The 70,818-nt window shown below is 41.8% G+C and overlaps 8 protein-coding genes across 9 annotated transcripts in view; 5 read left to right on the top strand and 3 right to left on the bottom strand.

The window, feature by feature from the left end:
* The first annotated feature begins 19,817 nt into the window (after positions 1-19,817).
* LOC115743526 (probable CCR4-associated factor 1 homolog 7) lies at positions 19,818-21,314 on the top strand. Its single transcript, XM_030678350.2, has 2 exons — positions 19,818-19,977; positions 20,114-21,314. Exon 2 carries the CDS (start codon positions 20,269-20,271, stop codon positions 21,091-21,093), a length of 825 nt encoding a protein of 274 aa, XP_030534210.1. The 5' UTR covers positions 19,818-19,977; positions 20,114-20,268; the 3' UTR covers positions 21,094-21,314.
* Positions 21,315-24,363: 3,049 nt separating this feature from the next.
* Positions 24,364-25,907, bottom strand: LOC115743486 (class V chitinase CHIT5a-like). The gene is made up of 2 exons (XM_030678276.2): positions 24,569-25,907; positions 24,364-24,473 (listed from the first exon to the last, which is right to left on the bottom strand). The coding sequence occupies exons 1-2, from the start codon at positions 25,725-25,727 to the stop codon at positions 24,451-24,453; spliced, it is 1,182 nt and encodes a 393-aa protein (XP_030534136.1). The 5' UTR covers positions 25,728-25,907; the 3' UTR covers positions 24,364-24,450.
* A 4,214-nt stretch (positions 25,908-30,121) lies between these two features.
* On the top strand, positions 30,122-40,800 carry LOC115743512 (zinc finger protein 3). The gene is made up of 2 exons (XM_030678322.2): positions 30,122-30,132; positions 39,521-40,800. The coding sequence occupies exon 2, from the start codon at positions 39,626-39,628 to the stop codon at positions 40,598-40,600; it is 975 nt and encodes a 324-aa protein (XP_030534182.1). The 5' UTR covers positions 30,122-30,132; positions 39,521-39,625; the 3' UTR covers positions 40,601-40,800.
* Positions 40,801-43,036: 2,236 nt separating this feature from the next.
* On the bottom strand, positions 43,037-46,507 carry LOC115743513 (uncharacterized protein At2g39795, mitochondrial-like). Its single transcript, XM_030678323.2, has 4 exons — positions 46,209-46,507; positions 45,093-45,430; positions 44,615-44,842; positions 43,037-43,418 (listed from the first exon to the last, which is right to left on the bottom strand). Exons 1-3 carry the CDS (start codon positions 46,449-46,451, stop codon positions 44,683-44,685), a joined length of 741 nt encoding a protein of 246 aa, XP_030534183.1. The 5' UTR covers positions 46,452-46,507; the 3' UTR covers positions 43,037-43,418; positions 44,615-44,682.
* Positions 46,508-49,581: 3,074 nt separating this feature from the next.
* Positions 49,582-51,228, bottom strand: LOC115743510. Of its 2 annotated transcripts, XM_030678321.2 has the most exons (2): positions 50,893-51,228; positions 49,582-50,823 (listed from the first exon to the last, which is right to left on the bottom strand). In XM_030678321.2, exons 1-2 carry the CDS (start codon positions 51,093-51,095, stop codon positions 49,941-49,943), a joined length of 1,086 nt encoding a protein of 361 aa, XP_030534181.2. In that variant the 5' UTR covers positions 51,096-51,228; the 3' UTR covers positions 49,582-49,940. The 2 variants fall into 2 exon arrangements, with proteins under 2 accessions (XP_030534181.2, XP_030534180.2); XM_030678320.2 differs by having other exon boundaries at positions 49,582-51,226.
* An 11,234-nt stretch (positions 51,229-62,462) lies between these two features.
* LOC115729938 (anthocyanidin 3-O-glucosyltransferase 2-like) lies at positions 62,463-63,905 on the top strand. The gene has a single exon (XM_030660573.2). The coding sequence runs from the start codon at positions 62,463-62,465 to the stop codon at positions 63,903-63,905; it is 1,443 nt and encodes a 480-aa protein (XP_030516433.2).
* Positions 63,906-66,642: 2,737 nt separating this feature from the next.
* LOC125314893 (disease resistance protein L6-like) lies at positions 66,643-67,285 on the top strand. Its single transcript, XM_048278177.1, has one exon. The coding sequence runs from the start codon at positions 66,705-66,707 to the stop codon at positions 67,266-67,268; it is 564 nt and encodes a 187-aa protein (XP_048134134.1). The 5' UTR covers positions 66,643-66,704; the 3' UTR covers positions 67,269-67,285.
* A 1,457-nt stretch (positions 67,286-68,742) lies between these two features.
* LOC115743485 (disease resistance protein L6-like) overlaps positions 68,743-70,818 on the top strand; it is a 3,305-nt gene continuing 1,229 nt past the window's right edge. The window contains exons 1-2 of the mRNA XM_048278114.1: positions 68,743-69,963; positions 70,184-70,459. Coding sequence (XP_048134071.1) covers positions 68,743-69,963; positions 70,184-70,459 — 1,497 coding nt within the window. The remainder of the gene's footprint in view (positions 69,964-70,183; positions 70,460-70,818) is intronic.

Here is a 70,818-nt window from a genome sequence, read left to right as displayed (position 1 = left end):
AATAATAATAAATAATAATAAATCAAAAAATCAAAAAAATAAATAGAAATTCAAAAAAAATCATAAAAATTTCAGAAAATTAAAAAAATGTTTTCTTTGACCTTTTTACCCTTAATGTGAATCTTCAAGCCTCGAATTGGCGTTGATTGAAGGCCAATGTCCAGTCCGGTCCGATAACTATTGTAATTCGACTTTCGAGTCGAAATTGTTTGTTTAAATATTGTCATTATAGATTTGGTCCGCATGTGCTTATCCCGATCTTTAGTTGGCATATTTATCCGATTGAGTGTTTACATACACTGTCTTTTGAAAAATTGCCTGTTAATCGCTTTCCCTATATGTTAGGTTAAGGATAAATAGGTAATTGCACGAAATGACAAAAAACATTATGCATGACATTTAGTACTGGTTAGATACCCGATGAGCTTAAAATGATATGCGGAATGTGTGGTCACCTTAGGAAATATCAACCGGTTAGGTACCGAAAGGGCGCTAATTTTCTAATTAGTGTAAACAAGTCCCCGAACTTAGAAACTCTGGTTGCGTAGGAATCGAGATAACCCTCCCGTGTCTCGGTTGGTTTCTAGTCGACCCCAATAGGCTAGTGACGACTCTTAATAGCATTTTAGTTTGCTAATCAAGAAAAGAAATCCAATGTCACGCGAGGTAGGACTTGGGAGAGTCCACGCCATTGATTTATGGTAATACCTCTAAACCCCGCCGGACCCTCCGCGGGAGGCCGAAGGCGAGGTCGCGACAATTGGGCGACTCATTTGGGGAACTTAGGTTAGAAACCTATGTAGACTTAGGCCGTAATAACCAGTTGATTGTTCCCTAATTTAATCACCATTTTGCCATGTTGCTAAAAAATCGGGTTCACCTGCTAATTTTGTGATTAGATGTTCTTGCGGGTTGGGAGTTATAAGGGGCGGAGTGACTTGTTGACATATCTGTTTTGCGGGGAGCCGTAGGAATGTATGTTTTCCGGATGTATATAGAAGCGGTGTTTGATTTACCTTGCTATGCATGTTTTTCATACACTACACCTTTTGCACACACATCCAGTGGTCAAACCCGGACTGCGACCCCGTAAAACCCCTAGGAGGTGTCGAAAATAGATTGGGCCATACGCAAGTCCGCAAATGGCACAATCATTTCTGATCCCGCTCATCACCTCGAAATGTGTGCCCCGACCCGATTATCTTGTCGGCGTTTTTGGGGGCGGTATATCATTTCGTTGTGATGGGAGCTTTTAGCCATCATTCTACCCTACCCTCTATGTGTCAAACCTCACTGTTAGCATGCGTGTGTTTATGCCATTAATAAGTACCATTCACCAACCACTATGAGTATAATCTCTACTTTGTCTCAATTTTTCCATGTCTCTTTCGATTATGTTTTTGTTACGTTCATTGATTGACCGAAATACTCATATAGGTTCGCTCGAGCCCATTCAGGTCCATAATGGCAAACATGGAGACGGTCACGATTGAGCCTGACAACTTGTTAGCCGAGCCTGAGGACGCGATTGTGCCCGAAATGGCACCAACTCAGCCGGATGAAGGTCATGACCGAGAAACCGATTCTCCGTCGAATCGGCACTACCGGGATCAAGAGTTTTTGCGAAACGCACATGCTGCGGGAGAAATAGTGGATACCTTGGGGCAACCGAGTGGCGGATATGATTTTTTGGTTAAGTATTCACCCCCGCCTTGGTTCTTTGAGGAGCCCGTCCCCGTGACACGACCTTATTGGAGCGAGTGGGGAGATGAGTTCGACACATTGGAGCCCACCGATGAAGCAGTCGCTCTAATTGAAGCAGAACAGCCTGTTGACATCGAAGAGGTCGCTCCCGATGATGCGGTCGTCCCCGAAATAGTGCCAGATTTGAATGAGACGTTCATTAGTATGGCAGAGCCTGTTGTAACAGACTTGACTATTAAAAAGGATCTGGACAATTACCAGCTTGAGGACGAAGGCCACAATGACCTCACTTCTGAAGAGTTTACTCAGATAGAACCGCATAACGATCCTTTTGGACTTGGATATTCAGGAGTTCGCAATCAACTTGACGGTCCCACCGTCCGTTTGCGTCGACACAAGCGTCGTACTGCAATTAGTCCCTATTCATTTCCCCTTCGAAGTGGTCGCCACGGACAAAAAGGTTGGGATAATCAAGGAGGTCGTGTGGATAAGGCCGCTCACTTAGCGGTAGGAGGGGGTTATGGTAGCCAGCTCATCAAGAATACTCCCAAGCTGCTTTCTCCTCATCCGCCCGTAATGCTAGAGGACACAAGCCTCTCCAACTTAGAAGGGATAGCGCAGCTGTTCGAAGAGCCATTTGCTAACACCAACATCACACCTATTGATGTTGACGACTTCTTTGAACCACGGACTCTTGAGGATAAGCCAATCAACTCTCAGAAGATCATTCCCGAGGAACCTTTCGCATGCGCCACCGCATCCGAGGAGGTGGAGTCATCAACTAGTTCCCCCAACTCTCCGCAGTAGGATCGTGGGTTTATCCTTTTTTGTCATGTATATATGTTTTGTTGCTCTGCCTCTTGTCGGGGAATATGTTTCCATGTGCTAACCGTTTTTTGCACATACCCCCAGGTCTCGAGCCGTTGGCTTGGGGGAAGTACATATTGTAATGCGGCTCCCAGTTAAATAAAACGAGCACATGTTTATTAAGGACGTGTGAAAATATACTGCCAATCCCATGACGATGCTAGTATGAGCTTAAGTATAAGCCCGAGGACCGGACTTTCACACGCTTCCTAGTTTTGGCTTTTCCAAAAAATCCGGATAACTCGATGATATGAGGGTATTTCCCGGAGCTTACTCATTTGAAAAATGTCGTTGCAAATTTGTTTGAAAATCACACTTTTCTGTTTTTTGTTTATATGTCATTGAAATGAATTAACCTTTCTGCATCATGTCTCGGGCATAGCATTCTTCATATTCATGATAAGAGCACATGTGACTCGGACTCGCCGGGCGACGATTCTTCAGACTCGGGCAGCGATAGTAACGATCTAAAAGGGATTGAGATCGAATGGAGTCGCCACGAGGAGTCAAAGCCGTTGACAACTGAACCGACGGTGACAGTGAATTTGGGTACCGAAGACAATATCCGAGAGACCAAAATCGGGGCGGGGTTACAGGAAACAGAAGCCGCCAGATTGGTCAACCTTCTTCAAGAGTTTCGGGATGTATTTGCCTGGTCATACACCGACATGCCAGGATTGGATCCAGATATCGTGCAGCATGCACTACCGACTAACCCGGATATGCCGCCGAAGAAACAACGATTAAGAAGGACAAAGCCTGAGTTGTCTAAAAAGATTGAGGAGGAAGTAATGAAGCTCCCGAAAGTCGATTTCATTGAAGTCGCTCATTACCCGGATTGGATAGCGAATATCGTCCCGGTAATGAAGAAAGATGGGAGAGTCGGGGTGTGCGTTGACTACCGTGATCCGAATAAGGCCAGCCCCAAAGATGACTTTCCGCTCCCGCATATTGACGTGCTAGTTGACAAGACGACCGGGTTCGAGCTTTTCTCCTTCATGGATGGTTTTTCCGGTTATAACCAAATTTGAATGAAAGAAGAAGACAGAAGCAAAACTTCCTTTATAACCCCATGGGGAACCTTTTGCTATAGAGTCATGCCTTTCGGCCCGAAAAATGCGGGTGCCACGTATCAAAGAGCCATAGTGGCATTGTTCCATGATATGATGCACAATGAAATCGAAGTTTACGTCGATGACATGATTGCGAAGTCAAGATCGGGCGAAGACCATGTTGCAATTCTTCGCAAGCTATTTGAGCGCCTACGTAAGTACCAGTTACGTCTCAATCCCGCAAAATGCGTATTTGGGGCAAGGTCTGGAAAATTATTAGGCTTCATGGTCAGTAGTAGGGGCATCGAGATTGATCCGTCTAAGGTGAAGGCCATATGCGAGCTACGACCCCCGTCTTCCGTGAAGAAAGTTCGAAGTTTGTTGGGGAGATTGAACTATGTGGCAAGATTCATATCCCAGCTATCAGAGACTGCTGTGCCATTTTTCAAGCTTCTCAAGAAGAATGCAAAGATTGTATGGGATATTGAATGTCAGACCGCTTTCCTGAAAATTCAGCATTATCCGACCCATTCCCCCGTTCGGTTCCGCCTTCTCTCGGTGTACCTCTAATCCTTTATCCGACCATCCACAAGGAGTCCTTGGGAGCCGTATTGGTGCAAAAAAGACCATCAGATGGAAAGGAATGCGCGATATACTATCTCAGCAAGAAATTCTCTGATTCCCAAGCTAATTACTCGGAGGTCGAGAAGACTTGCGTAGCTTTAGTTTGGGTATTACACGGATCGCGGCAAGATACCCTTCACTATCGGATTATGTTAACCACCGAATGTGATCCCATCAAGTATCTGCTGGAAAAATCGGCGTTGGTTGGAAAATTGGCCAAGTGGCGCATTCTTATTTCCGAGTTCGATGTGCAGACCATGACACAGAAGTCGGTGAAAGGTCGAGCAATAGCAGACATGTTAGCAGAGAATGCTGCGGGACCGCAGGTGGGAGATGAGATAGACCCTCTTGATGACCGTGTTTTATTAGCCACCGCAGAAAGGTGGATCATGTACTTCGACGGAGCCGTTAACTTATCCGGATCTGGCACAGGGCGAGTCCTTATCTCCCCAGATGGCCAGCACTATCCAAGAGCCGCCAAGTTATTGTTTTCGTGCACCAATAATATCGCTGAATACGAGGCCCGCATTCTCGGGCTACAGGCTGCCGTGGAGATGGAAATCCGAAGACTGCAGGTTTATGGCGACTCTGCTCTCATTATCCTTCAGACAAAAGGCAAGTGGAAAACTCGTGACCCGAAGTTGATCCCATATCACGAGTTTCTGGAAGATATAATCGAAGAGTTCGATGAGATAGCGTTCGAGTATCTTCCCGCAGCCCAGAACCACTTCGCGCACGCGTTGGCCACCCTATCCTCAATGTTCCAAGTGACTGCAAGTTCGGACATCGAGCCATTGAGAATCGAAATCTTGAAGCATTCCGCTTACTCCATGCTAATAGAAGAAGAGGCAGATGGAGAGCCATGGTATCAAGACATTAAGGTCTACCTGCAGACTAGAAAATTTCCCGAGGGCGGTGAAGCAACTGACAGGAAATATTTGATGAAACTGTCTTCAAAGTTTTTCCTCGGTGGCGATACGTTGTACAAAAGGTCATATGACTCCGTTCTCCCGAGGTGCGTTGATGACAAGGAAGCCAATCGCTTGATGACTGAAATCCATGAGGGTGAATGTGGTCCCCATATGAATGGCCACCCGTTGAGTAAGAAGATCATGAGATTGGGATATTACTGGCTCACCTTGGAAGCCGATTGTATTCAGCATGTCCGTTCCCGCCATCGGTGTCAGGTCTATGGAGATAGAATCGCTGCTCCTCCCAATGAGTTGCACCGGATGTCCGAAGCATGGCCTTTTTCAATGTGGGGGATCGACGTCATAGGGCCAATTAATCACAAAGCTTCGAACGGACATCGTTTTATACTTGTGGCAATTGACTACTTCTCAAAGTGGATTGAAGCGAGTTCATACGCCAATGTCACAGATAAGAACGTGGCTAGGTTTTTGCGTCGAGATATCTTTGCCCGATATGGAGCGCCGGAGGCTATAATCATCGACAACGGTTCAAACCTCAACAACAAGGTGGTTGATGAGGTTCTTGGTGAGTTTCGCGTCCAACATTTGAATTCTTCGCCTTACCGCCCGCAAATGAATGGTGCAGTAGAAGCGGCGAATAAGAACATCAAGAAAATTCTGTCCAAGACAGCAGAGAACTATCGAGATTGGCATGAGAGGCTCCCCTATGCACTAATGGCATACCGGACGTCGATCCGCACTTCAACCGGGGCAACTCCTTTCTCGTTAGTATATGGTATGGAAGCGGTGTTACCGGTGGAAACAGAGATTCCATCACTCGAGATTCAGTCACGATTGAAACTATCAGAAGCAGAGTGGATTCAACAGAGATATGAACAGTTGAATATGATCGACGAGAAAAGATCATGGGCTATCTGTCATGGTCAATGTTACCGTAAACGTGTGGCAAAGTCGTTCAATCGTAAAGTTCGTCCCCGACTTTTCGAGATCGGTGACTTGGTGCTAAAGAAGAGATTGGCATTTATACCACACCCCGGAGGCAAGTTCACGCCAAACTATAAAGGGCCATATTTGATCAAGAAAGTCCACCCCGGTGGCGCGTTGATTTTAGCCGAGATGGACGGCCGTGTCCGGTCGAGCCCCGTAAATGCTGATATGGTGAAGAAGTATTCCATGAATAAAATCAAAGGTTGTGATACTCTTTTCCCGTGTAGATCCGAGTCACTCTAATTGTAAACATCATGCATATCATGCATACATGCATATCATATCTGTGTTGCGGATTTAGGTGTGATACTCAACGAACCCGAGCCAAATAACTGGATTGACTTAATCTGGAGCGCCTTAGGTAAAGGAAACCGGCAAGTGACCGACGCCCGAGGTCGCATGAAAAGCCGTGCCCTACCTCGGCAAGATCGCTTAAATAAAACCGAAGCGCCCCTTATGACGCCAACAACACTGTAGCCTGGTGGTTAGGGGAATGAAGGCGGTCCGGAGCGCCCGGGGTTCGAACCTCGGAGATGGCATCCCAGTGAGCCCCATTGTAAAAATGGGGGGGCTCCCTTGTAAATAAATAAAAAAACACTTTTTGCACTCACTTCATTTTTTTTGCAATAATAAAAACTTTTTGCACCTCTTTTATTTTTTGCAAGAGGATGAGAGCACTTTCCCGGAACGAAATCGGGACGACCGGAGCAACTAAGAACTGCGTCGCTATCCATCTTAAGAAGTACCCCTGCCACATCGGTTACTACACCGATACACCAAACTCTTTTGATAACTTTCGGGAATGGGACAGTTCATAAAATCCCAAGATGCTCAGTTAGCACGGATCCTCAGAAGAGTAAACACAAAGGGTCAACTGGTCTTTGCGGCCCAGGTAAGTATCCCTCTCCTAAAAATTTTGCAAGAAGCATGACTGTTCAAATGTTTCATCCCCATGTGGATTATATTAAATGTTCAATCGGTAAAGCATTTAAAAAAAAAAATCCACGTTCACCGAACCGGTGCGTTCGTTCATGCATACATGCATCTTGCATTGAAATTTCCTACGAGGTTCGTCGATGAGATGATTTTTACCAAATGAAGCGGAGGTATTGAGTTTGCCAAGCGAGAGTGCTTAGGATGAAAGGCAAGCCCCGTCTAAACACATTCCCGATATACTCTGAGATTGAGTGAAGTGAGAATAAAATTCGTGTCTTGGGACAGAGGATCCATTCGCAATGTGTACATGGGTCGAAGTGATGAAAGGCAATTCCTTCTTTTCCCCATATACAATATATCCCTTGCTAGCCACTTTGAGCTTGAGAAAGGAGAAATTCAAAATACCCCTGTCAAGAACCACCCCACACCGGGGCAAATGCAGAAGATTATAGTTGAAAATCAATTGGAGAAAGGTAAGAAAGATTTAATTGCCTTCACTCGCATTAACCTTTGTATGGTAACTTCAGGTGAATCTTTATGGAGGCTCGAAGCGTCCCAAAATGAAGAAGAGCATTTCTTTCTCTACCCAAACACCAATATCCTTTGCTAGCCAAGTTGAGCCCGAAATCATTCATTTCTAAACCAGAGTGGTGATCATTTCCCCAAATTGGGGCAAGACATGTGATTTACCGTAAAATCGGTATCGATGTCAAATGTCTCGAGAGTTCAGGGAGCTCATGAAAATAGCAAAGAAGAGAAGAAAAGGAAAATGAAAATCAAAGGGCTAAAAAAGCAAAGTGCCTAGTAAAAGCAAGGCCAAAGCCCAAAGAGAAAAAAGCCAAATGCGTAAAAGCATTGAGCTTACCTCGAACAGAAACAAATGCAGAAAATAGATAAAAGCTCTTTTCTTGCCAAGCAAAAACAGACAGCTCATTGGACTCTCGAGGCAAGTTGTAATCCCCAGAGTCATATGGTTTCCCCGGATGGAGCGAGATTGGTAAAAACACCAAGATGGTCACCAACTCATAAATCCCACCAAAAAAAAAAAATCAGAGCCTTATAAGCCTTCCCAAACCGACATTACAACCCATCCGAAGACTCTTCCGATTGGGATGTTTCGAGTTGACATGAAGACTTTACAAAGAAGCTACCGCTTGAAGGAGTGGAGTCAATCATTTCTTGTCTTATCTTCCAGGTTCTTGACTTGTAAACCCGGTGAAGGTAGTAATTTCAAATATTTCCCCGGTGTGGCCTCAAAGCGGGAAAAACCCCTTATGTAAGCCCATGACCAAACCAACATTACGGTCCCCGAAAGACCTTTCAGATTGATCAATAATGTATGCATTGCGAATATGTCCGAAACCTTAGACATGAACATATTGCGAGGTCTCGAGAGTATTTATTCCAGAAACCTCCAAGTGAGCGATTGGGATCAACAGAATATTCCCCAACGAGAGTGTGTGAGAAGCCCTTTCGGACTAAGGATTTTAGCTTGGCACGCTCAATAAACCCCTTTTCATGAAGCGAAATTGTTGTTTTTCATGAACCAAAGTTTTCAAAAAAAAAAAAAACAAAAACAAAACAAAACAAAAAAGCAACAAAAAAAAAAATCTTCATTTTCGAGAACGACAGTTCTCCCTTCAATCAATTTTCCCCATGGAGTCTAATAGTCGGCGATGTCATCTAACTAAGTGAGAAGCTTTCGATATCACATTGTGCCAAGTAGTTTCCCTAGCAAGTAGATGTAGCTCTATCTGCCCATGCATTTAATGTCATACGTGCATCATTCTAAAATTGCTTCGAAAGTCCTAAGTTGCATAGGGACCCGGCCTGAGCGGTTCGATTATTGGCGACAAGTTCCAAGCTATGAAGCGAACATATCACGGATGTTCATTGGCGGAGTTCCGATCGACATGCAAGTGCTAAGGTCGAGAGCTTGTCCCGTGCAATCCAGAGAATGTACTCCAAAAGCCGAAGTTGAGTTCAGCCTCGAGTAGCACTCTCTCCCCATTAAAATTATTATTTGTCGCCTAACTTTCTTTGGATAGGTAAGGTGAACTTTAGCTTCCCGAAGCCCGTTCCATAAACAAGTTCCTCACTCGGGTAAGCAGATACAATGCTTAGGGGAACTGAGTCCTTTTAAAACAGCCTTTTCATGGGTCAAAGACCGTGAATTGTGACTTTTCAAAATCGCCTCTCATGAGTCAAAGACCCCGAATCGTGACTTTTTCAAAAGCCTTTTCACGGGTCAAAGACCCCGAAATGAGACTTTCAAAACAGCATTTTCACGAGTCAAAGACTACGAATTGAGACTTTTCAAAACAATGTTTTCACGGGTCAAAGACCCCGAGCCGAGACTTTTTCAAAATAGCCTTTTTACGAGTCAAAGACTACGAACCGAGACTTTTTAACAGCCTTTTCACGGGTCAAAGACCGTGAACTGTGACTTTTTCAATTGCCTTTTCATGGGTTAGAATACCGTGAACCGTGACTTTTTTTAATCGCCTTTTCACGGGTCAGAATACCATGAATCGTGTCGTTCCCTTTGGGGCCAAGCCCGTATCATTTATACGGTCGTCCCGCAGGTGTGTTTGTTTGAGCTAACCTTGCACGAACAGGTATGGAGAGGCATGAGCCCCGAAGGCGGTTCCTCGAGCAAGTCTCCTCAAGTCCGGTGAGCCTTAAAGCCCGGAGCAAACGCATTGCCAAGTGAAGGCCAAGCCCGTATCGTTTATACGGTTGTGCCATTTCCATCCGAGGCCAAGCCCGTATCGTTTATACGGTCGTCTCGGAATTTTGTTTGTTTCGATTAACCTTGCATGCGCAGGTACCGAGAGATTGGAGCCCCGAAGCATATTCTCCGAGTGAGTCTCCTCATTTTAGTCTTGATAGTTGCTTTGGCGGCTCTTCCCAAGCACTGTTAGGTTAGTTTACTAACAAAATTAGGTGTCCTTTCGTCTTGGAATGGAACCTCTTCGAGCTCCCATTCCAAGAGGGGCAACTGTTGATACCTAATTTTGGCGATCCCATTATTATTATTATTATTATTATTTGTTAAATAAGAACACGTCTAATTTATTTTTGTCTTATTGCAAAATAGAAAAACAAAAAATATATATAACTTAAAAAAAAAAAGGGAAAGAAAGAGAAAGAGAAAAAAAATGAAAATGAAATGATATGCTATTGAATATGCATATTTTCTTGTTGTACTACGTAATAAAAAAAAATATCAAAAATCAAATTTTATTTTATTATTTTATTTCATTTTTTGTTTTTTTTAAGAAAAAAATAATAATAATAAAATCGGAACGGAGCCCGTGCACCAGCCCACTCGTGGCCTTTACATTTTACACGGCCCCCTTCATTTTTCCAGCTAAACCGGGCCCAAACGTCCCTTTTCTTTTCCCCACTGGCCCAAGCCTCTCTTCTTTTTATTTTCCCACAGGGGCCCGAGCAAATGGCCCACTTCTCCTTTTATTTCCCTTCAGCCCCTTCCTACACGTGAACTTCTCCCTCACAATCACATCACTCACCCGCACACACTTACGTCACTTTCATTTTCACCGCACATCTCATGTGGTTTTTCACCGACCTACGTCTCCATCAACCGGATTTTGCGCTCGTCCACGCAAGCAAGCTTGGGAAAGGAGTCAAGAAGAAGATAAAAGAAAGAGAGAAGGGCAGGCTACGGGTTCGGTCCGGGAGAGGAAAAAAGGGGGTTGGCTCGTTCGTTCGGTTCGGCTTCGGGAAGGAGGTTCTGTTCAGCAAAAAATGGGCGAGAAAATAAAGAAAAGGGAGAGAGAGTTGGAGTAGGTTGGTTCGGTCGGAGGGAGAAGGAGGGGATCCTAAAAAAAAGAAAAAAAAGGGCTCCAAGAAGTTCCCAAAAAAGTTCGCTTCTCCGCCGCTCGCCAACCAGGTAAGTTTTCTTCTTTCTTTCCTTGTTTTTTTTTCTTTTTTACCCAGATAGGATTGGTGTTTTTTTTTTTTTTGTTCATTTATTTCTTCTTGTCTTTGTGTAATGAATGTTTAGATTGCTCTCTCTTAAGCGTGATATTCCTATACCTACAAAAACCCATGCCCTCACTCATCAGCACACCCACTTGGCCATAACACGTCCGCGACCCTACCTTGTTACCTTCCTTGTGCTCGTGCGCCTTCGTTTGGACCGTTGGTCGAGGTTTGTTTCAGTGGTAGCTCGATCTCTCTCGCAATAGGTGTGACTAGAACAGTCTCGAGTTTCCCTTGGTGGATGGGTCGGCCATCGCGGGTCAATCGGGAGGGAGGCAGGCTGGAGGTTGAGTCCCAGATAAAAAAAAAGAAGAAGAAGAGGAGAAGCAGCCACGGACGTTTCATTACTCCATGTACCCGCGTTCGTCGGTTCTCGAAGCTGAACGTAGGTGATCGCGAGCTCGAGCCGAAGCGACGCGAGCCCGAACCGAGGCGAGGCGAGGCCAAACAAAAGTGACGCAAGTGTGAGCGAGATGACACTCGAGCTCGAACCCACAACGGCGCCAACGCGAAGAGGGAAAAGAGATGCGGGATCGAGTCGGTGGCGCCTTGCGAGGTAGGCGGGCCAAAACGAGCGAGTTCTGATAGTAGTTGCTGGCTCCTAGAAGTGATGGACAGTGGTTGGGCGAGTCGGTCGACGACGATCGTGGGTGGAGGCGACGCAAACGTCAAGACATGGTGACACCCGTTCGGCGCACGCGCTCCGGCAACGGTGCGGTGAAGGGTCTCCGACGGAATGGAGGCGACGTAAGCGGACAATGATGGTGTCGGGAGTGCACTGTCGCGTTTGAACACTTCTATTTGCGGACGCACGGAGAAGAAGAAGATAAACAGTAGAAGTGTTGTGTTCTTCATTTTCGTTGGTTGCATTGAGTTGGTTTGATGGGCCACTAAAAAATGGCATGAAGTTGGGCTGCTCGAGCTGACCGGGGAGAAAAAGAATAGGAGGAGTGGGTTGGCATAAAAAAATAAAATAAAAGAAGTGGAGGTTGGGCTGGCGTGGAAGAGGAAGAAAAAGAATCTGGGCCTGTTTTGTTTTGTTGAAGAAAGAGGCTGTTTTGGACGTGAGAGAGCCGGGCCGACGAGAAACTTAGATCCATTTCAAAAAAAAAAAAGAAAAGAAAAGAGTGAGCCTGCGCCGGTTTTGTGCAATCCGGGCCCGGTCTGGTCCTCCATCTCGGACCGGATTAGGTCCAATGACTCGATCCAAGTCCGGGTCCGAGAACCCGACCCGGACCCGGTTCCCTTTAATAAAAAAATAATAAAATAATAATAAATAATAATAAATCAAAAAATCAAAAAAATAAATAGAAATTCAAAAAAAATCATAAAAATTTCAGAAAATTAAAAAAATGTTTTCTTTGACCTTTTTACCCTTAATGTGAATCTTCAAGCCTCGAATTGGCGTTGATTGAAGGCCAATGTCCAAACCGGTCCGATAACTATTGTAATTCGACTTTCGAGTAGAAATTGTTTGTTTAAATATTGTCATTATAGATTTGGTCCGCATGTGCTTATCATGATCTTTAGTTGGCATATTTATCCGATTGAGTGTTTACATACACTGTCTTTTGAAAAATTGTCTGTTAATCGCTTTCCCTATATGTTAGGTTAAGGATAAATAGGTAATTGCACGAAATGACAGAAAAAATATTATGCATGATCATTTAGTACTGGTTAGATACATGATGAGCTTAAAATGATATGCGGAATGTGTGGTCACCTTAGGAAATATCAACTGGTTAGGTACCGAAAGGGCGCTAATTTTCTAATTAGCGTAAACAAGTCCCCGAACTTAGAAACTCCGGTTGCGTAGGAATCGAGATAACCCTCCCGTGTCTCGGTTGGTTTCTAGTCGACCCCAATAGGCTAGTGGCGACTCTTAATAGCATTTTAGTTTGCTAATCAGTAAAAGAAATCCAATGTCACGCGAGGTAGGACTTGGGAGAGTCCACGCCATTGATTTATGGTAATACCTCTAAACCCCGCCGGACCCTCCGCGGGAGGCCGAAGGCGAGGTCGCGACAATCTCCAACAGTACTAACTTCATAGATAAGGCACGACTCAAGCCTAAACTCCGATGGTAGGCTCAAGCATAAAAGTATTTACATTTGGTAAAGTGACAAAAGCCGATTGATGTCATGCCCCTAATCAAAACAAGTCGGTTGTTTAATCTTAGTCCGGTTGGTTGTCTTTGTACCTTGTTCCTATGTGAGGCGTGGGGAGGAATTAACACCCTAGAAATGGCCAAAATAAGTATTGGTCATTTTAAGAGAGCTATTGACTTTGTGAGGCATCATATCAAGCAAGATATCGATTTTGTAATTATACGATTTAGCGATTCAATCAAATTGTGATTGGCATAGGTTTGGCTAATAGAAGGTTTGACATGTGCGAGATCAACATTGGGAATTATTACAATGCAAGCATGAAAAAGAGAATAGAGATTATTAGGCCAGGACTCATAATCTCGGGACACCAAACAAGCGACACAAATGACTAGCATACACATGATAGAAGTGGCTAGCATACATGTAGCACAAGCGGTTCGCTTGATGCCAAACTAGTTAAAATCAGAAAAATTTGTCAAAATAGTTATTTTCTGGGCAAACCTCATTCTTAGAAGAAATTATCGAGATCGTGGTCAGATACGAAGTAGAAGTGGGTTAACATGTGTGAAAAAGCAGTTGGCGTTAGAGGGTGCCATTTGGGCCCGTGGGCCCGGAATCGGCCCGTTGACCGGGCCCACGGTTCCAACCCGGAACCGTGGGAACCGGCCCGGAACCGGCGATTCCGGGCCGGTTCGGAACCGTGCTTTTTGTTTAAAAAAAAAAGTGGGGCCCGAGGGCGAAGAGCCGTTGGGCTCTTCGCCCCCGGGCCCCCAGGCCCCCCCTCTCTCTTTGGGCCGTTGCCAAAGCCAAAAAAAAAATTAAAATTAAAATTAATTCTTGCCTATAAATACATATGCTCCCCCTTTCATTTTTGTCACAAATTCTCTGAACAATCTCTCGAATTCTCTCCGAAATCCTCTCAAATCGCTCAAATTCTCCCAATTCTCTCAATCCCGACTCAATTCTCTCAATCGGATTTCCGATCAATTCTCTCAAAAATGGCAAGTGGAAGCAGAAATGCCGACAAGGGCAAGATGACTATGGGAGATTCCGAGTATCCCATTCCCGAATATGATCCTCGTGAGTATGCAAGTTGGGAAGACGACGACGATAATATCAACTATGTCCCGATTCCGAACGTCGAGCACATCCCAACACAAGAAAGTCTTCATCCTCCCACCGGTGTCGAAGAAGCGTCAACGGCAAATGAGCCGGAACGAAAGGGCCGAGATAATACATCCGACTTGTGGCTACACTTCGACAAAGTACGTGATGAAGGCGAAGGTAAATATAATATAAAATGTAAATATTGTTCGCAAATATATAAATTTACGAAAGGAGATGGCTACGGAACATTCCGTCGGCATTTGACGAAAAAACATCCAATGCAAGCGGGGATCGACAATACGCAACAACAAATTTCCGAGTACGCCACTTCTAATCCTCATCCTATATTTCGTTTCACTGAAGCACTTTATAAACAAACATTAGGTGAATATGTTGCCCTTGATCATGCTCCGTTTAATACTGGTGAAAATTTTAATATGAAATATTTGATAAATACTGCATTAGTTCCCCAAGCGCCAACTATTCCAAAAAATACTCTTAAACGCAAAGTTTTTCATCTTTATAAAAAAGGAAAAAAATCTTTAGCAAAATTTTTTGCGGAATTCAATGGACGTGTGCATATAGGTAGCGATATTTGGAGTGATCCTTGGCAAATTCATTCTTATATGGGTGTCACGTGTCATTGGATAGGTGACGATTGGAGGATTCAAAAAAGACTTATTGCATTCCGAGTTTTTGATGAAAGACATTCGGCTCATAATATTTATAGAATAATTAGACAAGTTTTAGAAGAATATAATTTAATAAATAAAGTATTTTCAATTGGTTTTGATAATGCCGCCGCAAATACCACTTCTATTCCCGAATTAGAAAATATTTGCAAACCCACTTTTGGCGGACAATTTTTTCACATTAGATGTGCTTGTCATGTTTTAAATTTATGTGTACAAGATGGTTTACGAACTCTTGACACTTCTCTCGCCCCAATAAAGAGTGCAATTAAATTTTTATGGAGTCGTCCCCATTGTATGAAATCGTGAGGAAATTTTTGTAAACAAAATGGGAGAAGGCCAAGAAGATTTCCAAAAGATATTCCGACTCGTTGGAATTCTACGTACGAGTTGCTTTGGCAAACTTTTGAATATAAAGATTTATTATGTATGTTTATTTCACAAAATATTCCCGAAATTACTTTACTTCCTCAACATTGGGACGTTTGCAAGAAAATTTTAGATATTTTGAAAATTTTTAATGATGTTACTAAAACTTTATCTGGTATTTATTATCCTACTATGCATTTATTTTTAATAGAATGTGTTAATATTGGTAGTGTTTTTAGTGAATATGAAAATGATACCGAATTAGGTCGAACTATTTTAGTAATGCGAGAAAAATGGTTGCATTATTATTTGCAAATTCCTATTGTCTATTTAGTTGGTATTATTTTTTATCCACGTATTAAATTAGACGGTTTACATGATTATTTGAATGTGTATTATCATGATTGTTTACATTTGGAAGATTCAATAGATATTTCAAATATACTAGGAGATGTTAAAGAATCTATAGTAGCATTATATGGAGAATTTTGTAGTAGATATGGTTTAAGTGATTACGGATCTTTACAATCTACTGCCTCACGTAGCGAAGGTGGTAGTTCACTTAGTAGAGGGTATAATATGCTTAAGAGTATGCAAAAAAAACAAAAAGGGGCAACAGGTAGTATTTCCGAATTAGAAAAATATTTAACCACTCAATTTGAGTTTCGTGATGCGTAACATAGTACAGATTTCGACATCCCGAATTGGTGGAAGAGTCACCAAATCGATTATCCAATTCTCGCCCTCATCGCTCGTCGGATATTAGCAACCCCTTCTTCAACGGTTGCGGTTGAACAAGCATTTAGTGCTAGAGGATTAATTTTGGACTATCGCTGTTCAAGATTAAGCCCGGACTCTGTGGAAGCTCAAGCTTGTGTCGGCGATTGAACGAGGGCGAAATATCGACAACAAGAGTTAGATCGTGAACACGAATTTTTTAGCGATGATGTTGGAGATATCACCGCCACGGGTACCACAACGGGTAGCGACGATTGACGATGAGGTAAGTTGGGGTTCTCAAAGGTAAAAGAACTATATGGGCTTTGATTCTTCTATCCCCAAGAAGATATGTAGGCGCTTAATGATAATTCATTAAGTTCAAGCCCATTCATTCTTTTTTTTTCCCCATATTTTATTACAATGTACAATTTAATTGTATTTTATAATTTATAATTTATTATGTTTATTTTATTATTTATTATTTTAAAAATTATTATTAAAAAAGGAATCGGAATGAACCGGCGAGTTCGAACCGTAACCGGAACCGGCCCGGAACCGGAAGTATACATGGCCGGTTCCGGTTCCACCTTTTCGTGGAACCGAAACCGCCGGTTCTTGAACTGGAACCGGCGGTTCCACCGAACCGGCCACCGCTAGTTGGCATGCATGTCGAACCTATTATGAGAAATCAATACCAGCTATGTCCAAAACGTGAGACAATAATTTAGTGAGTTCGGACAAAGAAACAATTATTTACCTGGTCATGCAAGGAGAAGGGAAACAATTATTTAGTGAGTTCCCAAAATTTTGAGAACCAGGGTCTCCAAAGAGATTTGTAGAGAGAGAAAGGGATTTAAAATCAAATAGATGCTATGCCCCATAAATCTTTTTGAGTGAGTTCAAGTGGACTTTGAGAAGAGCATTTGGGGGTATGGCCTTTTGTTTTGAGAAACATGGACCCAAAGTCTCTCTGCCTTTGGACCTGCAGCTCTGCAGGCCTTTTGTTTTGTTAGAATGTAGTGAAATATTTGCACAGGCTTCCAATGGAAAATTCAAATGTCAAATGATTTTTATTTGATTCTTGAATTTTGAAGTATGTTTAGGTCATAAGAACCAATTGTAAGTTGAGGAGATTTGATGATGTGAAAACAAATGTATAAGTGAAAGTAATGTACGCATATTTAATTTGGTGGAGGATAGTTTGGAGGCAATGATTCTCCAAAATGATAGAATAAACCCCACAATCTAAACCAAGCACCCTAGTTCTCTTACTTTCTCGGGTAGCTTGTTCATGAAATCGCTCGTTCTTCAAAGGTAACAATTTGAGGAGAAAAGTTGTTGAGAATTAATGCCAAGTCGTATTGAATACAGGTTGGGTCGGGGTCGGGCATAAATTGCTAAATTTGTGCAATATGTAAATGGATCAATTTGGATCAGATCATTTTCAATCCAACTCAAACCCGATTCAACCCGTTCATTTTACGAGCCTACTAGAAATTGACACCAGCCCCATTCAAATGCGAAGCAATAGGCAAAAACCTAACGCGGGGTACGGTAAATTGTTTCCACAATCACTTCCGGTAACAATGCTAGAACCTAAGTAATCTGTTGCTAATCCTCACACGCTTTGGAGGTTGATCTTAAATTTTTGCAAAGGGAAGGCTAGCAAGGTTCCCTTTCACTATCCACTATTTCTATCTTCGAGTTTATTTTTTCCATAAAACCCGAGGTATGTAAAACATTCTAAACGCCCAGATCTTAAAACCTAACACGCATTACACGTTCGATTTCGCATAATATCACGGCCAGAACAATCCGACGTGCTTCGGACTGTCGGCCCCCGATTCAGACTCGCGTCTTGCTCGGCCCGTGACGTGAAGTACAGCATATTCCATAAGCCCCAAACCGTGTTCGAACAAGTCCTTCGAAAGCGACTCTCGTATTCATTAACATCGGATTTCCTGTTGGGCTCATGTTGGAAAGCACGTTCCAAAATGACATGGTCAAACCGTGCATTCCTCGCTTTAATCACCCCCGTGATAGGCCCTAATCGCCGTACTTTCAGACAAAAACCAGTGTTATCCCCATCACCATCATCACCGTCACCATTCATCATGTTGCTAAATTATTATACAAAAAATTAAAATAAGAAATATGATATAATTAAAAATGTCAAAATCTCAGAAATTTCGTGGCCCCCGTCTTCCACGTCCAGGCAAGTTCCGCCGCCCAAGCAACTTGATTCTGACCCGCGGACAGACAATTGGCCATGAACTTGTTGGGTGGTCTTGGTCAAATTTGGCAAGCTCGCTGCTATTGGCTTAAAATCACAATTTTGCCACCCACTCTCAACTTGTCCCAGCAAAGATTTTATGTTCAACTTCTATGATTAGAGATTTCATTTCGGTAAAGGACCGTATCGAATCGCATCCGGTTAGTTATAATGTCGCTGTCGTGCTATATTCGTTCCTCTCGATAAATTTTTCGCCACATTCGGTTGATACTTATTGAATGAAATAAAGACAGCCTTTTTCGTGCCGGATGTAACGTACGACCCCCAAGGAGCACAAAGGCCTCGTGGTCTCGGAGATTTGCTTTATTAAAATACACGTAGTAACAGTTCATTATATAGGGCTGGAACGAGCATGATAAATACACTTATCCTGCGATGCAAGGATTGTGATGCAAGGCACTAACTACAACATCATTAGGGAGAGCACACAAAGATTATGTTTATTTGGTATGATTAAGATCTCTTTTCGGAAAAGGATTACATTAAATCGCATTCAATTTGTGCCTGGCATATTGTGCAACCCCCAAGGAGCACATAGACCTCATGGTCCCAAAGACTCGCCTTAGGAAAGCACATGATCTTAATGATTCGGATGGAGGGTTCGAATGAGCAAGATAAACACGCTTATCCTATTGTGCGAGGGTTGTGATGCAAGGCACCGACTACGACGTCATTAGGGAGGACTGTAAAGATTATGTCCATTTTGTATGATTAAGATCTCATTTCGGTAAAGGATCGTATTAAATCACATTCGATTGAATATGTCATCATCGCGCTATATTTATTTATCTGGTTAAATTTTTCGCTGCATTTGGCTAATGCTTATTAAATGAAATAAGTACGGCCTTTTCGAGTAATGCGTATCGCGCGACTCCCGAGGAGTGCATAGACCTTGTGATCCCGGAGACTCACCTTAAAAAAATACATGATCGTAACGATTCGGATGCGGGGCTCGAACGAGCGGGATAAACACGCTTGTCCTGTGGTGCTAAGGTTGTGATGCAAAGATTACGTTCATTTTGTATGATTAAGATCTCATTTCGGTAAAGGACTGCATGAAATCGCGTTGGATTAAGTATGCCACCATCACACTATATTTGTTAAAAGTCAAAAGTTTTTGCCGCATTTAGCTGATGCTTATTGAATGGAATGAGGACTGCCTTTCGTCCGAGGCGTATCTGGCGACTGTCGAGGAGAGCAGAGATCTCGCGGTCTCGGAGATTCGCCCTAGGAAAATTACCGTCGTAACGATTCAGATGCAGGGTTCGGACGACCAGGATGAACACGGCTATAGGTCGTTGTGATATCAGGCACCGGGAACGACGTCGTTAGGGAGGACTTTGGAAGAGGAGACGACGTCGGATATGCCTTTTCTTGTCCAAACATCACTTTCCTCGTTCCCTGCTGTACTGTCTCTTCAGTGGTTAAGAAGACGCCCACTAAAGTCCTCCTCTCTCTCTCTATCTCTCTCCCTCCGCGTGCTTCGTTGACCCAAAATCTCTCCCCGACGAAGCTGAGGTTCCCTTTCCAAGTTCTAGATCTGTTGATTTCGGGCTACAATTGCGCAAATCCAAGGTAAGATCTGATATGCGTGCTCAGTTCCTAGTTGAGCCTTTGGCTGTCCGGGGTTGTGTTTGATTCAAGCAAACCGTTCCCTTCAGAAGTGTTTTCTGTCTGTAATACGTTGTTTCATGATCTGGGTTTGCTTCAGATCTGCTTGTAAAGGCTGAAACGGCTCCTACTTGAGAGTTCGAGCGACGACCGGCTTTCAGCTTTGAGGTTTTGGGTGTTGATTGATGATCTACTTCCAGATCTGGACTCCATAAGACTAGGCCGAGCTGTTGTTTTGGAACTGGGACGTTGGAAATGTCGATGCTGCTGAAAGATGAATCGATTAACATTCGGGAGGTGTGGAACGATAATCTGGAAGAGGAATTCGCATTGATCCGCCAAGTTGTGGACAGATTCAATTATGTTGCAATGGATACCGAGTTCCCTGGAGTTGTTTCTCGTCCGGTGGGGAATTTCAAGAACATTAGCGATTATAACTACCAGACCTTGAAAAATAACGTTGATATGTTGAAGCTGATCCAATTGGGTCTCACGTTTTCGGACGAGAACGGGAACTTGCCCACTTGTGGCACGGACAAGTATTGCATTTGGCAGTTCAATTTCCGCGAGTTCAACGTAACCGAGGACATGTTCGCTGGCGATTCGATCGAGTTGCTGCGTCAGTGTGGGTTTGATTTCAAGAAGAATAATGAGGAGGGGGTTGACGTGAGACGCTTCGGTGAGCTCTTGATGTCCTCTGGGATTGTTCTGAATGGTGATGTTAACTGGGTTACCTTTCATAGCGGGTACGATTTCGGTTACCTGCTGAAGTTATTGACTTGCCGGAGTTTGCCTGATACGCAAGTGGGGTTCTTCGATTTGATCAATATTTATTTCCCCGTGGTGTACGACATCAAGCATTTGATGAAGTTCTGCAACAGTCTTCACGGCGGCTTGAATAAGCTTGCCGAATTGTTGGAAGTTGAGAGGTTTGGCGTGTGCCATCAAGCTGGGTCTGACAGCTTGCTCACGGCTTGTTCTTTCCTGAAGTTGAGGGACATGTTCTTCAATGGCTCCACAGAAAAGTACGCTGGTGTCTTGTACGGCCTTGGTGTCGAAGATGGACAGAGTACTAATTAAATGAAGATAGCCTGGGAAAGATTCGATGAATATTTGTAGACTACTTGTGTGTGAGAGTTCTAGTTCTCTTTGTAAACTTTGGCTAATTGTTATGTTAGTATGACCTGCTTTTAAGTTTGTATGCTCTTTAAGCTGTAACCAAAATCTCGAGTTGCTGTAGCTTGAGCTCTTGTAAATTGTTGCAATTAGTCTTCTAATAAAACGTTCACAATTCCTTCTTATATCAGATCTCTGCTTACACATGCTTATGCTTCATCTCATTTCACCTTCTCTTTTGGTGTATGAACTCTTGATTCAATTGCCATGTATTTAGCTATTGAGTCTCAATGTTTATATTTTTATGTGATCGCAGCATAAAAAAGAAAGTCTGAATTTTCCACCGAATCCAGCTCGAAATATTTGATCTTTGGTGCATTTCCCTCTGGATTAATATAGGAATTGTTAAGTTCATAGTTTCTGGCTGTTAACTTCCATTTAAATTCATTGGTTCGATGATTCTGGTATCCTTTATTTGGATGTCCTGACATGATGATTTGACGGCAAGTTATTAACTAGGTGAGCCGAATATTGCATTCTAGTTACTCCGATGAAATGTGGAAAGTACAGTTACGTGCTTTAACTGATACTTTCCTTGTTTGCAGAGCTTCACAGCACTACAGTTGTGTAGATTTGTTTTGGCAAACTTTGGAGCATTTAGTGTCATTATTACGAGCATCTATGATTAGTGGCTAAGTAGAGTCTCCTTCGCAACACATTAGTTTTGCTTCAATTGTATTTGTCCAGTTGATTGTGTAAGAGAGTTGTGGCAAATCAGATGCTTTGTGTTTGCTTCCTAATTGTAAATCTTTTGAACCGTTGTCTTGGTCTATTTGAATGACAATGTCAATTGAAAGCGCCTATGGCTTATGATTACTCAAGCTTTACTTGTGCCAGAGGCGCTGCAGATGCATTACCAGAGACTTTAATGGATAACTGTGCTGTAGCTGGAATCAACGGACACAGTTTTTCCCTCTAGTGTCTTGTTGCTTATTTTGGATTGTTTCCAGCAGCCTGGTACGCCCATTCTTCAACCTTTTTATAGATGGATAGGCTTCTTTTTGTTTTCCCTCCAGCATCATTTTAATGGAGTATGAGATGATGCATGTTGAATGGTGGGTTAATAATGCTATCATTGAGACCAAGTGTTTATCTCATCCACTTGCTGATATGCTGAAAAAGAATATGTGGGGAGAGATTGATGAACGTCTGAGGACCACTTGAGTGTGAGGGTCATAGTTCTCTTTGTAAATTGGGGCAATTTTTGTGCAACTATGATGTGTTTCTCGCCCAGCATGTTTTCTATGCAGTAACCAAAATCTCAAGCTGCTTTCGCCTGAGCGCTTTGTTTATTGTTGCAATTAGTCTTTTACCTTAGGTTCTTGCAACTCCTTATTATGTTGACACACTTTTGATCCTTTCATTCGTGTTCATGCTTTATGCTCATCTTTGCATCACGTTACATACTGTTTTGGTAAATGAGTCATTCATAAAGAGTGTATTTTGAGTTGCAATGATTATCTTCCGTCTATATGCAGAGGCCTGGATGGTTCCAGAATACTTGGAGTGCTTAATTTTGTTACAGGATAATTGAATAGCATGAATAGAGCGCTGAATTATCACTTTCAAATGTGCAAGCGTGGACGACTGTTGATGATGGCCTGGTGGTAAGGGCATTAATTTTCACAAATGCAAATTCCGGTTGTTGAATCTGCTTGCGGTAGTATGAATGGTATATCACTTTGTTTGAACGGATTCTGAGCCTATAACTTCTTGGGGAGCTATGGTGACGGTCTGCCCACCTCAGATTGATGGGTCACAAATGGGGCTAAGTAACAACCTGCAAACATTTCATAGTGAGTTAATGCCCAGAGACAGTACACGCAGGTTGTCCTTCCTTGCCTTTCTGGATTGGCAAAAATAAGTAAAGCAAAAATGTGGACAGTAGCAGGTATGTGGCTAGTAGAGGGGTTACGCTGATGCTCATGACGTGATCAACCAAATTTGGCATGTTTTAACTCACTAACCTTGATGTTCAGTTTTGTAGTATAGCTTTTGCAACATTTGGACCATTTAATGGCATCATCATAAACACTTTTAGGTTAATTGAATCTATTCTCTGTTGATTGTTTAAAAGAAACTCGTGACAGATAGGATGCTTCATGTTTGCTTCTTTTTGCATGTACATCTTGGTTTATCTGAATAAAAGTCTGTTGACAGTGGTTATGGCATTTGTAGAAGGTGCTGCAGATGCATGACAGGAGATTGCAGTAGATAAGGCGTGCTCGCTAGCTCAATTAATGGGAGGCATATCATCTTCTGGCTTATAAGGATTGAACCAAATCTGCTTGATACAGCCATTCTTCGACTTTTCGCGTATGTATTGCACTGTATCTTTTCCTTCCACTATTGCTATAAAACGCAATGTGAATGAGATGATGCATGTCAAACTGAGGAGAGAATGATTCCTTTTGCTGGCTTTAACTGTTCTACATGTCTGTTTGCTGATAAGCTGCATGATTCATTTCGCGTCTTACCTTGACGAGTTTTAGTTCCCTTCCCTCCGCCGTCTTTGTACTGCCCGTGTTGTTCGTTAATCTCCAAGCCAGAAGAGAACTGTGTCTGAAAAATCACTCCATTCATTTTATTTCTAGTACCTAGTGCTCGCTTCTGTGTTTCCTGAGCTTCTTGCTTAGCTCAATTGTGACCCGAATTTGAAAGCGACTCTGCTCAGTTTTCTGCTTATCAACATCTTCAGTTATTGAGCTCTACAATTGTAATATCGCCAGCAAGCCCTTTTGGATTTGTACTCGAAAGATTGAGTACACGGATTCCGTTCTTCACTAAAAGCACCCGAAATACATATTCCTCTAGCCACAGCTATGCGAAAGTACCGTTTGTTACACAATTATGTCATCCTTTGGTCAGCAACTGATCCTTCGGTTCTCCTCGCACTCTATGACACGGAGAAATGACTAGATCGTTATTTCCTTATGGTCTTCAGTGTTCGTTGTTAGCTCTTGAAATAGGCAACTGCGGATGTTTTGAGGGAAAAAGCTGGTTGCATTACTCAATGAATTTGTTTGAGCAATCAGGAATTGAATTGGAAGGCAGACAAACACACCCACAAATGCTGCCACTTTCGAATGATTTGAACAGGATGTTCTCGGAGAAATTGAACCTTTAAGATGAGAGATCCCAGAATTTTTCCTACGGTTATTGTAAAGTTATCGGTGAAAAGCGACTAATTGAACAATTTCAAATGGATTAAACGCAATTATTAGAATCGTCATGTGCCCGCGAACAATCTTTCCAAGTTCATCAGTGATCCCATGCTCTTGCGGCTGTCATCAATAGAAGGGTAAGAAGCAAACATTGTTAGAATCAGTATGTGATTGCTATGTGTCATGAACATTAGGAAGGTTATTTCATTTTGTACCTTGTCTTGAGATAATCCAGTTCTTATCCTGGCTGAGAGCCCAGAAGAAGTACCCGCCCAAGCCCCGAGACCGCGCAAATCGGACCTTCCTCCGTACAGACCGAACATCATCATAGCCAATCCAAGAGACTCCAACGTATGAGTAGTACGACACCGACTCCTTGTCGAATTTGACAGTTTTATGGTTCTGTACATTAAAATCGACAATCTGGTTGTATGTCAAGACACCGTCTCCAGGACCCGTCCCAACTGCTGGAGCCCCAACTCCGGTAGCATTCGGATTCTGGAGCGTCCATGTCCTCCCATACAATGGCAGGCCCATCACCAGCTTTCGGGGCGGCACACCGGCTTGAATCCACGAACTGATTCCGTAGCTTGTGCTGATGTTGCTCTTCGAATCGTAAAGTGCGGATTGCTCGCCCGTGAAATTCTCCCATGACCCGTGATAGTCGAAGCACATGGGGCTAACCCAGTCCGCGTACTTCCGGATCGCCTGACCGGGGTACGATCTGGGCGTCCCGGAAACCTGAAATCCTGACGCGTAGTACACAGCAGACGTCAGTAACAAGCGGCTTTTACCACTTCTTTTGGACTCGCCTGCCAGAGCTTTTCTCCACTCTTTGTAAAGCAAAGCGAGGTTCGACATGTCTTGTTCATCAGCTGGAAACTCCCAGTCCAAGTCAACCCCATTGAAGCCGTATTTTCGAGCTACTTCAATGGTGGAGTTTATGAACCCTGCACGAGTTTCCGAGCTGCTCGCCATACTGGAGAACACGTTCGGGTCCGACCCGCCTCCTCCTATGGATAGGAGGGTCTTGACTGCTGGCTTTCGCTTTTGCAGCGTGCCCGTGAATCCAGGCAGCCTGGTTTGGTCAGACGCAGTGACGTTGAGCCTGAACGTTGCCGGGTCGGGCAAGAGGAACGCATAGTAAATGTGAGTGAAATACGAGGTGTCTATGGATGACGCAGGGAATCCATCAGACGACGGCCAGTAAGCTGCTTTGATAGCCCGAGAGGGCGGAGCTGGTTTAAACGGGTGGTGGATTGGTAAAACGGGCTTCTGGGGCTCCAGTCCGGGATCCGTCGAGGCCCCACACCGAGCCATTATGCCGAAGGCGGCAAGAAGCAGAAGGGACAAGAGCATTTTGACCCCGGCCATGCGTGTGGAAATCAGGATGAGACGCTGCAAAAGAAATGGTTCGGTGTTCGAATTCGAAGACGAAAACAGGAGGTGATCGTACAAAGTTCGCAGGAGCTATTTCAAATCGAATTCTCACGTCCGGATGTGAGGTATCTGTCAACGTTGAAGTGTCATTCCTGATAAAGAACACAAGTTTGGAGCTTCGAAAGTGTCGATCGACGAATCAAAAGGCAACTTAAGAAACGGCCGAACTTTATGGGAACAAGTGGGCCGAGCTTGATTCGGACAGGAAGAGCTCTCTCTTTATATGCGAAACTGTCCAAAGTCAATCGAAGCTATGATCCATGAATCGAGTCTCGAACGATGATTGCGTGAAGATCCCATCCCCCACTTCTTCTCTCCCGTTCATATCTTTCTCAGCTGTTATCAAAATCAGACGTATGAAGTAGGTGATCTCCTTCAACTCGGAGACACCGATGCATCGCCTCGTGATCTCTTTCTCAATCAAATCCTTGAACTTAAAGTTAGGTGTCACATGGCTTTTCATCGGCCTGTTTCGATCGAGAAGCTCGGCGCGAATACTCCGAAGCGACTTTGGTTACTGGATAAGCAAGCACGCTTTGCAATTGCAGCCAATCTGGCATGCAAGGAACTTTAATGTGTGGGATCCGGAGTTCACTTCGGCTAGAATCTTGCACGTTCTCTCCTGTTCAAGAAAATTCAACCTCCCATGTGACCCGGAATTGTCAGTGCAACAGGAGACGAGATGCAAACTTTGTTTAAAAACCACCCTGCAATCACTCTTATGATTAGATTCCGGTCCATACCGAAGCTAGCTATCATTATACAATAAGCCTTATCTCATCAAGTAGGGCACATGGATTCTATTATACGATCGATAACATATAAAGCTTTAAATGCTCTACATATTCTCTCGTGGTCTCCTTTTCAAAGTCCTTTTTAGGCCTTTCCCTGCCCCCTTCACGAATCTTGCCTCCATCCTGATCATGTGCACCATAATGTTGTGGGGAAATTTGTCCGAAAAATCTTAATTCTATTGTACGAAGTCCAAATTAATCTTAAGCCCTTCGCTTGTGCCAATTTAGTCCTAAATATTTGAATAATTTGTCAATTTAGTTTTAAATCTTTTGATGATTTGCCAATGTAGTTTTTCTGGCCAAATATTTGAAGAATAAGTTTGGGACTAAATTAACAAATCCTCACAAGGTTTAGAACTAAATTGACCAAAAAAAGGTTTATGACTAAATTATCAAATCATCGAAAGAGTTTGGGCTGAATTGATGTGAATTTAAAAGTTTAGGATTGAATTGGCTACCGTACAATAAATTTAAGATTTTTGGACAATCATCTCACAACTGCTTGCATGTGATTCATCAATGACATGGTTCAAAACGTTATCATTCACCCACTATCTAATGTGATCACACACTGAACAATGAAATGTAGACTATTCAAGCATCGCTTTATTCTCGGGTTTCTCATTAACAAACACAAGTAAATAACAATCCTTCACATTTTTTTTACTTCTTCACATATAAAAGGTCTTTCATTTTCCCATTCCAAATATGATAATTTGAACCACTTAATGTGACTATTCTACTCATATTCGTTTCTATCATTTAACAACAAGGTATAAAAATCAATCAAGAATCAATGCTTTGACACCACTTTGTTGGGAGAACAATGACAACCCGAATGATATTGGAACAAAACAATCTACCCTCTAGTGCAAACCCAATAGCCAAAAATATAATACAGCAATATAAATACCAAACACCCACAAACACAAGATAACTTTATGTGGAAAACCTCCCCGATGTGAGGAGATAAAAAATCACAGGATCGGAGTCCATCCAAAATCTTTGCAATCAACAAAATTACGTTAATGAAGTTCTTATATGGCTAATACTAGAGGTACATGGCAGCAGCAATATTAAGAACACCATTCTTGGCAGTACACATAAACTTCACAAGAGATCAAAGGTAAATCTCATTAAAACGCAAGTTCAATTCACGAAAAACTTGATATAGGGACGCAAATCGTCCTCCGTTTGTCAGCTCAATGAAAATCGGACAGCACACTCTTTCTCAGATTTTCTGCTCTTTCTCTCTTGCTATTGCCTCACGTTAATCATTTTTTGGGGCTACTAGTTAAATAGAGAGAAAACCTATTTATTTAGGTCAAATATAGCCCCCAATTAATTTCTCCATATGGATTAATATATGGGCTCGAGCTTTTGGGCTTGCGTTTCGTTAGGATTCCCCTGTATGGGAGTGAATCCAGCCCAATAATTTCCTCCATTCCCGATTAGAGGAAGAGAGAGACATTGTGGTGGTGTGCTTTTACATGCAGTAGTGGCGTAGTGGCCTGGGTTGAAACAGTAGAGATAGATGGAAAGGGAGAAAAAAACAACCTAGTAGAGATACAGAGGAAAAGAGAGGATACTAAGTTTTTTTTTCCCGTTGTCTACGTCCAGGCATGTACTCCACTAACAAAAGATGGGTCGAAAGAAAGCATGACCCTTAGACAATTGATTTGATTGTCGCCTCACAATCACCCTCTGCATGGATAACCTTCGTCTAAGTAGATTATGACTCATGACTCCATCGGACACTTAGAAAAGATTGGAGTAGAAATCTGTTTACTAATACAAACATGATTCTTAGAAAAACGAGCACCCGTGATAATATTTCTGAAAATGAATTTATATTTCAGAAGTGCTTCTGGAATAGAAATCACGTTTGGTAATGTAATTTCCGAAACAGAAATTCGTTTGGTTACGCAACGTTATATTTTCACTTCTGAAGCAAATTTCTACTGCTGAAATTATTTTTGAGCCAGTTTCACAAGGTAAAAAAAGTTACTTTTCTTTCCAAAATAGAAATATCTCAACATCAATATAGTTCTCACTTCAACCTCTTTTCATTTTCGGTGCCTCTCTCTCCCAATCACGCCTCTACCATCGCTGCCCAACGCCGGCCGCCGCCCGCCACCGACCACCGCCTCCTCCTCCCGCCAACCGTCGACCGCCGCCACGACCACCGTCGCCCACCATCGCACCCCCCTTGCCAACCCCGCCCATCGTTACCAAACGAATTTCTGTTCTAAAACCATTAAATTTTGTACTGTTATCAAATGCTCTTCTTTAATTAGAAATCAACTTCTTGAGCAAATGTAGAAAAATCAACTTCCGGCCATAAGTTGATTTCCGGAGCGTAAGTTTTGCCATGCGCGCTCAAGATTACTGAGGATTTTATAACAAAAAAACTTTTGATTTGGCTAATTTAGTCATAAACTTATGACGATTTACCAATGTAATTCTTCCAATCAATTTTGATTGAAAATCGCTAATGTGGACACTGTCGGTATCACGTAGGACGTCAGCAATTTCTGGTCAAAGTTGGCCGGAATGATTATATTGACAAATCGTTAAAAGATTTAGAACCAAATTGGCTTAATTGAAAGGTTCATAATTGAAATTAGTAAAAACGCAATATGTTTAGCACATTTTTTGTTAGTTTCCCCTTCGATTACTTGGAACTACTCATCTGATATCGCAGTACCTGAATCAAGCACAACAGGAACTCTCACATCAGAGACTCATCCCCAGCGAGACTTCCCCATAATGGAATCCTTAGCGATTATCTTTATCTGCTTTCCGTTTCCCTCTAAGTAGAAGGGAATTCAAATCCAAACAGGTTTTGACCAAAAAACATAAAATCCAAACAGGCCGCGGCCCAATAAGATCTTACAGGCGTACGAGCAACCTCTCAGGACACATCGATTAAGTTCGCGCAAGGCACATGTGTGAGGGTGTCGAAACCCATATCTCTTCGTCGGATCGACATCGAGATATTGACGGACGTTGATTCTCATGTTGTTTCAAAAAATTACATCGAAACCTGCACTGTATATTCACTCTGTCAAGCCTGATTGTGCGTCTCTTTCAAGTCCGAAATCGTAGAATTGTCACTAATTAGCAATTATGTAAGGGCTGGACATTAGCCAAAACTACTTGTATATGGTTGGACTGAATAATGAAGCAGCCTCCATTTCGTCTCTCAATTATGAATGGTGGGTTGTTGGAACTCCGCTATATTAATAATGGCCCAAGTTTGGCGAATGCCATTTGCACCTGTTGCCACTTCTCATACCATATGATTGATTTATTAGGATTTTGGAAGAATTTACGAGTTTTTAACGAGGCTCTAGAAACTAATAAAGTGTGGGTTTAGATGGTAAGAGAGCTTGTTCTTCTTCTTCTCATGGTATTTTGGTTCGAGACATGTTGGGAGCATTTCGGGAGCAGAGTCCTAGATGAACAAGATCGGTGTGGCGATGTGCCCTTAAGATTGTCCAAGGAGATGGACCGATTCAGGTGCACGAACCTTGATCCCAAAAGTTAGACTGCCAAATCGGAAAAAAAGAATGAACCACTAGAAGACTTTTGCCACTAATGTCAATCGATTAAGCTTCATGACTTACGTGTTCGAGGTGTCATTAACGAAAGGATAAGCTTAGGAGCCAGGACAAAGTGGTGGTCTGACGAAATCTATGTATTATTAACTACAGATGTTGTTGCATGCTGATTGGATTCTCCGTATCTAAACTTAGAAATTAGAAAGAAAGACAGGCCAAGTGCCCCCCAACTCCATCATTTTCTAAACTTTTTTTTTTTTTTTTGTATAGTGGGATATGCATTTGACCAATAAACCCTAGGCCTTCCACCAACTTGGGCTTTCTTTGTCTCAGTTCCTTTCCTTCAGTGGATTTAATTTAATATTAATAGACTTATCTGGATTTGTTGGTGTACGATTTTCCGCAAGTGTCAGAGAAAAGTTGGTGCGAATTAAAACATGGGTTAGAGTGTAATCGTGAAAATTAATGATTATTTAGCACGCTTGTCATCAACCTAGTAGCGGCTATGCCTCCTTACATTTATCGGGGACAATTGCACCAACTCAATTGTAAAAAGCTTCCACTAATACGCGCTTTTGTTTTTTTTCATGCCATACCATTAGTTTAATTTTGACCATGCCAAAACTTTTAAAGCAGAAATTGGACTTGATATGTGGAACATAACAAGCCAAAATTACTAAAAAAAGTACCATAAGTTATGAAACACCCATCCCAAGTATTTAAATCCAGCAAAGTTCTTAGTTAAAATTATTGGTCTGTAAATTTTTATTCTCACGTATATATATTCACAGGCATTCGTTGACATTGTAGTTCATTTTCAGATTACCTGGGTCGACTATATACTTACATAGTCATTAAGCTTGATCATGTGTAAAAATAACGATATTGATCTTTTCTGGCTTTAGCATCACATCATATACACAAGAACATCGACCAATTTTCAGCGAAAGTGTGAGCTAAACTTCAACATAAGTGACGATGGAGGGATTGAAATATAAAAAACGTAGTCAATTTTTAGGATTGTAAATTTAACTTTTCTCACAAGGTATAACTTAATGATCTCTTCTCTAACCCGTTAACAAAATTAAAGCGCTCTAATTTTACTTACGATCTGATGAGGTTCGTCGAAGAAAAAATAAATTCACGATCAGAGTCCAGAGTCATTATCCCAAAAAATAAAAGCAGAAAATCTTTATAGGAACATTTGAGATGCAATCATGAATCACATGTATGGATTTGCTGAGAAACTTACGCACACTTCATGTGTCGTGAGCTGGTCGAGGGTGGAAAACGAAGAAGAATAACGTCATTTCACATTCGGAAGTTGATATATTATAGTTTTAAGATATTTTTCTGGTGGGGAAGGGTGGGGGATTGGAACTCTGTGGGGCTTCCTCTTGGTTGGATGATGCAAAGCAGAATTTATTTTGCCCGGACAAAGAGATCTCATAAAGAGATTTGGTTGTTCATTCTGATTAGACAAGTAAATTACTCGTCGAATCATATGTGTTTGTTCTTTTTCAGCATCCCCCAATTAAAAAAAAAAAAAAAGAATACCATGCAAAAAATTGAAAAGACTCATGTCAAAATCTCCACTCAAACCGCCTCTTAATCTCATCATTTTTTCTCATGTGGTATTAGGGTTTGGATGAAAAGGGTGGGTCCAAAATTGACATTCGTGTTCAAATTCACTGCTGGTGTAAAGAACAAGGCGGCACCTGTAGCGTAGCATAAATTTATTCGCGAAAAAAGTGTAGAAGTTTCAAATTCAAATTAGTGCATATATGCAATTTATTGATTGATACAAGATACATCTCATGAAAAGTTATTTTTATCAGGGACACATGATTTCATCTAAGTCCTAAGGAAGTGGCTGTGGACACATACAAGAACACAAAACCGCACATAAAAAAAAAACATTTTAAAAGGACAAGTTAGATTATACTGCTGATGTAAGGGGGCAACTTTGGAGATTTGATCATGTTAAACTAATAAAACAGTGTAAGGGAAGCATTATCATTGAATGAGGGGACTCCACATCAGCTTCCCAATTTCTTTGTCGGCCATTTGTCATCGTCCCCCCACCAATCCATGTCAAATACGACAAAGAGATGGAGATAAAGTAGTCGGCGTTTTGGATTAACCTTAGTTGCCCTTAATATGGTAACGCTAGGTATTGTAGAAACCACAATCGATCTTGGGATTATGCAAAAGAGGCAATTTCTTGATCACAAGGAATTTCATTGTCATTCATTGGTGGGCGCCAGACATGGTGTTAACCAACTATACAACTCAAGAGCCAAAAAATAAAATAAAGAGAGAAAGGTGAAAAAAAAAAAAGTCATACAGCTCAAGCGGCAGAGATAGAGGAATAAGCACCTTCTGAATGATGCATATCCTCACTCTACAAACAGTAAAGAGATTATCTTCAATGCATCACCATCAGCACATCTTGAACAAGAGTTTCTATGTTCCTGGAAGTTTCGACATTGATGACTATGACAATAGTCGTGACCATAAGTAAACAGACTCACAACTGTCCATTAGTGGTCTAGTTGGGTTCGAATGGCCCTCCACATTCGCATTCATTCGAAGTTGATTATCCGTTAAAAGTTCTTGAAGATGCCTTTAGAAAAACTTTGGATTGTAATAATCTGTATGTGCTGCACCTTTTCTCGCTAAAGGTTATCTAGCTTGAGTTACGTAATGGGATTGGAGGAAGAATTACATATAGATAGGGACTTTTAAAGTCTTTTCAATATCCAACAAAAGTTGGAATCATAACTTTCGCATCGGCAAGGAGTCACCTCTCTCTCCAGACTCGTCCCTTGTTTTCTTGTATGGGAAACCCATTCTTTAATGAGAGAAAGAAAAGAGTATCTGAAAAGCCTTTCTCAAGCTCATCCTAAGAATGAATGTAATTCATGCGAGACCAAAGGGAGCCATACCAATACTGGCATTGGTGTTTCATTCAATTGTTATTTTCATAGTGATTATTCAATATACTTTACATGCCTTATGTATATTTTCATGCTTAATCTTGGGCTATGGTCATGTTCACGCATGAGGGGAAGAGCTAGAGTATTTAATTTTTAACTAAGAGTATTTGAATATTTATAATTAAATCAAATATTCATCTAATAGTTAAAAAATTTCACTACATTTAGTAGTAGTCCCACAACATTTTACATGATATCAGAATAGTTCACATCGATCCCACAAAAAAAATAACATGATAGCAGAGCATGAGGTACTAAGTTCAAATCTTTCTAACCTCTTATTTATCTTAATTATTATATATTTCCTCGCTTAATCTTATGTTAAAGTCCTGTCTACGTATAAAGAAGGTGTTAGATGTTTAAATATTAAATCACACTCTTATATAATAGTTTAGGGCTTGAGTAGTATGAATGCCTAAGATTACATCTATATTTTATAGTTTCGTCAATGTCTTCGAGGGTTAGTTACACATAACACCACAAAGACTGTTTTTCTTATTTTAGGGGGGAGGTCATTATGAAAAGAAAGGAAGCTCGAGATGTGACATCTTTTCATATAGACTCGTGTCGCACCACACGTTACTTAATTTTCCAAAATATGTTATCTTTTTTTCTTCAGCTTGCCAGCTAGAGATGATGTGATCGCCATGTACTGTTAATGTAGAATCTCTATTCTTATAATTTTCTCGGGTTTTATCATTCAATAAAGGCAGATTTTCTTAATTCAACTATTCTCACTTTCTCCTCGAAAAGAGAGAAAACAAAACCACGATACGTTTTCATATTTGGTGGGACTCGAAGAATAATATATAATGTTTTAAAAGTATGACTTAATAAAATAATAAGAAGTGTCGTTAAGGAATTGATCAGATGGCCGAGAAAAATAAAAAAATTAAAAAGAAAAAGAAAAGAAAAAGCAGTCAACGTGACAAGACAAACCTACCTACGGTGGAAAACCCTAAAGAAGTGTTCGGAATCTGCATTAGCATGTTCAAATGTTCATTGTCCAAGAGTCATGCCCCTACACCTACCCATATGTCTTAGGATGCATTCACATCTCAAGTTAGATCTACACCTTCCCTTGCATGTGGCGTCCAAAGATATCACAAATGTTACATCGTGGTAGAATATCGAAATGACGTGGGATACTTTAACGCACCCTTTTACGTGCAAATCAAATTTAGAATGGCACGCAAAATTGATAAGTAAAGAGTTTCACATGCGAAACATATCCAAGGCGTCGGTTTTAATGTCATTATCAAACTCAAGCGAGATGTATGATATTTTAATAGAAAGAACAGCTGCTCATGTAATATAATTTTTGTTTTTTTGCAAAATAAATTGAAGAAAACTCCTAAATACTGAAATGGTCGTGTCAGTCACGTACCCTGCATCTTGGAGGTTTTTTTTTTTTTTAATGTCACCAACATAATATCTTGTCCGGATATATAGATGCATAGGTTAGTAGATTAGGTGTAGCTTTTAATACCAACAAGTTGAGCACGTATGGGAAATATCGAGGCTGTCTTGTTTGGGATGAAACATGTGGGATTCTCATTCTGCTACATTCGTACTTCAGAGAAGCAACCCACCTTGAAATAATTTAAGACATGATCGTACACATTTGTGAATTCGCTTTATTGGGCCCTTCCACGTCCGTTGTTACCACGACGAAGGATTGCGTAGGGGCCAGGCTATGGATTTTGGCTTGACATTGGCATCTCACCGTTCCGCATGAGAATAACTCCATGTAAAATGAGGGTGGTTGGTGTGAAAGTAACATATTCGATTCTTCAGTCCATTCTCGATTCCAAAAAATCTTGGTTAATTTTCAAAGATAGGTTTGATATTAGATATTGCATGTTCTTGAGCTCCTCATTTGCAACGTGTTGACGTGGAGGTGACAGATTTGCCCTCAATAGGCAATGGTGCGGGGGCACGTCTGTGACCTTAAACTGAACATATATTTTCCTGTGAGTCGGCATTTGACATCCTTTTACTTAGGTAAATAAACGAATAAATCCATGTGCATATGATATAATATGACATGATATGACATGGCGAATGTCCGGCAATTTGGATTCCTTAGGTAATTGCTCCAAGGTGCTAGATTTGGCTAGTGTAATTTGATTGGCTTGTTCATGATGTTGATCATTTGGCTTGTGCTGACATTCTCATGGGGAGTTTTTACAAGTTTGCGATCCTAAAGTCCCATTGACCACTTATCAACCGACATGTCACCACTCGATGGGTGGATTTAATTGGTACTTCATGTTTGTTAAAATGCGACATGAATTTATTTGACATCACCTAGCTGGCATCCATTAATTGAGATGCCCACATTTATGAGTTTTGCCGCGGAATATTCGTTTGGTAATTGATTGTTGAAAGAAGAGTTTATGTACATCCAACTTACTCAATGCGATATGGTTAGATACCCTTTGAAAAATGTGAAAATGAGATTTAAGTTCCGTTTGTTTCACGAAATATAAATGATTTGGAAATGTACAAATAATCGCTTGTATCTATTGAAATAATAATTAATGAGAAAAATTTATTATTGATAACATTTTAAAGTAGCAAATTTTTTTTAGATGATGAAAATACTTTTCGTCTATTCATTTTTATACGAGAAAGGGGCAATCCTTTTTAAGAAATTTTTTTTTCAAATCACTTGTTTTTGCGAAACAAATAGAGCTTCAAAGAAGAGTTCACAGATATTTTTCTCCATCTCTATTTGGAGAATGGTTCTAATTGATTTTCTAGTAAAATAGTAAGTTATGAATTGTGATTCGTCATAAAACCGTACCACGTCACGGATATTAAGGAACTCCAATGCAGCTGTAAGCAGCTCAACTTTAATCTTACTTTGTTGATAAAGATACTACAGATGTCATAATTTTTGTATGACGCTTATTTTAATGCCATAACCTTTGAAAAAATGCTTATTTAAATGCCATTAATTTAATGTATCACTTGAGAGTAGAGCCGGCAATATGGGTCATGTACCCATTTTATAACTCGGTTTGAGGTGGGCCCATTCTACATGGGTAACTCGCTTTTTTCTAAAATGAGCTAAAAGGGGTAGTAAAAATCCGAAGCTCAAAAAACAGGTTAAAATATGGGTCACTTCATTGACCCATATTTTAACCCGGTTTTCAACTCTGCAATGCCCGATGACTAATAAGGGGGAGGCTACTTTAACTTGTTTTCCGGGCAAACTTCGTCACTTCAACACAGACACGATCCGGTGCTAGTTTCATATGCATATGTACGTATGCGTGTGTAAAGAGATGGATCCCGAAGACAATCGAGAGCCCGAAAACATTCGCACCTTCAAGCCGGCGGGTCCTCCGCCGTAAGACTCTCACCGTACCTAGTGAGTCGTCGGCTTTGTCTCTGCCATTTCTGATCCCGAAGCTCCCAGAATCACGTGAAGATCTAAAGAGCAAGAGAGCGAGAGGCGGGTAGAAAGATTGTTTTTGTGGCATGAAACGAAACGGGACCGTCCGTTCAAGGCGAACAAGTAAAAAACTAAGCGTCTGTCGGCACTTGCGGGGGGAGCTTCGTGGTGCGAAGAACAACTTGAAGGTGAGCATCCCGAACTCGATGAGGGGCATGTACGAGTTCGTAATAGGGAACTCGCGTCCCGCAACATGGGGATGCTTGTCGGCACCGTGCTTTACCCGCATGTGAATCAGAAGGCATGCAAATGCTTTGACGAAGTCGACGTCGGTTTCAAGTCTAAGCCCGGTGGATTTGGCCTGGGGAACGGGATCTAGTGAGCCCCGAGCTCGTTGGAATCTAGGAAACTGCGAGCTCGCCGGCCTCGAGTGAACTCGTGTTCACTTGGATCGGCCGAGCCGAGCGAGACAAGACCGGTTGTCGGGTGCCGCCATCGCCGAAGCCCCGCAATCGGCGGACGGAAGAGGAGTTGCAGACGGAGGAGGGAGGAGGAAGGAGCAAAAAAGAAAAATAAAGAAAAAGGAAACAAAAGAAAGAAAAGAAAAACCTGAAAAGAAAAAAGAAAAACGAAAATAAAAATATCTTTAAAAAGGTTCAAAATTTTTACTAAATTTATATTTCATAAAAGCGTTTTAGCAATATTATTTTTTGTATAAAATTATTAGAATAAATATGATTTGATTTAGTTAAATATATAAATGTTTAAGAAATATGGGTCGGGTATGGATCGGGTATGGGTCGGGTCGGATATGAGTCATTAAATTTGTACTATATAAAAATGGGTCAAAATGAGTTAAATGGGTCAATATAAGTCGGACCATATTCGACCCGACCCAAACCCGACCCGACCCACCCGTTTGACACCTCTACTTGAGAGTCATAACTTTTTTACAATATACATCCAAGTGTTGGAAATCCATCGTAGCATGATGCTTGTGGTAAACATTTTTAAAATGTTATGACACTTAAGCGATCGATCAAAAAGTTATATGACATTCAAGTGAACATCTTATATAAGTTATGACACTTAGATTATCGAAAAAAAAAAGTTCTGACATTTAAGTGAACGCCATACGAAAATTATGGCATTTGTCGTGTCCTTTTCTCGAGAAAAAACAATAGAAGTTTTTTCAATGTTCATCCGCTCTTCTTCACCACCATTTCGAAATTTCTCCATTTTCCACAATCGCCCCTCATTTTCCTCCCTCTTCCCAACTTCTCGAATCATTTAAGATTTTTAATCGAATTTCCGTAGAACCTCCAATCTCAGGAATTCCAAATTATAGGCGGCAAAAAAATCACCAAAGGTTGCTAGACACTTGCTAAAAGATTGACATCATAGGTCATGTTAGCAAATATTAATGAAGAATCCGCTAGCAGAACATTGCCACGGCTAGAACCACATCATTAGTAATTGGATTAAAAAAACTTAATAAATTTCTTGCAACCTCGTTTCTTTTTCCATAATCGAGCTACTGGGCATAGAGTTGAAAGAAACCGATCCTATTGTAAACATTCATTGAAATTTTTCCTTTAGGGTTTGGCCCCATATGGATCAAAAGAGGCGCATGTGATGCCCCCACCCCCAGAGGAGCAGAGAGAAACGATAAAAATCAAAATGGGGCTCATGGATGGACCTTCAAGTACAAATGGAAAAGCTGTTTCAGTTTGCCATTTCTCCCAAGGTCAGCCTTGTCTCCCACATGATTGATGAACCACTTTTGTTTGTTGGGCGTGATAGGCTCCTCGGTCCTTGATTTCATGTTCCGTGCAGTACATGTAATTTTCACCGCCGCTAATGATATACATGTAATTTTCATCATAATTATATTTTTTCTAAACTTCTGCTATATATTTGGGCTATATCTTTTTGTTGAAGCACGATACTTGATGATAATCTGAGTTTATCAACATATCATAATTAACTTTTGAGTGAATGTGAGTTCAATTAGATAAGTTGATTTTTTTTTTTTTTGTCAAAATAAGTTGATTGGTTGAGGGACTTAGACTTTGGCTCCCTCTTGGTGATCTCCCCTAATGAAGGTATCGAATTTCTGCTATGCACTCTCAATAAATAGTATTAGAGCCGATGGTAGTAGATTGTTGAACCCCAATTTATTCCGGTGTTTGATGAATATCTCTAGAAAAGAATATGGTGATCCAAGAAGGTGTGCGTGGGGGGTGTAATAACAAGGTCCCGATGACAACTTTCATGGTTTGATCTAGAGAAAGAGACCATGGATGAAGGTTGAGTGTTGGAGATTCAAGTTAAGATGAATTGATTCAAAAGAACACCTAAATTAAGGGGGAACCCACCTAACAGTAAGCTCACACATGAGGGAAACAAACTTAACACTGAACTCATGTGTGAAAAAGAAATTATTGAGACACATTTGTGAATTGTGTTAAAGAAGTCTCACATCAAAATATTGGTGTGATTTGGAGTAGTTAACATATTATAATTGGTCCATAACTCATTGGCTTAAGATTTTAAGTGAAGGTAGGTCTGACTTAATATGTTGGTCGACTCAAATTTGGGCTCCCTCTTGACGATTTTTCCCAACAAAGGTATTGAATTTCTGATACGCTCTCCCAGCGTGTAAATCAGCGGATTATATTCAGCCTTAATAAGGGTTTCCCATGTTGTTTAGTATGTCAATTTGCTGCCAATCAAGGAAACATAATTGGTATTGCTCCTACGAGAAATGACTATTTGATACTTCTAGCATTCCGGAAAAGTGAAGTGTCATTTGTTGAAGTTTCATCAACGTGTACAGAAGAATAGAAGCATTTCAAATTCTCTCTCTCTCTCTCTCTCTCTCTCTCTCTATTAGTTTATTCATTGATTCTTTTCTTAACTTTACTATATATGTACTCCGTACGACATTTAACCCTTCCATATATAGAAGAGCCATTTACTACCAAACAACAGTACTCTCTTCAATCTTATTCCCCCATCTTCAATAATTTCGTAATCCATCCGCAGAGATTAAGCCCTTCGATCTCCTTCGATGTATCCTCCCATGGAAGCACCGCATGCTAAAGATCCACCATGCCCATCGGAGTCCTCCACTGTCGTGCCGGCGCCCGAGCCTCCTCCGTGCCCACACACTCCCCTCCAAAACTCCAAAGAAAACAAGCAAGAACTCATCTATGTCGAAGAAGAAGAGGAGGAGGAGGAAGAAGAGAGGACAAATCAAGATCGAGGCCAATCGTCAACTAAACCAACTCGGCCACTAGACCTAAACTTTTCAAGCGGCGACTCCGATCGCGGGTTCTACCCGGAACCGAACCTCATCCACTTCTTGGACATGGGCCGGCCTGAGACATCGCCGGAGGGAGCTGCTGAAGCTCCTTCCGAAGCGGAGCCTAAGGTCTTCTCGTGCAACTACTGCCAGAGAAAGTTCTACAGCTCACAAGCACTTGGAGGACACCAAAACGCGCACAAGAGAGAGCGGACTCTCGCGAAAAGAGGACAAAGGCTAGGCGCGACGGGTTTACATGTCCTGGGAAACCCTTTTTACATGGACCAGCACCATCACCGCCACCATTACTCGAGCATGTCTTCTCTTCCTCTTCACGGCGGCGGCGCCTATGGCAACCGCTCTCTTGGAATTCAGGCGCATTCCATGATCCACAAGCCTTCTCATGCACCTTCCTTCAGTGCCAGTCCTATTGGGAATGGTGTGTACGGGCACCATGTTTGGGCTAGGCCTCCAGTGTTGGGTCAACAGCCAGTAGTGGGAAGGTTGCTGTCCATGGACAGTAGTCATCACCATCATCAAGCAAATGCAACAGGAGGATCATCATCTTATCCGTCTTCAAGAGTTAGTGTAGGTAGATTCGATAATATCGCGCCTTCGATGGGTATTTTGGGAAACGAAACAGGTAGCAGCGGTTGCTGGGGGACGACGCCCGGTGCCCGGTTGAAAGCTAATCAGGAGGAGCTGCAGAAGCTCGACTTATCGCTCAAGCTCTGGAATTAGATATCATTTCTAGCATCATGTTTGTTGGAATTCTCTTTTTGTAGAAATTTTTCTTTCTTTTATCTTTTTCGCTTTCTGGGGAAATTTTTAGCTTATATATTCTGCTCGTGAGATTTATGTATATCTCTAAGGATAGGAGACTTTTGAGGCATTAACGTCTTTCCAAACCTAATTGGAGCGTATCTGACCATGTTGGATTTCCAGATTGAAGATTGTTCTGATGGAAGCTAGCTAGCTGTAAACTTTGTTGCTTCTTGCTAGCAATTAGCAAAGACTTTCCTGGCTTCTGATTCAGTGTGTCCTGGAAGAAAGTCTATTCTTCAACCGACACCGTTCTTCGTACATAGTTCTCAAGTGTTGCGGTGATATGGAACTGTTAATACCATAAATGTCGGTTTTTTTCGGAAAATTTCTAGCATGAATCAGATTAATGCCGCTTATATTAATCTGAACCGTCAAATTGGACCGGTCACCAGTAGACTTCAATGAGAGCGGCCACCAGTTTCCATCGGTGCAAACCAGTTCAGATTTTTTTGCATCTAGTGCATACAATGACATCTCATTGTTTTGACTTATGCTGAGAAGATGAGATTTCACTTTCGAGTCCATGTAGGAATCATCTTTCGCGAGCCCGCCATGTCGCTACTAGGATTGGCCTAACCACTGTCTTTCCAGAGGTGAAGTAGCACCTCGGCTGTGGTCTCCACACTCCGCGGGTTCGTGGTTTTAACGGCGCAGTCGTCGCGCCTCGCTGTGATGTGCCGGTGAAGGGGACAATTAAGAAGAGGCCTCTGATGTAGTCTCCGGATTACGTTTAACCTAATGGTTTCACGTGAATCACATAGAGGTTCAACCCCACATCAATTAGAACCTGAGCTGACGACTGACGAGAGCCCTACAAGCTCCAACCTTTTCCAGCATCGTGCGTGCTACGCAAAAAGAAGGAAAGAAGAAATCCGAGAATGATGTTTTAAGTGGGGAAGGAATGAAAAGGGACTCTTATCTTAGAAACCGATATAATTTTTGTCGAATTCACACAATTTTTTCCAATCAAATTCTTGATCTTTTAATTTGTCATTCTCACGTAGATCTGAGGATTTCCTAAGCACCTTTTCAAATGAGTTTTTGCGCAGAACACGACACTTGATATGTTGTCGAAAAACCATCGTCATCGAGTCATCATGATTAGATTCCACGAACACCGAGTTTTGGCTCCTCCTCGCCCGATGAGTCGTTCTGAAAGCAAGTGAAATCATACGAGAAATTGTTCTACATCATTGCATCGGACCCTGCAAAATACGCACGAACATTCACCGACGAGATCCCAAAATCATTCCTTGCATAGGGTCGAAGAATTTGCGTTAGGAGTCGGGAGTCCAAGCGATGAAATTAGTATGAATTTGCGATGTACGATGAGCACAATTGACCACACCCATCGATTTCTCTCTAAATCTTAGCCATGATCCACCATACCTTAGCACCAAATAAAACCATCTAATCACCTAGGATCAGAAGAAGTGGCCGGAAAAGCTCTGTTCGTTCCGACATCAGCTTCAACAGAAACTTGACTCTGCAGTTCAATGATTGACAATAAAATAGACAAGCAAACAACCCAAGTGTGTCCAATCTTCACAGGATGAACAGAGGGCGGTACTGACTTGGCATCGCAAGTTATCATGAGAATAAACTAAGTTCAATAATCTCGAAAAAGATTGAGCTTCTAAAAGAAGCGACCAGTGCTTTGTCCCTCGATTGCACTTTCAGATCGCGACCTGCTCTGTTATCTAACCTATTTAGGCTTTGTCTTCTTGCAACAATGCGTGTGATGCGTCGTTTTCGCCCAGTGACCTCTGAATCTAGGAAAGATATGGTTTCGATTTTAATCTAATATGATGATCAGTCCACATTGCATCACATTTTGCATAATGTATTGGAGATATTGTATTTTAAGAGCGAGGCTGAGTCATTCTCCAATTGGGTCCCTACCAAAGTAGGTCTAGCGTTGGCACCCAATGAGGAAGTCCGGTTCTCGCTCCGTCGTCGTCTATTGACAACTTCTCCACATGCCTAATTCTGAATAATCTAAGCCAAGCGAAGTTGCTGGGCAGTTTGATGGGAACTTGCCCCATTGAAGAACACATCTGTTTTCTACAGTTTGAGCACGAAGAAATGGATAAGCAGATCAACTTCAATCGAGTAAAGATGGAAAGTAATACGATGTAGATCTTCAAAGGGCGTAACAGGAAAATGGTTCTGACTGGTGTTACTACCATGTAGGAACAGTTCATTTCGAAGCAGTGTCCATTCTTTACACTCAGACCAGAGAAACATATCAGTTACTCGACTCGAGCGCCATTTACTACTTCAGTCAAACCCATCTTTTGCGTTTTCGCCGAATACCATGTAGTTATGGTATCGAAATTACAAGTCAAGTAGTGGACTCATGGAAATAGATGAGTTGCCATTCTATCACAAGAGAGTTCGCCGTGTTGTGTGCATGAAATACTAAACACAACCACACCAAGAACATGACAAGATAAATCCCTTGTAAGAAAAACAGAGAACATTACGATAACTAGCCAAAGGCAGAGCATTTCTTCGGCTAACCATGCCTGCAGTCTGAAAGATGACACGAAGACCATGAATCATGTCTTCACGATTTCAACTCGCAGATACCTTCATTCTTCTCTCTAGCACAATTCACAGAGGTACAACAGGAACGATGAGGATTTCCACGTTGACTGCAGAAGCTATCCCCATAGTGGCGACTCAACATTAATACCACTTCACCATATGGTCTTGAGGTTGAGACTGTCATCTGATGCCAATAGAGTATGTAAACATTAGAGCCTCAGACAACAATATATCAAGTTCCGTACAACTCCTGAAGAATAGAAAAAAATAAAAAAAAACTGTACAACAAACAAAAGACAGAGGAATATCATTCTCCACCTCCATCTCAGTATCAAATTATACCTCAGCTTTGAAACCATCAGATGAGATCAATGCATCTTATGCAAAACAGATTTTAAAGTAGGTAGATCCAGTAAAATTTGTTCGAGATGACTGTCACAATTAACAGGAATGTCAACCATTCTAGTTTTTATCTTTTCAACTTATCAGTATCGTTCCCCAAGGATGGCCAAACTGTGTCATCCTCCAATTATAGCGACCATCCACGAAAATTGCTGACCCCACCAGGGGGCTCGAAGAAGCACCAATCCATCCCATGCCAGATAAAATACTTTCATGGGTAGAACATTTCGATAAATTGCTTCAAACAAATACTTAAGAAACCCGTTATTCTGAGCTGAAGTCAAAACCACACCAAACAAGAACCAAAAACTTGAACTTGATATCGAAATTGACTTCATCAGTCTGGCTTGAACTTCTTCCAAATCAATAAGTATGGTTTACAGGAAAATCTCCTAAAAAGTGCGTAATCATCTGCATGTTGTACATATCTATGCACAATTGTAGAGAAGCATATACAACCATCATGCAGGAAACACATTTTAGACTACTCCTAAACAAGCACATATATGCACATGGATGCACAGAGTACTTAAAAAGCTCTAAGAATGTCATCCCAATGTGGCACTATAAGAAAGCACCATAAGTCAAAGCCAGTATAAAGCTTTTTCATGCTAACCATAAAGACTCCAGTCTCTAAGCCATATGCATGCACTCATCCACCATTTCCAAATGCGCGTAGTCTATAATGCTCTATTAAACCAACTCCAGCTCTCATAACACGAATTAAAACTTAAACAACTCAAATATGAACACTCAAAGTCATGCCGCTCACTGCAGTTGTTGGAAGGTAGGTCTCAGATTGGTATCCGTATCGAAACCATACAACACCCTTGGAAAACTAGAAGATGAGGCACAATGGTCAGCCAGCTCCACTCTATTTAATTAATCAACAATGTCGAAATTACACCCATATAATGATACACCCATATAGGTAAAAATCAGGGTTAACCATTATTCACATCTTAGTAGGCATGTTACCTCCAAGAGACGAGATGCAGGCTGAGGCTATCCTTAATGGCTCGCTCCTTATTGACAAACACACTCTTTTACTTTTGAAGCAATGTCTTCACATTTTCCAACCACCTAAGATGCTCCACCCGTTCTTTGTTCCTCATGTATTCATGCAAGAAAGCAGACATCTCATTGTTTACTCCCCTCGTCTCCAAGAACTCCTGAAAAGTATTTCGTATCTTTGCTTTCAACTTCCTGTATGGAAAATGAATACCAGAGGATGCAGTCAGTGATGCTGATCTCCTTTAAAAAATATCACAGCTATATTTGCAAGGTGGAAAGTAATGAACTAGGAACAGCACTCTGGAACTTGGAATGAAGTTCATAGTAGAAGATGCTTATAAAGCGAAAAGATCTTGCCTGACAACTATAAACATCCACAATAGAAGTAAATTATCTGTATCAGTAAATTTCACTTCATCCGAAGTTTAGTACCATAACATACCTAGAATCAGGTCCCATGTAAGGCCACGAATGCATCTTCTCCTGCATTTCCTTTCTAAATAGGTAGACATTCCGAATCTCCAAAGAGTCTGGCCATGCTGAGCATAGAAACTCCAGCATTTCACAACCATTTCCTTTAGATACATCAACCAGTAAACTTATATGCAGACGCATATCTTGCCGAGAGTTGTCTTCACCAGGTTTTTGAACAAGTACAGCCGCATCAAATGAGGTTGCTTCAATTTTAATATGCTCTCCATCGCCAAAATTCCTTCTCAGTGTGACCCACCGTTGACCCGGTTGATCTTGAACAGCATAGGACTCGAACTTCGTAGGAGGCTATAAAATTCACCAGAGAATAGAAAGAGTTAAAAGTTACAACATAAGTCGCAATTTTTTGGAATATCATGACGAGACAATATCAGAGTATAACCTACGTCCTTGTTTAGCACAGCTAGAATACCAGAAGTTACTATCTGCCACTACCTTATAAACAAAGTAATTCGAGTATTGCCTCTAGAGATTACCTTGTTCCCCCAATGACAAAGTCATGGCAAGACAACATGCTGGTTGATCTTTATAGTCACTACGTTGAGATAAACGTCCAAATAAACTCGATCAATCCAATCCATGTCAATCTGTTAATGGTATCTTTCGCTTTCCTGAGAGCTAGTAATTTTTTTTCCAGAATAACTTATTCACTTTCAACACTCAAAACAAAATATCATGCGCATCACCTCGACTGGCATAAGCATTTCCACTGGACATGGACAAAGTTCTTCATGTCACAGTCAACAAGCGAGGAAAGAATCAGACATATACACCAGCATCCTCTTAGCTAAGACGGTAACTGTATTAGTATGCATTAAGAATTTTAACTTCATAATAACGTGTGGAACCACAACACTGCCAATTGCCAAGATAACTTTGCAAGAAGAACAAATCCCCGCCTCCCTCGAGCAGAATAAACGAGTTAATTCCACCGGCTCGTGCACTCATTACTACTCAATTCACTCAAGAAAAAAAAAATGTCTTTTTTCCCCGGTTTCCATTCATCCGTGGAGGAAACAAACAGAAACCCAGGCGTACGAAAAGGAAAGAACACAGCCCAGTTCACCTCAAGGACGGGGTACTCCGACTCGAGCTCAATCCGGCTGTCGAGGATTCTGAGAATGTGAGCATCGAACGGCGATTTGACGACGTGCTGGGGAGAGTATCGTCTTCCTTGAGATAGAAGCGCGAGGACTGCGTTTCGCTGTGGAAATGGAGGTCGTTGTTGGCAGCGAAGGCTTGGGAGGGTTTCAGTGGGGAGGAGCGATCTCTGAGCCGAACGTGCGAGGCGAGAGCAAGAAGCAGCCATTTTTTCCCCGGAGGCTCTTGAGTTGACACTGCTCGCCGGTCGAGAGGAGAGAGACGACTGCTAATTATTCGGGGTGGGCGGGTGAAGAGATGGGCCGACCGACCCGGGCCCGCTACATGCTGGATCAGCCCATCAAAGTTTTTGGGCGGGTCAAAAGGCCCAAGGTCTTTCCTTTTACAATAATTGAAGGAGATTTTACATTCATAACGAAAACAGATTGACAAAGAGCACAATGAAGCGGGCAGACGATACAAAAATAGCACAATCGATTTTAAAACTAAAGGAGTTACAATTGAAATTAAGGAATAATCTCCATTACATATTAAGTATCTAATAAGGATTTCGACATCAACCTCTCGTTAAAAGTTTTATGAAAAACACCCATAATTGGTTGTATTTACGCTTACATTCTCTTTGTAACTTGTCATTTGCATTCTTGTCATTTGCACCTATTCATAGAAAGTAACTTGTCATGCTGCGTTACATAGAAAGTAACATGTCATTTGCACCTATTCATTCGACTAAAATTACAGCAATTTCTGCCCAGTACTAGCAAGATGGAATGAGTCGTGGACCGATATTTCCACTCATATTTTGATGGGTTAGGTGAGAAACAAGTTGTTTGAGATTTCAAGTATAGATTAGAATAGGCCTAATAGAGTAACGCCCATTTAACGATGGGTTCTGATGGATCTAAAAAGAACTCACTTTCAACTTATTTAATAAATGGTTAATATATGAAAATTTTCAAATTAGTACATCTATAATAAATTTATCATAAACTATTTTTTTTTATCACATATAACCCTAAACTGGTAAGTTTGCGACAAATTTAATCAAAACTATTTTTTAACCAATCATAAACTGGTACACTTGTGATAAATTTACCATTGTCTAATTTTTTTTATCACAAAAAAATTTCAAATTGGTATACTCGCGATAAATTTTACCCTTGATTAAATTAGGTTAATACTTCGAATCCAAACATATACACCCGTGACAAATAGAGGATAAAAATCCCAAGCCGGTACATCCGTTAATTAGCATGTGTCATACAACTTAGCACTATAATGGTTAAATTTAACAAAAACTAACGGGAGGTAAATTTGTCACATATATATCGGTTTAGAGTTTTTCGTGGTTAAAAAAATAATTTGAGATAAATTTGTCATAAATATATTAGTTTAGAATTTTTCGTGATGTTAACTCTTCAATTAAAGAACTTCGACCAAAAAAAAAATTGAAGGAGCGATGCTAGGCCCACCTTGTTCTCACACTCTCTAATAGAAATTTGCCACCTAAATGGGCCACGTGGCAAAAAGGCAATGGTCGGTTAATCGGATAACCATTAATACCATTTTTTTTAAGCTCTTGAAGTTTGACCATTTTTTTTCCTATGAAAAATAAAAAAAACTTAAACAAGCAAAGGGGAGGGTGAAATAACGAACTCTGCGGATTACAGTCGATGGCGATGTCGACCTTACACGACCCAATACATATCGGTGTGTGAGAGCAATGGTAAAAGTGAACGCGACTCGTTGTCTCTTTAATCGACCCGACAAAATTTGGAAACATATAAAAACAAAAGAAGTTTTATTAATCCCTTCAATTACGGATTATTTGAGTAGACCCGAATCATGCCCTGGTCGAATTATATATGAGTCATTGAAATGGCGAATCAACATGAATTAAATGAGTCGATTTTGATTGGACTTTTGGACTCATCAAACCGAGCCATACCCACCTATTTGACATCTCAAATGGCTAGCAATATTTGGTATATATATATAGACTTTATTCTCTTAGGCTCCATTTGTTTCACGAATAATTTTTTTTTCTGAAAAACATTTTCCCCATTTTATGGTGTTTGGAGGCAAAAAATTTGTGATCAACGAAAATATTTTCTAATTAACAGAAAATATCCTTCTAAATTTGAGGAAAATGATTTCCTTTCCAATCAACAAAAAATATTTTCCAATCGCTGCATTCACACCTTTTGCAAAACTTCTCTCGACAAACTTGGACCTCCCCTCCGCCTCCCAAACCCATCCCCCCTCCAGCCGATCCTTCCTCTCCCGTTTGGCGCCTCCCTTTCTGATGTGGACATCAATGACGACAAGGTCGAGCTCACGTCAACCTCGAACGAGGCAGACCTTCGCCAGATCTAGCGAGGCTCAAAGCTCGCAGATCTGATGAGGCTAGCTTGGCGAGGCTCGATCTCGCTAGTTTCGCCTGGGCCTTTATCGAAATCAGACTTTTCGGACCTGAATCTGAACAGGACGAAAGGGAAGGACGTTGAGGATGTGTGTTGGATTTACAAGGGTCCTCCGTGGCCACGTAGGACTGGCCCTGAGCCTAGACCAGAGCTGAACTTGGGCAATGCGGCGATGGAGGTGGAGATGGTGGTGGAGGTGGTGGGATTGGGAAGGGATGTGACGACGATGACGAGGGAGAAGGCAACAAAAAGTGGGCAAGAAAATAATAAAAAAATAAGAAGTAAAAAGTAATTAAATAATTGATTTAAAAAATAAAAATGAAAAGACAAAATAAAAATAATGAATGGACGAAAATCAAATCTAATTTTTCACGCCAAACGACGAAAAATGTTTTCAAGTTCATTTTAGATTTCAACCAAACATAAAAAAAAATATGATTATTTTTCTAAAAATTGACTTCTCGAAAAATATTTTTCAAAAACAGCTTATTTTCCATGAAACAAACCACATGACATCTCACCAAGTGAGACAGACAAACCTCGATCTTCAACCGGGTTTCCAAGTCCTATGGAGTTAAAAATGACAGTTGGCATCGAACGCAGAGCATCGAAATCCTATCTTTGGATTTAGGACTTGCTCGACATAGTGACTATGCCAATTAATTGCTGGCCTTGGCCACCTTGTTAAGCATAATTAATAAGGAATCGAACCAATCTGGCTCACCTTCAACTTCAATGAAGTTCTGACGTTTTACAATTAGATTCACTAAACGGCCCCGGTCGATTATGGTGGGAATGAGTTTGAAAACAACTGATCCTGGAATCAAAACCAGCAACGAAACAAGTAAACAGCATTGGGCTCAGCTTAGAATCAAGGAGGCAGAGCAGAACACAAAGCAAGCAGCAGCAGCAGCAGAAAGAATCGCTCCTGTGAATAGAATTCACCATACTACAGAAATGGCCTACTTACAAAGAATTTCTCAAGCAATCACCACCCTGATTACAGCAGTCTCTCCCCCAATTCTCCACATGAAAATCAAGGATCACCAAAAGAAAATTGGTGTTAGATCTAATGGCTAACTGCAACAGGGTCGGTACCAATATAATCTACACTGTCTTTCTTCCCTAGTAAAAAGCTAGAAATCGAAGTTGTATTATGTCCAAGAAAGAATGAATTTTGAGTCAACAGAGAGATTTCTGATCTCCCAACATTCATTTACCTTTAGAGACGCAGAAAAAGGAAATCATTTGGGTTGGATCCCCATCTCATCCTTTCATTCCTTCCAAGCATAGACCATCAGCGAGAACCCCGCCGGATTCCCCGTCTCGTTCTCCTCCTCCGCCGCCGTCGCCCACTCCATCACCGAATTGCTCCCGCCCGACGAGGCTGACCACGATGAGGCCGACACCGACGTTGTTGCCGATGACGGGTAACTCCTACCGGCAGCTCGCGACATGCTCTTCCTCATCTTCTGGTGCTCCTGCCCGCTCGTCCTGAAGCTCCACGACCGCTGCTGCGGCCACAAAAGGCCGTCCCCGTTTCGGGAACTCTCACCTGCTCCCTCCTCCTCCTCCTCCACGTCCTCCTCAAGGCCGAGCTTGTCGAATCGGAACATGAACACGGCGTGCCCGTTGCGGAAACGCTCGAACAACCAGCTGTACACGTCCCACGAGACCTGAATTGGGACGCCGTCCACCTCGACCCTCTCGCACCCTCTGAATTTCCACTTCAAACCCTTCACCTGCAACACCCTCTTGCCGTCGACCTCGAAGCGCAGCCTCGCGTCCTCGTTTGTGGTGCAATCGATCGAGATATCTCTGTCCCTCCCGCCGAATCTCGCGGCCGTCGCGAAAGTCCTGTGGCCGATCACGTGGTCTCGCCGCAGCACCAGCGCCTGGGCTCTCCGCTCGGGCCTCCGCGCCTTCGTCCTCGCGTGCGCTTCCTTCGCGCGGTCGCCCACTAGGAGGACCGCCTCGCCGTCGACCACCACGGACACATAGTACCCGGAGACCGGGCCCGGTCCGGAACCGAACTTGGCCCTTGAGAGGTCCCAGAAGACCCAGGCTCTGCTGAAATTTTTGGACCCGCGCTTGTTCCAGAAGGCGAAGGGCTTGACGTGGAGGTCGAAAGAGAGGGCCAGGGACGACGGCCTTCGGGAGGACGGAGAGGCGAAAGGGGAGGCGGCGTTGGAGTTAGAGTTGGGGATGCAGTCGGAGAAGGAGGAGGAGGAGGGGGCGGCGTGCGGGTCGGAGAGGCGGAGTTGGAGGGTCCGGGCGACCCGGTTCAGGGACCAGGTGAGGGAGAAGAGGCCGAGGGGAGTGTGGTAGAGGCTGGTGGTCAGGTTGGGTTTCCCGGCCGCCGTGGAACGTGGGTCGTCGGTGGTGGTCGGGCGGAGGCAGGCGAGGAGAGGGGAGGGCTGAGCGGACATCGGGGTGCGGGGCGGTGGCGGTCGGGCGACGAGGGGGTTGGCTGTCGTTAGGGTTTTGGGCAGACGATATTTCCTGTTGGGGACAGAATTTTGTGGGTCAAATTTAAAAAAAAGAAAAGAAAAATACTCGGTAAATAATTCGGTGCGAGATATAGGGGAAAAATAGGAATTGAGACTTTGACCACATTTTTTTTTTTGGGTGGGGGTGGATAAGACTTTTGACATTTCAAAGGAGCCGACTTTGGGAGAGAATGCCATTTTGGTTTTTTAGTTCGTGGGTCGTTTGACCGGTCAAAGCCCATGATTAACATTCCGTAATTGAGTTTAATTAAGCTGACTCCCGCTGATTGGTGAAGTTGCATCATCGAAGTTTGATAGCTAATTGAGTCGGGTTTGGAACGATGAGATATGATAAGATCGAAACGACCGAAGGAGGAGTCTAACGGGGGAGATAATAGAATATGACGAGAATATTACCTAATCAGTTCTGAATTTATCCTTCATCTTTTCAATTTGGCAAATGTAATCCTCAACTTTTGTGCGCTTAGGATCAAACTTCGATTGCCATTGAAAATCGGCGACATGGTAATCACAAGCTTTCCACATGAGTGCATCAAGTAGTGTCGTTGGTGATGATTGGACGTCATGTTAGTGATTTCTAGCAGCAATTGGCTATAAGGACTATGTTCAACTTCACGCAAATGTTTTGGACTATATTGACAAAAATTAGATGGGTTGAGGATTGAATTGATGATCGTACAATAAATTTATGACTTATTGGATATTCATCCCAAATTTGACTACTAATTCAATTCTTATATCCACTTCTATCTCTAAAACTTTCTTATTTGACACGACGATGTACACTGTCGGAAGTTAAGCTTGAAATAAATTAAAAAAAAATTGGTGTTAAGTCATATTAAATTTTAGAAATAGGTGGGTACAATTAGGAGTGTCAAAAAAGCCCGTGTCGGCCCAATCCAGCTGGCCCAAAAATTCACCCTAATTTTGGGGGCCTTTCGGGCCGGCTTGGTATTGTTAGGATCGGGCTGGGTCGGGCCGAACCGGTTCCAAATTTTTTTTTCACCCATGTTTTCTTTTTAATTTATCTTATTTTCATTTTTATTTTTTATATTCTTTCATTCGACGGACATGTTAAATGATTTCGATTCAAAAAAAGAAAAAAAGAAAAGGAATAAAAATTAATTCTAATGCGGATCGCGAATCGTATTTCGGGGCTTTGCAACTTAATCTAATAGAACTCGATGAGGTTTAATGAAGTGTGGCGGGGCTTTTGAGCTCTTGGATTTGTGACGAAATATCCAATCTAGCTCAAATTTCAATTGCATTGTCGTTAGTTTGCATTTCGTTCATTTAATACGCTCAACTCTATAATTTGTTGCACATGTCCACAATTTGATTTGACAATAGCATCAAAGTGTCCATGATGATATGTGGCATGGAAAAAACTACCCAATTAGTCATAAATATATTGTACGACTGTCAATTAAGTCCTAAACTTTTTAATTTGACAATATTTTTTTTTTTTTTTTGGGTCAAAACGAGCCACTTCTATTTCCCTTTCACCATTTTGGAAGAACAATTGAAGCTAGCGTCAAAACAGAACAAATCCTAAATATCAGGAGGAAGATGTCCTGGTCCATGGGGCTTCGCGACCCAGACATGGAGAATGGATTACCGTCGCTTCTTTTAGTTAGGCCAAGAGGCCCTTACGCTCTTCAACAAGATTTTGGAAGGGCAATGGGCTTCACTTGTTAAGAGCTCCACGAGTGATGAGCTATCACAATGGAGTTCAATTGATTACTCCCAGATATTTCGATGATTTTTCAATCTAATCCTTTTGGTTGATTTTCAATGCATATCGTTGACGATCGGTCTTGTCATTGCCGGTTGTCTAACATGACATGGTTAGCGATCCGACATGGACTAAAATACAAGAAAGGTCAAATAAAAAGAAAGGCAAGAAGACAAAAATCAAAATATAAGCTATGTTTAGTCATTCGGATTTTTAGTAAAGGTAGGACATGATATGATAGGATAAGAAATTCAAGAATTTTGTCATATTCTATTCACTATTTTGTGAACTGCGAATTTAAAGTCGGATAAGCAAATGCAAAGTGCGGCTAAGATGGATTCTATTTTGTTGAAACATCAGAATGTTTTAGAAATAATTTAGTGATGGGTTCTGATGAGTGAGTTATTTTTTACTATAGGTCTGTGCCATCTGTATGCGGGGGGACAACTTCGACAAAGCAGATCTGTTAAAATCAAGAGTCTTGATTTAGAGTAGAATCATCCGAGAATAATCCATTTGCCTTGCTCATTGTCTTGTCGAGTAAGTAAATAAGAACTCAACAATCGAATTATACACCTCTTTTTACAAGTTAAAGATGCACTCTAGTAGGTTGTCCAAGAGAGCTATTTTGAAAGTTGATGATCAACCTCGAGTTCTTCCATTATGTTGAGACTCCTTTCGAATGTCGAAAAGATTCAATTGATTAAAGAAGGAGGAATGTGATCTCATATCACGCTAAACAATAGATTAAAGAACGAGGTCATGGCGATACCTAGCTTTGTGGTTGAAGACTCCAGCCTGGTGCTATCGGAGAGGTGGCCGAACTTCAGAGGCAACCTTAAGCAAAGTTGGTTTTTTTTTTTATGTCTACTCTCTTGAAAAATCCTATCTTGATCTATTCCACCCATCTCCTATGATTTTTTTATCCGAGCTATATCCCTCATATATCCTATTTTGGAGAGCTATCAATCACACAAGATAATAAGTTTTATCTTATCCTAAGTTTTATCCCGATTATTAAACGCAGTCATAAAGCGTACGTGAATGGGGAAGATTCTAATGACGCAGGTGGTGGGGCCAGCCACCGGTGAGGGTCCGACATCCCACACCCGGCTCAGGAAATGTTGTGGCCATCATCGTCTTTGATCTTTTAGTTGAAGACAAAACACACGCTCAGGGGGACAGCGCCGAGTTTGAGCAACTCGAAGAGTTTATGGTGCCGAAGAACCCCTCGATCTTGCTCAACATCATGATCTCTCATGCCCTCGCATGGACATCTCTCCCAACCCGTGGAGTCCAGCTCCTTTCCTGGCCTCGCCGACAATCCGTCACCAAAACTCCATAGGAACGTTCTCAGACCCTATTCATCCGATGGCATCCCCAGCTTTCTCAGGCTCGCCAATGCCTATCTCTCACTGCCCATCGAGCCTAGCTCCTTTCTTGGCCTCGTCGACAATCCGTCCTCAGACCTCCAAAGGAACGTTCTCAGACCCCATACCTCTGATACCGTCCCCAGCCTCCTCATGCTCGCCAATGTCCATCTCCTTCCCAAATGGATATATAGTTCCAACGGGAAAATCCTACTCTCGCATAGCTGTCTTATCGGACTCTCATTGGGTATTGTCCTTGAATCACATGGTGGAGCAAAGAGTTGATTTTGTATGTTTTTTTTGTTGAGATAATGACGCGAATTATCCCGAACTTTAGTCCAATGTGCATTAGGATCTTTGACCTGTTGATTTGTTCGTTGTAATACATAAACTTTTGGTACATCTTCATTGTAGTCCCCGAACTATATGAAAATATTCCATATTATCTTCTTTCCATTAATTCAAAATCAAGTAAAATATTAAATAATTTTATATAGTTCGAGGACTAAATTGAAGATATACAAAAAATTCATGGAACCGCATTGAATAAATTAAAAGTTCAAGAAGCACTTGTGTCATTTTTCCTCCTTTGTTCAAGTTAGTTGGCCCATTCTACCTGCTAGATAGAATTCCCAGTAGACAAAATTACAAGTTTTGGGCAAAGTTATAGCATCCTAATGTTCAACAACAACATGATATTCATCAGGAAAAGATGCGATTTTTTCCCAGATTTGTTGCAGATATACAGCCAGGCAGTGCTCGGCCCTCTGTGTGCAGTTGGCTCTATGAAGGATGTCTATGCGTCGAGGCTAGGATTGTCAAATGCCACCGTGCGGCCCGTCAATGTGGCAACGACTCTCTATTTTCCTATCAACCGTGACGGAGGCGGCGTGATGCCCTCAACTTTTCCCGAAGCTAAGTAAGGCCGCTCCGTAGTTTGGCGACAATGGACACTGACTTATGTGCACCGAAGGAGGATTGGCCGAGCGATCAAGAGATTAAAGATGATGCCAAAGAAAAGAGAAGAAAATAAAAGAACAAAAAAGACTCGTCGTCCATATTAGATGGTCGATCATGCCATGTATCGTCAAAGAACTATATTAAAATAGGCCCGCACTATTTCCATCCCCTTATTGGCTCCTCACACTCCCTATCACATTAGATTAACCATATTATCCCTTGTGGGTTTCACCCTTGATATAGGATTATTTCTTACCTTTTTTTCTTCTTTCTTTTGTCAATTTTTACTAAAAGAAAAACTTGCCCACGTCCCTTCAAAGCAACTTTCTTTTTTTTTTTTCACTCAAGCCACTTTTTCCACGCACATTACATTTCAACGTTCCCTTCATATTGATCTTTTTCTGAACCTGTTCTCCAATATTATAATCTAAGCAAACACTAATCATATACTAGCGTAAATAAATTGTAGTTTTATTTGTCAATTATAAACTTTATTTCTTTAAATTATTTTCATGATCGTAAATTTTTCGACTTTGATTTATGGATCAAATTTACGAGAATTTATTCTAAGAAGAAATATAATAGTTGATGTATGCATTATACACAATGTACTGGTGGATTATACTCTTACTTGTGCTTAAGTTATTTTTTCAACAGCAATTTCCTACTACAAAAATAAAGAAATATGCAACTCATTAATGGAATAATTAGCTTTATTTGGCAGAAACACAATAATTAGTTAGTTATCTACCAAATAAACTAGGAGTGAGATAATGAACCGGCTAGTTTGGTCCGGTTCTCGGTTTCAAGGGGAGCCAGACCGGCAACAAAATTTTCTTTCTTCAGTCTTTTTATTGGAAAAAATTCATATGGTTGGCTGCAGGCTGGACTCGTAAGAAAGAAAGATGGGGATATCTGCGGAAGTGCAAGTTGGGTGCAATTATTTTTTCTTGTTGGAGTAGCATGTTAGCGATGGATAGTGTAGCGGTTTAAAGTTATAGGAACAGAGTCACCTACATGTTGACGAAAAACGAAGTGCTTTGGTTGCTGCCTACATTTCTTTCAAATCACGGAGTACTTGTTAAGATCGGTAAGTTTTATCTCCACGATTTGGTGGGAGTGCTGGTTTCGACTTCCAATTCGACTCGGAGGTTCAGAGCATTCTATTTTTGATCGACATGGATGAGTGAGTGCACGCATTATGGCTCCGGTCCTGGGTGAAGTAGTGGACTGGAGCAATGTTGAAAAGCCATGTTAGCTCTATGTTCATCTTGTAATTTCTGCATTGAACGAAAGTCTTGCCTTTTCGAGCTTGTTCGGTTCCACCGGATCACCTGGGAACTAGATAGAACCGGACTAGGAACTGAACAACCCTAAAACAAATTGTTTTTTGGAAAAGAGGTGCACCGGTTTTGTTCCAAATGGAGAAAGAAAAGGCACAAAGTTAAAAGAAAAAAAGAAAGAAAGAAAGGCAACCATTAGTCTTATATCAAGAGTGTGCCCCACATTAACCTTAATAAATGTTATTTGAGAGGAGCGTGGTTTTGTCTCTAGTAAAATCGAAACCAATGAAAAAGAAGAAGGAAAAAGGTAAGAAATAATCTTAAATCAAGAGTGGGACGTGCAAGGGACAATGTAGTCTATTCAATATTAAATGGGAGTGTCATGAGTCAATAAGGGAGTGGAAGTACCGTGAGCCTTAAAATATCTTCAAAATGTTTAAGAATAAATCGACCATATTAAAATAAAATTAAAACTGAATTGATGCAATAAACTTAGAAAATATTGAAAGAAATTTTCCCATGACATGCTGTAATTGGCTCGAAGTTTTGCTTTCCATGAATGCTGCCTCGAGACATGTTCACTTTTCTAATTGTGAAGTGAACTCGTCTCGAAATTCAATGAGCACGTTCTATTACCTCTTTTCCAAGTTGAGTGAATTTCAACAATCACTAGAAAATCCAAGGAATTTGACTCTTTGTTAAGCACTGTTTGTTTTGAAGAGAACTTTTTCATAAGAATATTTGTTCTTTTTATTTATCGGCATTTGAATGGCTTAGCAAAATGAGTCAACAATTTTTTTCCCTAGTCAATGGAAAAGCTTTTTCTAATAAAACTTAAATTCAGGAAAATGATTTCTTCTTAAATGGAAAATCATTTTCGACAATATAGCTAAGTATCGGCAATTGGACTAGAAACTTCACGTTTTGGCGCATGAACTCCAAAGCTCATTCTAGGCCCTTGTCAGCAGGGCAGGGTCCATTTGAGGCCAGGCTTGGGACTCCGATGCCCCGGTTTGGATCCATCAAGGCTGTGCCCGATACCCCGGATGTTGTGCTAACCCTGAAACAACGATGTCTGTGCCCATGACGTTGGGCCCCATAACATCGAGGCTGCACCTGTGCTTGGGTCCATTGAGGCTACGCCTCGAACCTCAATGTTTGTGCTTGAATACCCGACTTTCGAGCCCGGGTCCTTTTTGCCCGTGCCCCGAACCATTGATGCTGGGCCCAGGACCCCGTCGCTCGGACTTGGGTCCATCGGGCATCGGTGGATGCCCGCAACCCCGATGCTTGAGCTTGGGTTCATCAAGACCGTGCACGGGATCTCGGCACCCATGCTTAGGTCCAAGGTGTAGGGCCCATGTCCATCGAGGTCAATCTCGTGCCTAGGACCTTGGCTGCCAATGATGGGTCCATTGAGGGAGAGCCTCGGACCTTGGGCGCCCGAGATCTAGTCCCCACCATTCAAACCTAGGTCCAATAGGGCCGAGCTATAGACCTCGACGCTTGCACCCGGGTTTATGGAGGCCGGGCCATCGATCTCGGTGCCTTGTCTAAGTTCCTAGCACTCGGACTAGGGTCCATCATAGGTCATTCCTAGGACCACCGACGATCGTGCCTGGGTCCATTGAGGCTGGCCTAGGTCCCTTGCGCGTTTGCTCGGGTCCATCGTGGTAAGGCCTAGGAACTTAATTCCGGTGCTCGTGCACGAGATGTCGAGCCCCAAGTCCATCGAGACTAAGCCCGAGACCATGGCAGCGTCTAAGCCCAAGTCCATAGAGGCCAAGCTTGGAATCCAAGTGTTCGTTCCTGGACCCGGTTGCCACGATATATAAGTTCACTTCATCTATTTCACTCAATTTTATTAAACTGAAACCCAATAGACGAATCAATTGATTGACTTGTAATGCCAGCTTGGTTCAAATTTCTCAAGTTTTGCTTGATATTAATCTTCATATTGTTTTGTCACGCCCCGAACCCTACGAATCGTCGACATCCCACGCCTCACTTGAGTCGGCCCAGGATCCGCAACAAATTATACAACACATGCGGAAGCAACAAAATCTCCGTACAAACCAAAAACACGATAACTTGGGATGGTAAAAACACACATATGTACATATATACATAGTTGTTACAAACCAAACGGGCTTGCAACAAGCCCGTGACCACCTATAACAAAGACACGTGGTCAAGCCCGCTACACTACCAAAATACAACACTCCACAAAACAGAGGCCGACTACCTAAGCCTCATCCTCGCTATTTCAGGCGACTACTCGTCCGAAGGCCCACAACCTCTCCGTCTTCTTCAGGCCACGACCTGACTAGGCCCACATCATCGGGACCAATATCCGGGTACTCTACAACGCCATCCGGGGGGAGACAGTAGGGTCCCACTCCCCAACACCGTCATAGGGAATGTCGAGCCGGCGTGGTCCCACCGTCAAGTCCCCATAGCGGTACGTCCATGCTTCGACGTATGGGCTTCCAAAAGGGTTCTCCGTGTCCACCCAAATAGTAGTAATATGCCCATAGTACACCTTGTCCCTCCTACCGGGTACTGTCACCACGGTTTCCATGTCCCGGGATCCGAACCTTGAGGCGGGTCATTCATGGCCGAGGCGATGGTCCAAAAACAACAACCCACGACGGGGTGAGATAAAATCTCGAGGAAAATCCAACCCTAGATCGGGCTAGGCCCCGACACAATCTAGGCGAGCAACAATTTCCAACAACTCTTCTTCTTACCCAAAAATTCCCCAATTAAATTCCAGAAAATTCCATTCTTCCCGAAAATTCTCACACCTTCCAAATATTCTACGTTACCCGCTCGGCGTTCCACGCCCCCAACAATAAAATATTCTACGTACCCGGGGCCCATTTTTAACACATCCACCATAATATAAATATCCACATTACCAAAATATCCACGTCACCCGAATATTCCACGTTACCCAAAAATATTCCACGTCACCCGAATATTCCACGTTACCCGAATATTCCACGTTACTCCAAACATATTCCACGCCACCTAGAATATTCCACGTTACCAGAATATTCCACGTTACCCAAACATATTCCACGTCACCCACCGACATCATACATTCATGAAATTGAGCCTCGGACCTTTATGGAACACGGCTCTATACATATACCCGGTCTCGACACATAGGAATACGACCCACGATCTCGGTCTCGGACACATAGGAACACGACCGGATCAAGTCTCGGACAATTAGTCGAACACGACTCACTTTGGTCTCGGACGACTTAATGAACACGACTTTCTTACTTTCTGGTCCGACAATGACAATACGGCTCACTTTGGCCTCACGACTGATTGAATACGACCATCACATTTCCTGGCCTCGACAATCGAAAACGGCCACTTTGGCCTCGACACTTGATTGAATACGACCCTCATATTTTCTCAGAATAGATCGGATCACGTGATTCACTCACGTTAGAGAATTAATAATTCGGGATCACCCGATCAATTCACACTACCCAAGAATTAATCCAGACTACCCGATCAATTTATGCTACCAAAGTATCCAATCCACGCCATGCGACCATATTACGCTAACGTAGCAATTTATAAATCACGTGCCATTATAATTATACTAACGTGGAAATATATCACGCCGAACAATAATAATTTTCTAATATATAATTAATTCACGACCATAGTACTATACTATAACAATGTCACATTTAATTAGCACCGTGGCATAACGATTTTATGTCACATAAAAGTAACCCTAGTTAATATTTAAACTAACCATGGTTCAAAAACTAACTAGAGTCAAATACTAACCTAACCATGATTAAACTATAGCATAAAGTAACTCTAGTTAGGCATAAAGTAACTAGGGTTGGTAGGGTGACCATGGTCAAACTTGACCAAACAAATATCCTCTTGCAATTACTATTCACCTCAAGAACAAGCATATCTCACCTCCATTTCTGCAATTTTCGTCCAGCCCCTCCACATGCTCAAAACCAACACTTTCTTCATCAAAAATTCATAATTTCATGGTCTTTTAGCAACCTAACCACCTAATTTAGGTTTAGAAACAATCCTACCTCAAAAACCGCAAAACCTCCGTTGAACGGTTGAGGAAAAGCTTGAATCGAGTGGCGATTCCGGCGGTCCTTGTACGGCCGGCGACTCGGCGACGCTCTACGACCCAAGCGCCCAAAGCGACACCAAAGAAGGCTTGAAGAATTTTCGCAATGGAGGGTGAGAGAGAGGGTGTTTGGCCAAGTGAGGGAGAGGGAGAGTGAGGTAGAGAGAAAGTGAGCTAGAGAGAGAGGAGAGTCTTGGATAATGAAGAAGAAGATGCCAATATAATAACTAATATAGGTTAATAATAATTAATTATGCTCCCAAAGTCAAGAGAAAAATAATTATCTCCCTCATTGACTAGTCAATCTCGGCCAAAAGGAAAAATGGCCAAAATACCCTTAGTTCCAAGTGAAAAATGAGGTATTTTTCGAGGCAAATGGGTCCTTTCCCATATCCAAATCAAATATACTTTTCCCCGAACCCTTGGGGCGAACCGCAAGGAATTTCACACGATGAGGAAACGTCCAAAATTTTATTTATTGAAACCCCCGAATGTCCGACGTCAAATTCCGAAGCTCGATTCGCGATCAATCTCGATCAATAGAATTGTCGCGTATCTCAAACTAACGGGCGGCTTTTAGGAGCTACGCGTATCGACCCGTGATTAAAATCACGTTTAAGAATTACTCGAGCCTTGGCGACCTTGGTGTCATTCAATTGCAGGGTCAATCACTAGTCCCGATGGACACGATCGTTAGAAAATAATCGGGGACGTTCGGAACCCATACGAGGTCGAACGGAATCACCCGTGATCCAAGCGTAGGGTATTACCCAACTCGTTCCTTAATTATCCTAGGATCGGCCTATATTGGTCCAAAATATTCCCTCGACAATTTTCATGGCCAAAGAGTCAGTCCATGACCAAGTTCTTAGGTCCACGTACTTGATTTTCCTAGCTAGCCATTCCCATTTGGTTAGTCTACTCGAGAGGGATCGTTAGTGAGATTCAACCGAAGTACATCGATGAGACTTTTCATTTATTCAAGGCTTCAAAACGAGCCAGACTACAGGATGTCACATGTTTGACCGGTGTGCCTTGGTTGATTGTTTGCTAACGTCGCTTTAATGGCGATACGTGTCACACAGTCGTGAGGACAATAAGGTTATTCGCTAACACGTGTTAAATGATTTTATAGGTTGAGAGTTACAAGTGGTGATGTGATTGAAAACCCTTTGTTTTGTAGGTGTGTTCGGATGTATGTGGGTGTTTATATAAAAGCATTGTTTGCTTTTGTTGGAAAATGAGGGTGCATGGCAAGGACTGTGGTCCGCCTATGTAGGCTACCACAGCCCTTATGCAGTTATCATTAGTTATCATTTTCGAATGTGAATGTGAATCAAGCTTTTTCCCTTTTGTCTTTAATAGACTCGCTTCAGACGCTTAATGTACAGAAAGAGAAAATGACCATGAAGCTCTCCCGAACGCAAAAAAAAAAAAAAATAAAACAAAAGAAAAAAAGAAAAAAGAAGAAAAAACCCATAAAAACTTGAAAAAAAAAAAAACGATGGGCGTAGATCACGTGTGGGGTCCAAAAGAAAATTTTTCATCCTATCATGTCTGATTTTGTCTAACGGGCTGAAGCTCGAGACAAAAATGTCATACGCTGCATTAGGTGCAAATGCATTGAATCAAGCAAATCAAACAATCGAATGACAAAAATGCCCCGAGAAGACGGAATCAACCGAGAATCTTCCTCGCCACAACCCAACATAAATAATAATCAACATAAAAAGCCTCAAGCCTCATCACCGTCTTTTCCAACCACGAAACTTCGAAACACTCCCAGGGAAATAATCAGCTTCGCCGATGACCCACGCCGAGCTCATTTTCGTCCCATCGCCTGGCATGGGCCATCTCATACCGATGGTCGGGATGGCCAAGCTGCTTGTCGACCGTGACCCACGCCTCTCTGTCACCGTCCTCATCATGAGGCTTCTGTTCGACTTCGATGTCGATTCATACACAAACTCGCTCGCCACCACTGGGGCCGCTGCCCGCATCCGCTTTGTTCATCTCCCACGTGAGAACGCCAACACTGTCATCTCCTCGGGCAATTTTCGCACCCATTTTATTGAAAGCAACATGCCCCTCGTCAAGCAGGCTGTTGCCAAGATCGCCGACTCAGCCGGCTCAACCAGGCGGCTTGCAGGGTTCGTTCTTGACATGTTCTGCACCACCATGCTTGACCTGGCGGATGAGTTCGGAGTACCATCCTATATCTTCTTCCCGTCAAGCGCTGCTTTCCTCGGCATGATGCTGCACCTCCAGTCACTCCAAGACGAGCACAACGTGGACGTAGCTGAATTCAAGGATGCGGCTGGCGAACTGGACATCCCGAGTTTCATGAACCCTTTGCCAGCCAAGGTCTTACCCTCCGTGGTTCTTATGAAGGAGGCGATCGGACCGTTTCTGGAGCACGCCAGGAGGATGAGAGCGGCCGCAGGCATTGTTGTAAACACGTTCGACGAGCTTGAACCTCATGCAATAAGGTCCTTAGCAGGCCTAGGGGCGCCCGTGGTGTATCCAGTTGGGCCAATATTAAATCTGAAGGGTGAGATAAAAAAGAAGGCTAACAGCGGAGGCGATGACATCATGGAGTGGCTCGACGGGCAATCACCTTCATCGGTGGTTTTCCTATGCTTCGGGAGCATGGGGAGCTTCGGCGAGGACCAGGTGAAGGAGATGGCTTGCGCGCTGGAACGTAGTGGACAACCCTTCCTGTGGTCCCTGCGGCGGCCCTCGCCAAAGGGCAAGGTTGAAATCCCTCGTGACTACATGGACCCCGCGGAGGTCTTGCCCAGAGGGTTCCTAGATCGGACAGCTGGCTTCGGGAAAGTGATTGGGTGGGCCCCACAGATTGCGGTCCTAGGGCACCCAGCAATTGGGGGGTACGTGTCGGGCTGCGGATGGAACTCCACCCTAGAAAGCATATGGTTCGGGGTGGCCATGGCCACATGGCCCTTGTACTCGGAGCAACAGCTCAATTCGTTCGAGCTAGTAGTGGAGCTGGGCCTCGCAACGGAAGTCAGGATGGACTACAGGAGGGATTTCAAGATGGAGACCAATGCCGTAGTGATGGCGGACGAAATAGAGGGCGTAATAAGGAAGTTAATGAGGGAGGTTGGCGGTGAGAGATGGAGAAAGGTGAAGGAGATGAGCGAGAAGAGTAGGAAGGCGTTGGTTGAGGGTGGCCCTTCCTATTTGTCTTTGAGTCGTTTCATTGAAGACATCTTCAATAATATGCCTTGACTTATTTCTGTTCCTGTCGTCTTCGCTATTCGTGATGTTTCTCGGTCCATTCGTTCAAGTATTATGACACTCCATTAATAAGTTTATTAGACTTCTAATATCTTTAAAATATTGCGCATTGTTGCATAGCGGTCACCTGTCAAGGGACGAGAAAAACATAGCAGAGAAAGGAACATCAGACCTAACCAATTTCATATTCTTCTCATCCAGACAAAAGAATAACAGGTAGCATTAGGTGTACATTGGTTGATCTTATAAAATCGATATTGTTTCATGACAATTCAAAGATGATATATGCATACGCGGAAGATAGGAAAAAAGTACCAAAAAAGCCCTAAACCATTCCATTGTTACTAATTCAGTCTTAAACGTTTTAATTCTATCGATTTAGTCCTAAACTTTTTTGCATTGGTACCAATTCAATCCATCCGGCTAATCTTAGGCCGGAAATTGCTAACATGGAAGCTAGTTGTCCTATGTGATACCGCCGATACTTTTAATAATTTTTTCAAATTATTCTTTTTCTTTTCGCGTTTCTTTTGCCGATGGCTTGGGGTGATTGGTTCTCGGTCTTGTTCGGTCGCACCCTAGAGCTTGGAACCAAACTCGAGGGTCCGGTTCCTAGTTTCAAGGACAGGGAACCGACATATGGTCCTAGGACCCCGTCCGATTCCCGGGCGATCCAATCATTGGCCTAGTTGCATTTTTTTTTTTTTTGTGATTCATCGTTAAGGTTTTCTCGTTAATGAAATATTCATTGGACCATCTTTCATTAATTGCATCACATTATTGCTAAACCTTGAAGTCATACTAAGCATCCTAAGCATCTTAGTTTTAAGTTTAGGTTTACATTTAGAAACAATTTTTAAAAATAAAATTTTAAAGGGAAGCGGGCCACTTGTGCTGGCCTCACAGGAAAAAAAAAAAAAAGGAAGTGGGCCTGCGTCATCCAGGCCCATTTCGCGTTGGGGGAAGGAAACATGGGCTAGGTTTGCCGCGTGCGTCCGAGTTGACTCGGCTCGATTCGATCTCTCTATTTTATTTATTCATTTCCTAGTGTGCAACAATAAAAGGAAAATTTATTTTGACCTATATTGGCCATTGTTAATTTAAAACAAAAAAATAAAAACATAAATTAAATTTGAGCAGGATCGATAAAATTAGGTGTCAATAGCTACCTTTCTTGGAAAGGAAGCTTAAAGAGGTTCCATTTAAAGACAAATGGACGCCTAATCTCGTCGAGAAATGGGTTAAGAAATGGCCAAAAACGAGGAATTAAAAGGGTGATGCCACCTGCTAGGGAAGATCAAAAGGCCGTGGAGGACACCGTGTTGCAAACATTTAACATCCAAGAGGTGTTATGATGTAACTACGAGGACCCCATGGAATGGAGGCATTGCCCAAAGGGGTCCCGGACTTGGACGGCTTGGGTTGGAAAAGTGATTGGGTGGGACCCGCAGGCCGGGGTCTTGGCTCACCCGGCAATTGGAGGATTTGGATCCATAGTACTTACACGTCGAAGAGCATACGGCCCGGCGTGGTGATGGCCTTGTTGCCCCCGTACGCACAACAACCGTTTCATCTGTTTGAGCTATTGGTGGAGCCGGGCCTTGCAGCTGAGATTAGGATGGATTACAAGATGGAGAGCGAAGTGTGTCGTGACAAGTTACAACATGTGAAATTTAAAAGATTTGATGAGGTCATAACCAATTGTTCTAAAAGCTTAAGATGATTGAAAATGCGTGATTTAACATTTATATATTCCAACACTCAGCTGATAGAAGAAGGTTTAATATTTATATATTCCAACACTCCCCTTCACGCTTAGTCTAGTCTTTTACCTAGTGTTAAGAGTGGATATATTCATTGGGGAGGCAAATAGGAGCCTGGAAATATTTGAACTCAAGATCTTTTACTCCGATATCATAAAAGATTTGATGGGGCCATAACCAACTATTCTAAAAGTTTAAATTGATAGAAGAATGTGTGGTTTAATATTTATATATTTCGACAAAATTGAATGTAGAATGAGGAAGTTAGTGGAGGAGGTCGACAGCAATAGGTGGCAGAAGGTGAACGAGGTGAGTGAGAAGAGTGGAAAGGCATCGGCAAAGTGTTGCTCTTCGTACTTGTCTTTAGTCGTTAGATTTAAGACAGATGTCTTGATCTAGGTCACTACAATGGTTGGAACCTGTAGTATTTCTATAGGGGTTCTCGTGCCCAAACATAAAGTTTCTGGTTCTAGCCATATTTTGAAAAATGGTTCCTGATTTTTCAAAGAGAAAGTCATTTTTCTGAATTGCAATATAAATTTTCCCGTGGACTGAAAGAATATTTTATGTTGACTTATTTTTCTAAGCGATCCAAACGCCAAATAATATGAAAAATATTACCTTCAATGTCGTTTTTCACGCTGGACTGATCAGCGATACGACATCAACTCTCATTGGATGATAAAGGTGCCAAGAAGGTCAATTCCTGGAGAAGAAACTGTAATCTTGGCCTAAAATGACATCAAAATGGAAGAAAACGCAATACACACAGCACGCCGATCCTGACCATTGACTTGGACTGACCGGTGTTATTGGTGTCGACACGGCGGATTGATGAGGACTGGCCAACAACGTCCCCGTAATTTCAGTTTACTATAATACCTAACGGGAATGGGGAACAGAAAGTCAATTCCACATGACTCAACTAAATATAAACATGCTTGAAACGCATAACACCGAATTCCCCATTATCCCCAGTCTGTAAAATCTTTGTCGAAATCTTTTGAGGGTACCTGATGCAGCGGCGATGAAAAGAAAAAGGAGTTGTTCAGAAGCAGGATCCAGGAGCCACCACACATCTGGAGCTCAGTTCGAGGTGTTCTTGAGTTTTCGAGGACCTGACACTCGTGCTAACTTCACAGATTCCCTCTATCATGCCCTGTTAGATAAGGGTATCCATGTTTTTATGGACAAGAAGGGGATCGACGTCGGAGAAGAGATCGGCCCCGAGATTTTCCAGGCCATCGATGGCTCGAAAATCTGCATTCCCATCTTCTCAAGAGAATACGCCTCTAGTAGCTGGTGCCTGCGCGAGCTGGAACACATGATGGAGCGTAGGAAAACTAAGGAACTGGAGGTGTTGCCCATTTTCTACGACGTGGAACCCTCCGATGTGAAACTTGAAACCGGAGTGTACAGGGACGCATTGAATCTGCACAAAGAAAAACGTGGGGCTGAGATTGTCCAACGCTGGGAAGAGTCGCTCAGGGAGGTTGCTGGAATCAAGGGATGGGACACCAAAAACACAGGGTATGTGAACACATTCAACTTCATCTTCCCTTTTCTCTCTGTTTCTTTTGCCTTTGCTTGAATAATGGTTATGATATGAAGAGCCAAATATTTTACTGTCACTTTTCACTTTTACACACTGTAATATAGTAATATATTCTCTGGAAAACCTCAAAAAAAAAAAAAAATGTACCGCCCTAAAAGGAAAGACGGAAGGAAGCAGCTTCTCCGCTTCAAATTGACAAGGGGGAGGACAGTGGTCGAAAATTCTAGACGCCCGTTTCTATCATAGTCCATTTATTTTTGTGAAAAATAAACTATTTATAAAACATTTTAACAACAAATCATTTATATTATTTAGAAAAACAAATAAACGATGTATTGACATAGTGTTATCGATAATGTATAAATTTCCCATTGATTTTTTTATTTCAAATAATATAAATGTGAAGAGAAAAATTCTCCTTTCATTTAATGAATATTTTTTTCTATACATTTACAATACTCAATCATATTATATATATATATATATAAACTGATAACTATAATTAGGAGATATACAATAGGAAGGATTCTATACTATGAAGTATACTATACAATAAAACTTCCTAACAAATAGGCTAAAATAGCTCACGACCACAAAGTGGTCATTGAGAAAATTTATATGCTTTTAAGATTATTCATCTTCACAAAACAAACGGGAAGCTAGTGTACCACCATTTCCTAAAACAATTTTGTTGGGTTACCCAATATCAAATCCACTAAATAAGTTTGCGATCCAAAAGTTCGCCCATGCAAGAGCTTTGGGTGGTTTGAGGAAGTCGCCAAAAGGTTAATGATGTACTTAACAGAAAAAGATTTGTTGGCCTTTTCACCCTCCATCTCCATCAGTACGCAACTTCTGGGGCAATGGAATAATGCCACGCAAAAGAACTTAGTGCAAAAGTGCTGAATTCGAGGAAAAAAAAGGTGATTTCATCTGCATTCATTGCGCGAAAAATTGCTTTTATTGCTTAAAGTAATTAATATATGAAAAATAATTTTATCACGATAACAATATATGTTTAATCAATTTCGTGGACGATGAAAAAATTTCATATATTAATTATTTTAAGCCATTATTTTTAGAATAATATTTTTTAAATTATTCTTTTTTTGCTAAACAAACCTAACTCTGAAACCATGTATTATTTAATATCACAAAAAAGGTGCCAGATAAAATTAGTATTTTCAGTAGGCAGAGTTAAGATTCAAATAGTCATCATCGTGTAGTGTAAACACATCAAACCTTGATTATTACACATAAATCTAGGTTAGGCTCTCAAAGCCGGTTTTGTGGATTGTAGTCTGGTTTCCAATTTCGAAAAAACATGGAATAGCCCCTGGTTCGATTTCTGGTTCTAGCGTTTGAATTGGACCACCCGAAACATGCTCACTTCTGATAGACACTGTGCGAAGAATAGTGGAAGTGATCATCTTATTCTTCATGATCTTGGTCATCACCTACTAAATATCCGTTTTTTCTTATTACTATGATTGAATTAATTCGGAAAGTCATGCACTTTTTCTTCCTTTCTGCCCGGAATTTTGTGGCTAACTCATCATTGACGGTGACTTTTTTTTTTTTTTGGTCGGACAACGACGGTGACTTCATTGCCCTCTTTCTGCTGGCATACAGCCATGGAAAACTCACACGGCTAGTAGCTCGTCAAGTTTTACTTAAGCTTAAGGTGTCTCCCGTACATCTATCCGATCCTTTGGTCGGGATCCATCAGTCAGTGAATGAAGTGATAGATCTGCTGAGTGTAGAAGCTAAAGACATAAGGCTCATTGGATTATGTGGAATAGGTGGTATAGGCAAGACAACTCTTGCCAAGGTTGTTTACCATAAACTGTCAGCTGATTTTGAAAGCTGTAGCTTTATCCCAGATATTCGACAAGCATCAGAAAGTTCCAGCTCTGGTCTTCTAAATTTGCAAAGGCAATTAATACGTGATATCCTTGGGGACAAAAGAATTGAGATTTCCAGCATCGATCAAGGAAAAAATATGATTAAAGCACGATTTTGTAGAAAAAGAGTCCTTGTTTTCCTTGATGATGTAAATGATAGGAGACAACTTACAGCACTAGCAGAAAAGAGAGAATGGTTTGGTTCAGGAAGTAGAATTGTGGTTACAACGAGAGACAAAAGTGTACTGTCTGTGTTTGAGGATAGTTTGGCTTATGAAGTTGGGGAGCTAAATAATCTAGACTCTTTACAACTTTTTAGCAAGTATGCATTTAGAAGGAACTCTCCTCCGATTCAATTTCTTTGTCTATCCGAGAAGGTTACAGCAAAAGCTGGGGGACTTCCTTTGACAATTGAATTGATCGGTTCATTTTTATGCGGAAAAGAGAAAGCAGTGTGGGAAGATACAATAAAAAAGATGGAAAAACATCTTCATAAGGATGTGGAGACAAAGTTAATGTTAAGTTATGAGGCTTTAGATGGCACGCAAAAGCAAATATTTCTTGATATTGCTTGTTTTCTGGCTGGAGAAAATAAGAGAGATGCAACCTATATGTGGGATGACTGTGAATTGTTTCCAGATGAGGGGATTGAAGTCCTACTTTTAATGTCCTTAGTAAAAATAGGAGCAAAGAATGAGTTATGGATGCACGACCAGCTTAAGGACTTGGGTAGGAGCATTGTACGTGGCGAAAATCGCAACGATCCAGGAAAGCGTTCACGAGTGTGGAATCATAAGGAAGCATTGGATGTGATTGCCAAAAAGAAGGTAAATCCAAGTGAAACACCGTGTAACTTCTTTATAGCATGAATCTACCAAGAAGTTTCCTTGTTTCAACTTATTTTGTATAGACCCCGTTTTGGCATCATATGGACCCAAAACTGTTGTAGATATCCATGTGCACTTTTTCTTTTTTTGGGCAATCCATGTGCACTTTGCCTGGGTTAATAGCACACTTTTTTTCCTTTTTTTTTTATAATCATTATAGGGAACTGAGTCTACTGAAGCAATTTGTGTGGACTTAAGTGGAGCTCTTTTGACACCAGAAGAATTTAAGAAAGTGCCAAATGTAAGATTTCTTGGAATGACAAGCGGAAATCTCTCCGGGGACTTTGAGGATCTCTTTCCAGAAGTAAGATGGCTTTCTTGGAAGAATTGTCCTTCCAATTTGCAAGCAACCAACTTTTGCCCCAAGAATCTTCTCATCCTTGACCTCTCGGGGACTGAAATAACGGAGAGTTGGAACGGTTGGACTCAACTAGAGGTATGGTAAAATTTTTAAGTACAAGTTTTTATTGCCTTTTTCTTCCCACACAAGCACGGGTAACTGGTTTTTTTTTTTTTTTTTTTTTTTGGGTTTTTATTTAAACCAAAAGAAGAAAACGTAACTCTTGAAGGACGTCTCCAAGATACCAAATTACAATTGCTAGCTAGAAGTATATCGAATCAAACAATTACTCTTAACTTTTGTTTAGTAAATTCCGTTTGGTATAACTGCAATTGAATTTGTACTGTGCTGTGAAGTGCTATTACCTTTATGTTTGCTAATACATATTCTAAAATTGGGTGAAGCCGCTTTTTGATAGCTCTGAAGGAGGAGCTGCTGTGAGGTACTTGACAAAC

This window comes from Rhodamnia argentea, chromosome 4 (assembly GCF_020921035.1).
Source record: "Rhodamnia argentea isolate NSW1041297 chromosome 4, ASM2092103v1, whole genome shotgun sequence".
In the NCBI taxonomy this organism is placed as follows: domain Eukaryota; kingdom Viridiplantae; phylum Streptophyta; class Magnoliopsida; order Myrtales; family Myrtaceae; genus Rhodamnia; species Rhodamnia argentea.
Note: the sequence above shows the minus strand (reverse complement) of the source record. Positions and strands in the feature narration are given on the sequence as shown.

Excerpts from the sequence above, each read along its gene's own strand:
- LOC115743526 (XM_030678350.2), top strand. The coding sequence starts at position 20,269 with ATGTCGATGCTGCTGAAAGATGAATCGATTAACATTCGGGAGGTGTGG.
- LOC115743486 (XM_030678276.2), bottom strand. The coding sequence starts at position 25,727 with ATGGCCGGGGTCAAAATGCTCTTGTCCCTTCTGCTTCTTGCCGCCTTC. Across the intron at positions 24,474-24,568 it reads CTGGATTATCTCAAGACAAG|CCGCAAGAGCATGGGATCAC; the intron begins GTACAAAATGAA and ends TATTGATGACAG.
- LOC115743512 (XM_030678322.2), top strand. The coding sequence starts at position 39,626 with ATGTATCCTCCCATGGAAGCACCGCATGCTAAAGATCCACCATGCCCA.
- LOC115743513 (XM_030678323.2), bottom strand. The coding sequence starts at position 46,451 with ATGGCTGCTTCTTGCTCTCGCCTCGCACGTTCGGCTCAGAGATCGCTC. Across the intron at positions 45,431-46,208 it reads CGGAGTACCCCGTCCTTGAG|CCTCCTACGAAGTTCGAGTC; the intron begins GTGAACTGGGCT and ends TGAATTTTATAG. Across the intron at positions 44,843-45,092 it reads TACATGGGACCTGATTCTAG|GAAGTTGAAAGCAAAGATAC; the intron begins GTATGTTATGGT and ends TTTTCCATACAG.
- LOC115743510 (XM_030678320.2), bottom strand. The coding sequence starts at position 51,095 with ATGTCCGCTCAGCCCTCCCCTCTCCTCGCCTGCCTCCGCCCGACCACC.
- LOC115729938 (XM_030660573.2), top strand. The coding sequence starts at position 62,463 with ATGACCCACGCCGAGCTCATTTTCGTCCCATCGCCTGGCATGGGCCAT.
- LOC125314893 (XM_048278177.1), top strand. The coding sequence starts at position 66,705 with ATGAAAAGAAAAAGGAGTTGTTCAGAAGCAGGATCCAGGAGCCACCAC.